The sequence below is a fragment of the Bos indicus x Bos taurus genome, chromosome 6 (assembly GCF_003369695.1).
Source record: "Bos indicus x Bos taurus breed Angus x Brahman F1 hybrid chromosome 6, Bos_hybrid_MaternalHap_v2.0, whole genome shotgun sequence".
In the NCBI taxonomy this organism is placed as follows: domain Eukaryota; kingdom Metazoa; phylum Chordata; class Mammalia; order Artiodactyla; family Bovidae; genus Bos; species Bos indicus x Bos taurus.
Window position 1 is genome coordinate 79,156,165 of NC_040081.1, and position 72,089 is coordinate 79,228,253.

Consider the following 72,089-nt stretch of genomic DNA (forward strand, 5'->3'; position numbering starts at 1 on the left):
TCCTTTAGTTGTTTGAATCTATTAGCTTAATGTAGAAAAGCAGCCTATGTTGTTGTGCATATTGGAGCAATTGCTTCTCTTGAATTTAAAAGCTCTTAAACAATTCTAATCTTACTTCTTAAATCACTCTTCAATAATGTGTGTTGTTTAGTTTTCACAGCTTCTGAGCACATAATATAATTAATTCAAATAAGCCTGCAAGTCAACAGGATTTTTTTTATTAATATGAGATTAAAGTCTGGAAATGATGGTTGCTGTGTGAATTATTGAGTCCCATTTATTTTATTGGACCAGTATGTAGACTTCAAAGCACGTAAGAAAATCTCTTCCTTTCTCTTTTTTTTATTGCTAGCCATATTTTTCTCCATAATTCATCTCTTCTCTAAATATAACTTGATATTCACTCTATACTTTAAAATATGCATAAGATTTTACTACTGATTTTGTCACAGTATCTTTTTTTTTTTTGAACAAGTGTTTTATTTTATTTATTTATTTTTACTTTACAGTATTGTATTGGTTTTGCCATACATCAACATGAATCCGTCATGGGTGTACACGTGTTTCCAATCCTGAACCCCCCTCCCACCTTCCTTCCCATACCATCCCTCTGGGTCATCCTAGTGCACAAGCCCCAAGCTTCCTGTATCCTACGTCAAACCTGGACTGGCGATTCCTTTCTTATATGATATTATACATGTTTCAATGCCATTCTCCCAAATCATCCCCCCTCATATCAAAATGCAAGTTAGTTCTTTCCCAGTTTACTGAAGACAAAGATATGATTAACTATGACTATGATTCATAGCTAAATATTATAAAATTCTCTATACAAGTAAAATATACTGAATTAATTATATGTATTAATTATTGTATTAATCACTAAAAGAAATAGAATATTTTAGGTTAAAATGAAAATTTGTCCCATTTGTCATTTCTACTCATTCTGATGCCCCCAATGTAAAGATAGAAATGAGTAAAAGAACTGAATTCAAATCCCCAAATTTATGAAATCTATCAAACCTACAATAAGTATAAAGAATAAAATAAATATATACACAGTTTAGTAAATAGCAAAGGGCTAATAAGCATCTACCCTCACTGTGTACTTCACTTATCATACAGGATCACATTCCTATATCTCTCCATACTCCTTCACATGCAGATATTATCACTACATTAAATTAGATGATTATCATTTCCATGTATGATTTCATACTTTTTTATTTTATATGTGTTAGTTGCTCAGTCATATCTGACTCTTTGCAACCCCATGGCCCACCAGACACTTCTGTCCATGGAATTTTCCAGGCAAAGAATACTGGAGTGGGTGACCATTCCTTTCTCAAGAGGATCTTCCCAACCCAGGGATCAAACCTGGGTCTCCCACATTACAGGCAGATTCTTTACCATCTGAGCCACCAATGAAGCCCTACACATTTACTGTATGTTGGTATGTGGACTTCTTGTTCAGTGTTGCAGTGAATGTTCTTTACATAGCTCCTCATGCATTTTTGTGAGTTTCTCATATAGAAATTAAATGAAATTTCTGAGCATATGCATTTCAAGCTTTTCTGGGTATAATCAAATTACCCTTTATCATAGTTATATAAATGTTCATGTAGCTCACCCAGATCACATGATTAGCATTGTATCAAATTGAAATTTTATTTTTATTTTTTTCATTGTTCAGATAGAGTAACCTTTCATATATTTCTGTACACTAGGATTTTCTGTTCTATTAATTGTCTGTAGGGGCTTTAAGTTTTAATTATTAGGTTTCAGTAGTTGATAGAATAAGAAATTTCAAGACCAAAATGGGGATAATGGTAAAGTCAGCCAAATTTGTATTTACTGTTTCAAAAAGTTAATAGTCTCTTTAATTAATATTGGATCTGGAAATATTACTATGTTATTTAAAGAAATTAAATTAACCATCAGGAATAGAAACTTAGTTAACAGAAATTGCCTATTGACAGTAGCACTAGCAGTTGGTAAGGGGAGTTTCTTTAAGTACACATATACACAAAAATATATATGTATACACACATATAATATTTTTGTAAGAACACACAAGAGGATGGACAATTGCAACCACCACGGAATCTGAAAAAGGGAAAGCCGAGGTGGGTGGGTAAAAAGAATGCTTATTTTTCATTGTATACTATTTTTTTTTTCCTTGTGACTCTGTTACCCATTAAAAAATAGATAAAATATAATTTGAAAAAATCAAGTTAACCAAGGTGTAATCTGCTTTAAGTATCCCTAGAGGATAGTAGCTGTTAAGATATTTTTTAAAAACCTTCAGAGCAAAGAGAGAAAAAAGGAAGTTATACATATTATCTCCATTTAACGGGCTATAAATTTCTGTATATTGAGAATGCAGGGAGGTGATAATTTGATCTGTCATAAAAATATTCATATTGGTAATAGGTTTACAAAAGACCTCTAGTATTTTCTGAACTATGTACTTTATATTTGTTGCACTGGTGATAATATCTTAAGGGAAACAGCACATTTATTAACTTTAAAATTCTATTTAACAGGTTATAAAGTTTAAGGTCATTCATCTTTCTTAACACAAACTCTCCACTTATCATTTTGTAGAACATGGTGACATTGGCAATTGAAAAGTTACTACTGGGTTCTTTTATATGCATTTTACATTTCATATTCATATCAGGGAAATCTAATTGTAGGATTTCATCTCCTTTCTTTCTTCCCTTCTGTTACCCTATGATTTCCAACCCTTCCTCAAATTTGCATACATTGACATTTTCAACATTTTAAAATTAGACAGCTTTATTTTGCTAAGCTTGAATATGAAAGCATCCAGCAATTATGCCTCATTGATATTCAATACTAGTAAGTGCACTTCTCACTAGTATGTGTACTTCTTACACTCTCAGGGCTAGCATTTACTATTTTCAGACCTGTCTCCTCATGTGCTTTGTTTTGATACCTCCTGAATTTCCAAATCTATATCTAATATCTAAATCTATTACAAAGTTGTAAAGTATTATGATACTGTAGGGACTATTTTATGGCTTTACCACAACAGATACAGAAATGAAATTATCAGATTTTTCTGACTTTCATATTTAATTCATTTAAGAAGGAAGGCAATGATGAGAATTTCAAAACATTGTTTAATAATAAGCTAAATACATTTATAATATACCTTAGCAATTACTGATGGCTTACTTAAAAATTATCCAAAAGTGTTTGCACCTTCAAACAACACTCTGTATCTCAAAGTTTCTGCAGATCAGAAGTCTGGAAACAGTTTGGCATTTGATAGAACTGAATTCAGGTTGTCTGCCAGGGTACTGGCTCATCTGGAGGCTTCGCTATAGAAGATTCTGTTTCAAGTCTTGTTCAAGGCCATGGAGAGATTCATTTCCTTAAGCTTGTATAAAGTGAATCCTTATATACTTGCCACCTATCAACTGAAGATCCCTCTCAGCTTCTAGAAACCATCCTGAGTTCCTTACCACATGGTTGCCCCTTCTCACAGCAACTTGCTTTTGAACACTTTCAAGAGGAATATCTTTTGTTGTTTCCAGTATCTTTTAAAACCACAACTGATTAGGTCAAGCCCACCTGACCTAAAAAGAAACATGATTAATTCAAAACAACTGATTGCAAAACCCCTTTGGTTTTCTATTAAATGTCACTTAAATCATAGGAATTTTGTCTAATCATATTGATTACTCCCATCCAAACTTGAGATGAAATTATATAAGGAGCATCTATGAAGGTGCAAGAATCCTTGTGATCATTTTAGAATTTTGTTTACCATAATGCCTTATTTTGTTTTTACTAACTGAACTGTGAATTACTGTTTTTTGTTTGTTTGTTTACTCAAGGATTAAATAAAGAAAGCACATATTTCAATGTCAGCTACTATCCAGAATCTAGAATAACTATGATCTTGGCCCTCAAAGAGTTATGGTGATTTTATTCCACTGAATCTTCATAAATCACACTTATATGAGAACTGTATGCCAGGAAAAATTCTTTCACAACTCTTATAACAATGCATTGCTCAACAGAGTCTATTGGAACTTGGTTACCTATGCTGGGAATTACTGCTACCTCCACTAGAACAATGAATCTTTCCTAGATGATGCTCTTCACTTTGGATAAAGTGTTTGTTTTCAAGTCTTCTCTTTGTAGTTAATTCCTGATTCCTGATTGTTGTGGATCCCCCACGTGCTTAATATTTTTACTGTTATGCTATATTTTAATGTTTACTCCTGCCTAAACATTTTACTTCTCTGTGACTTTCACTTGCAGTATGAGTAAACCTGGTGATAGTTTGCTGATCTAGTTTAGACTTTTGATTCCTATTTAATCCCAAAATATTATCTAGATTTTTGGACCCAGAGTCTTATCTAACATGGGTATATTAACTTTTGTTCTATCTTCTCCCCCAGAAAAGGTTTTTGATAAACTTTTTGATGTAGGGTATTTTGATAAAATAGGAAATATAAAAGCTAATGTGTTCTCATCAGTCACAATCATTTTTTTCTTCCTCCTTCAGAATTTGAACCAGGGTCTTGTTCTTTTCACTTAATTTCAGTACTTTTAAAACAGAAATATCCTGCTTATCAGCTGAGTATAATCTAAGACCCAATCATTCACTTTTTCATCTCTCTATATATTTTAGACTTATCAGAGGAGCCAAGAAGTCAGATCTCATACACTAATATAAGGACAATTGAAGAAAATGAAAAACTAGAAGTCTTTAGTTCCATTGATACAAATCCATGCAATCTTGCTCTCAACTAGACTTTAGTATACTCAGCATATTCTGAATCAGTTGACAATGTTTTTCCTTGGATGTCCTTTTCATCAAACATGACATCTATTTTTCCTTCAAATAGTTACCTATATATAGTGATTCTACATATTGAATTCTCTGAAGCTACTTTTGCTTTATTTGTATTTGTTCCTTAAAATCTTAGTATTCTTTTCCTTTTCTCCTGCCATTTGCATTTTATTTTCTCTCTTTCCTACTTCATTCTTTATGTTTTTTTCTACTTTTAGGAAGAAATGTATTGAATACTCTTACAATTGACTTTCTTTCCAAGATATCTCAGGCTTTTTCAGTTATCTGAGGACTATGACTAAGGGTAAAAGAAATAAAACACCATATAAGATACTTAGGAATACAAAAATATTCAAATTTTCAATAATGTTTACTATTATTGTATGAGCAAATGTGTAATATTTATGTATTTTGACATTCTGTATATTAAATGTATTTTGAAACTGTTTTCCCATTTATACAGTTTCTAACTTGACTTTAATAATTAAAATTATTTAATAAATAATAAAAATTATAACAAAAACAATACTTACATGCCATATATCTGGAAGAAATAATGATAGTATATATTGGGAAGGCGAGCCATATTTTCTTAAATTGAAATTTTTGACTATTTGATTTTAAGACTGTCTAAGCAACAATGTACTAAAAAGCATATGCTACTGGAGATCAGTGGATAAATAACTCCAGAAAGAATGAAGAGATGGAGCCAAAGCAAAAACAACACCCAGTTGTGGATGTGACTGGTGATGGAAGTAAATTCCAAAGCTGTAAAGAGCAATACTGCATAGGAAACTGAAATGTTAGGTCCATGAATCAAGGCAAATTGGAAGTGGTCAAACAGGAGATGGCAAGAGTAAACATTGACATTTTAGGAATTAGCAAATTAAAATGGACTGGAATGGATGAATTTAACTTAGATGACCATTATATCTTCTACTGTGGACAAGAATTCCTTAGAAGAAATGGAGTAGCCCTCATAGCCAGTAAAAGACTCCAAAATGCAGTTGAGATGTAAGAAGTGCAATCTCAAAAATGATAGAATGATCTCTATTCATTTCCAAGGCATACCATTCAATATCAGAATAATTCAAGTCTATGCCCTGACCAGTAATACTGAAGAAACTGAAGTAGAATGGTTCTATGAAGACCTACAAGACCTTCTAGAACTAACACCCAAAAAAAGATGTCTTTCTCGTTATAGGGGACTGGAATGAAAAAGTAGGAAGTCAAGAAATAACTGGAGTAACAGGCAAATTTGGCCTTGCAGTTCAGAATGAAGCAGGGCAAAGGCTAAGTTTTGCCAAGAAAACACAATGGTCATAGCAAACACACTCTTCCAGCAACACAAGAGAAGACTGTACACATGAACATCATCAGATGGTCAATATCAAAATCAGATTGATTATATTCTTTGCAGCCAAAGATGGAGAAGTTCTACACAGTCAGCAAAAACAAGATCAGGAGCTGACTGTGGCTTAGATTATGAACTCCTTATTGACAAATTCAGACTTAAATTGAAGAAAGCAGGAAAAACCAGGAGACCATTCATGTATGACCTAAATCAAATCCCTTATGATTATACAGTGGATGTGACAAATAGCTTCAAGAGATTAGATCTGATAGACAGAGTGACTGAAGAACCATGGACAGAGGTTCGTGACATTGTACAGGAGGCAGTGATCAAAACCATCCCCAAGAAAATGAAATGCAAAAAGGCCAAATGGTTGTCTGAGGAGGCCTTACAAATAGCTGTGAAAAGAAGAAAAGTTAAAGGCAAAAGAGAAAAGGAAAGATATGCCCAATTGAACGCAGAGTTCCAAACAATAGCAAGGAGAGATAAGAAAGCCTTCCTCAGTGATCAATGCAAAGAAATAGAGGAAAATAATGAATGGGAAATACTAGAGATCTTTTCAAGAAAATTAGAGATATCAAGGGAACATTTCATGCAAAGACGAGCTCAATAAAGGACAGAAATAGTATGGATATAACAGAAGCAGAAGATATTAAGAAGAGGTAGCAGGATTCAAAGAAGAACTATATACAAAAGATCTTCATGACCCAGATAATTACAATGGTGTAATCATTAACCTAGAGCCAGACATTCTGGAATGCGAAGTCAAGCGAGCCTTAGGCTAAGAACAAAGCTAGTGAAGGTGATGGAATTCCAGCTGAGCTATTTCAAATCCTAAAACATGATGATGTGAAAGTGCTGGACTCAATATGCCAGCAAATTTGGGAAACTCAGCAGTGGCCACAGGACTGAAAAAGTCAGTTTTCATTCCAATCCCAAAGAAAAGCAATGCTAAAGAATCTTCAAACTATAGCACAATTGCACTCATCTCACTCTCTAGCACAGCAATGCTCAAAATTATCCAAGCCAGGCTTCAACAGTACATGAACCATTAATTTCCAGATGCTCAAGCTGAATTTAGAAAAGGCAGAGGAACGAGAGATCAAATTGCCAACATCCTTTGGATCATTGCAAAAGCAAGAGAGTTCCAGAAAAGCATTTACTTCTCCTTTATTGACTATGCCAAAGCCTTTGACTGTGTGAATCACAACGAACTGTAGAAAATTCTTCAAGAAATGGGAATACCAGACTACCTGACCTGCCCTCTGAGAAATCTGCAGGCAGGTCAAGAAGCAACAGTTAGAACTGGACATGGAACAGCAGACTGATTCCAAATATGAAAAGGAGTATGTCAAGGCTGTATATTGTCACCCTGCTTATTTAACTTCTATGCAGAGTACATCATGAGAAACACTGGGCTGGAGGAAGTACAAGCTGGAATCAAGATTGCTGGGAGAAATATCAACAACCTCAGATATGCAGATGATTCCATCCTTATGGCAGAAAGAGAAGAAGGACTAAAGAGCCTATAGTTGAAAGGGTAAGAGGAGAGTGAAAAAGTTGGCTAAAGTTCAACATTCAGAAAACTTAGATCATGGTATCTGGTCCCATCACTTCATGGCAAATAGATGGGGAACGATGGAAATAGTTACAGAGTTTTTTTTTTTTTTTTTGGGGGGGGGGTGTGGGGCAGGGGGGCTCCAAAATCAATGCAGATGGTGACTGCAGGATGAAATTCAAAAATTCTAGCTCCTTGGAAGGAAAGTTATGACCAACCTAGACATCAGATTAAAAAGCAGAGACATTACTTTGCCAACGAAGGTCCGTCTGGTCAAGACTATAGTTTTTCCAGTGGTCATGTATGGATGTGAGATTTGGATTGTGAAGAAAGCTGAGCGCCAACTGATACTTTTGAACTGTGGTGTTGGAGAAGACTCTTGAGAGTCCTTTAGACTGCAAGGAGATCCAACCAGTCCACCCTAAAGAAATCAATCCTGAATATTCATTGTACTGATGTACTGAAGTACTGATGCTGAAGCTGAAACTCCAATATTTTGGCCACTTGATGGGAAGAACTGACTCATTTGAAAAGTCCCTGATGCTGGGAATGATTGAAGGCAGGAGAAGGGGCCAACAGAAGATGAGATGGTTGGATTCAAAACCACTCAATGGACATGAGTTTGAGTAAGCTCTGGGAGTTGGTGGTGGATAGGGAAGCCTGGTGTACTGCAGTCCATGGGGTCACAGAGTCAGACACTACTGAGCAGCTGAATTGACCTGAAGTGAATTAATAATGCACTTTAAAGCACATGGAATATGTTTGCAGGCAAAAATCTGTGCTTATAATATGATCGATAAGAAAATAATTAATACTTGAATGGATAGTGTTAAAACAGATTAAGTGCATAGATGATCTAAAGACAACAAGAGCTGATAACATTATATAAAGACCTTGAATCAATTATATCATCTGAGAATCCAAATTGATAAATGAAGTTGTCACAGCATATCATAATTTTAATACATAATCCATTTTTTAAAAATTGAAAACCATAGATAAGTCCTCTGTAAATAAATAAACTTTTCTCAATTGTAAAACTGATCATACTTGCCTCAAATGTTTAAGAGTGGGCTGGGACTTTACATGGCTATACCAATTAAGGGTAAAATATGCATTTTTGCAGGTTTCTAGTCAATAAATGAAGGCAGAACATACTGAATTAACTATATATAATTTTATGTTTCATTAGTATATTAATATCTTCATATGGATTTACATATTTTATGATTATCCCTTTTATTCCCAATTAAGGATTGAGCACTTTTGCCTAAAGGATGTAAACCAGAATGAAACTACATACCTCTGGATTACATATTTTGATATAATTAGAACTAGTAGTGAAGTGATTAAGAATGGATTTGTAACAAAATATTAGACAACAGCATGGGCTACTCAGTGTGAAATAATTTCAACACAGTAAAACAGCATGCATATTGTGTATATGACAATATTTATATTTTTAAGAATCCCTCTAAGGGAAGAAATCCAAAGATTTTTTCAAAATTAAATCAAATTTAGATCTGAAATAAGGTATTTTTTGAGTACTTCCGGGGGAGGTGGTTGGATATCAAGTGTCTATAATTGCCTATTTGTCACTCTGTGCTTTTGTCTTGACCAAACTTTAATCATACTTCTCTCCTTCCCACTGGTCTGTGAACTCTCTTTTCCTCTGAGGTGAGCAAGCATTAAAAAGTGATATGGACTCCCTTACTAGCTTATCCTGAGAATACCTTGACCATGGCAAAACACTTTTCTTGCCAGATCCTGCTGATCATTTTTGCTCATTTACTCAGCTTCCCCTTACTACCTATCTCTCCCTATAAATAATTGCCTCTGTCCATTTGAATTTAAGTCACTTTCTGTTCTTAACTTTGGGTTATTCTCCTTATTATAATAGTCTTTCTCATTAACAGGTATATGTGTATGTGCTCAATCGTTTAGTTATATCTGACTTTTTGTGACCCCATGGACCACAACCCACCAGGCTCCTTGGTCCATGGAATTTTCCAGGCAAGAATACTGGAGTGGGTTGCCATTTCAAACTCCAGGAAAGTAGAGTCGCTCAGTTGTGTCTGACTTTTTGCGACCCCATGGACTGTAGCCTACAACACTCCTCTGTCCATGGGACTTTCCAGGCAAGAATACTTCAGTGGGTTGCCATTTCCTTCTCCAGGAGATCTTCCCAACCCAGGGATCGAACCTGGGTCTCCCACATTGTAGGCATATGCTTTACCATCTAAGCCACCAGGGAAGATGGCTCAAACTCCAGAGAATCTACCCAAACCAGGATACAAACACTCATCTCCTGCATTGGCAAGTAGATTATTTACCTGTAGCACCACCTGCACCCATGCATGCTAAGTCACTTCAGTTATGTCCGACTCTTTGAAACCATATGTAGCCCTCCAGGTTCCTCTGTCCACAGGATTCTCCAGGCAAGAATACTGAAGTGGGTTGCCATTTCCTTCTCCAGGGGATATTCATGATCTAGGAATCAAACTCATGTCTCATGTCTCCTGCATTGCTTAGTGAGTTCTTTACCACTAGCACCACCTGTGAAGCCTCAGTTAACATTTCCACATCTAAATCAATTCAGTTTTTGTTTGGCAGTGGATAACTTATTAAACATAATCAGGTTTACTTGTTCTGGAAAAATAATGATGATGACCCTATTAAACAATTTTAGAACAAAAGTAAACTAGAAAGCATATACTCAACATGTTTATTTTAGAGTCTAAGAATCTTACTTTACAGAAACCAAGTTTCTGTTGATCTCCTAAACTGATCAAATTTAATGGTACACAATTCAATACAATTCTCCTAAAACTCATCTTATGCTGTTGTTTAGTCACTAAATTGTATCCAATTCTTTGCAACTTCATGGACTGCAACATTTCAGGCTTCCCTGTACTTCACTATCTCCTGGATTTTATTCAAATTTGTGTCCACTGAGTCGGTGATGCCATCCAACCATCTAATCCTCTGTTGTCTCCTTCTCCTCCTGCTCTCAATCTTTCCTGGCATCAGGGTCTTTCACAGTGAGTCACCTCTTCTCATAGTATTGGACCAAAGTATTGGAGCTTCAGCTTCAGTGTCAGTCCTTCCAATAAATATTCAGGGTTGATTTCCTTTAGGATTGACAGGTTGGATCTCCTTGCAGTCCAAGGGACTCTCAAGGATCTTCTTCAGCACCACAATTTGAAATCATCAATTCTTCAGAGCTAAGCCTTCTTTGTGGTTCAACTCTCACATCTATACATGACTACTAGAAAAACCATAGCTTTGACTATAGGGACCTTTGTTGGCAAAGTAATGTCTCTGCTTTCTAATGCGTTGTCTAGTTTGGTCAAAGCTTTTCTTCCAAGGAGCAAATGTCTTTTAATTTTGTGGCTGCAGTCACTGTCCACAGTAATTTTGGAGGACAAGAAAATAACTGTCACTGCTTCCACTTTTCCTCATCTATTTGCCATGAAGTGATGGCACCAGAGGCAAAATATTAGTTGTTTAATGTTGAATTTTAAGCCAGCTTTTTCACTCTCCTCTTTTCACCCTCATCAGGAGGCTCTTTAGTTCCTCTTCACTTTCTGTGATTAGAGTGGTATCATCTGCATATGGGAAGTTGTTAATATTCCTCCTGGCAATCTTGATTCTGGTTTGTGATTCATCCTGCCAAATTTTTGCATGATGCACTCTGCATAGAGGTTAAATAAACAGGGTAACATTGTATAGTCTTATCATACTTCTTTCCCAGTTTTGAACCAGTAAGTTGTTCCATGTCCTGTTCTTAATTTTGCTTCTTAACCCACATACAGGTTTCTCAGGAGACAGGTAAGATGGCCTTTTATTCCCATCTTTTTAAGAAATTTCCACAGTATTTAGTGATCCACAAGTCAAAGGCTTTAAAATAGTCACTGAATCAGAAGTAGATGCTTTTTGTAGTCCCCTTGCTTTCTCTATGATCCAGTGAATCCTGACAATTTGATCTCTGGTTTCTCTGCCTTTTTTAAAACCAGCTTGTACATCTGGAGGTTCTCAGTTCAGGTACTGCTGAAGCCTAGCTTGAAGGATTTTGAGCATAACCTTATCAGTAAGGTTATGTTCAATGTATCTATTATGAACATAAGTTAAAACTCAAATTTGAATAAGATTGTTCATTGTCTTAAAGTTATCCTGAATTATATATACTTATCATTTTATTTTACACATACATATTTTAAAATCAAGAATAAATTGTGTTGATTGTAAAAGAAGCAAATGTACATATGTATATTATGTGCATATATGTATTATATGTGTATATATATTTGTGTATATACATATATACACATATAATACATATATGCATACTATGCATAGACAGTACAGTGCAATTGCTCAGTCATGTCTGACTCTTTGCTACCCAACGGACTGTAGCCTACCAGGTTTCTCTGTCCATGGGATTATCCAGGCAAGAATACCGGAGTGGGTTGCCATTTCCTTCTCCAGGAGATCTTCCCAACCCAGGGATCGAACCCAGGTCTCCCACATTGTAAATGGACAATTTACCATCTGAGCCACCAGGGAATATATCATACTATGCATGTCTATATGTAAATGTATACATATATCTATCTGTTTATCTTATGTCTATTATCAATTTATACCAAGAGAGACAAAGAGGAACAGACTACATCTTATATTTGGACCCCAAATTTCTCAACTAAATAATGGGAAACAAAATATGTCCAATGGTAACATTTGTTACAAAGTCTGCTTTGACTGGAACTTAATATATTTTTATTCCACATACTGTGAATAGTCATACACTTCCTTGCAGCAACATGTTTGATGGAAGGATGCCATCCTAGACTCTGAAAGTAGTCTCATACAATGTAAGATACAGGTACTTATTGTTTTCATTTCTAAAGCCCCAAAACATTCTAAACTACACAATAAGTCTACATCCGTTTTTAGGAACAGGCTTTGGACACCCACATATATCATTCAGTTCAGTTCAGTCACTCAGTCATGTCCGATTCTTTGCGACCCTATGGACTACAGCATGCCAGGCTTCCCTGTCTTTCACCAACTCCCAGAGCTTACTCAAACTCATGTCCATCGAGTCAGTGATGCCATCAAATCATCTCATCCTCTGTCGTCCACTTCTCCTACTGCCTTCAATCTTTCCTAGGATCAGGGTCTTTTCCAATGTGTCAATGCTTCCCATCAGGTGACCAAGGTAATGGAATTTCAGCTTCAGCATCAGTTCTTCCAATGAGTATTCAGCATTGATTTCCTTTAAGATAGACTGGTTTGATTTTCTTGAAGTCCACGGGACTCTCAAGAGTCTTCTCCAACACCACAGTTCAAAAGCATCAATTCTTTTGCACTCAGATTTCTTTATAGTCCAACTCACATCCATACATAACTACTGGAACAACCATAGCTTTGACTAGAAGGACCTTTGTTTGCAAAGTGATGTCTCTACTTTTTAATATGCTGTCTAGATTGGTCATAGCTTTTCTTCCAAGGAGCAAATGTCTTTTAATTTCATGGCTGTTGCTATTGGTTCCTCAATAGCATCCTTTTTTATTTACTAATATAATAGCACTGATGAAATTATTTGGAAAATGTTCTTATATATCTGTTCTCTTATAAAATATATGGTCACATAAAATTCCTAACATTTTCTTGAGCTACATGTAGCTACTTATTCAGTCACAGATGCAGGTGATCAAATAAACTGAGGTCGGTCTCATCAGGAATCTTACATCTTCTCTGAACATGCCAGAGAACAGAACTGAACAGAAAAGTTTCCCCAGGATGATGATCCCAAAGTCAAAATTTGCCCATTTCTATTTCCCAATCCACATGTTGTTTTACAATGTAAATTTAAGTCTGTAAGTTTATTTCATCTAGAGGTAGCCATCTCTGTCACCTCTCCCTGAATATGGGTACCTGTGACTACAGTATGGTCAAAATAAGACTTTATGGATTTTGAGACTAGAAGGTAAAAGGACACACAGCTCTGCTACATGGTTATTTTGGACATTTTCTCTGGGAAAAGTCCACATACCCTGAGACTGCCAAATTGGAAAGGCCTTGTGTTAGTGCTCCAGGCAACAGCTTTAGCTGAATTTCCAGCCAACAAAAAGTATTGTCAGCCAGTCATATAAGCAAGTCGTTACAAATGCTCAGTGCTCAGATTATTGTAGTCCCAGCTGACACCTAACTGAAATGATATGAGACTTCCAAGAGCTGCCTAGTCATGCTCCAGCCAAAGCCTGAGCTACAGAGTCTAAGAGCATAAGAGAATGGTTACTGCTTAGTACCACTAAGTTGGGATGGTACAGTACTTAGTCACAGACATTTGGGACAACATTTTAATGCTAATAATATTTATAATGATACTACTTATTAGTGAGATGCATTAAGTTCTTTAATTCAAGGAAATAAGAAATGTGCATATGATGAAAATATAAATGGATAGTGTGGCAAGAAATTTTTATGTATCAAAGTTTTCAGTGTAATTTATTCTATAAGACTTATTTATTTAATTGCTAACATTTATGAAAGTATTATTACCCCAGTACTTACTTAGTCACTTTTCATTAATTTCCTTACTTGATATTTGCCAGAAACATGAATTACTTTTTACTGATGCAGAAGTGGATATTGAACAGATAATATCTTTTCAAATATAGAACACATGGCAAGTAACAGCTCTAGCAAATCTTAACTCTTTTTAAAGTCTAGTGTATTCAGCAAAGAAAGTCATCATAATGGCTTAATGTTACACTGAATATACTTTTGATGTTTTACAAAATTACATAGTCTCCCCCCATAGATTCTTTCATTTTCTGATACCACATTTCATTAGATTTTTTAAAAATTTTCTGCAGGTTGTTTATTCTATGTGCTTGTTTATCTTACACAAATGAATAGATTTTGTGCTGAACAAATGGCATTAGCCAACCAGTTACTGTTTGGGATATTAAAAAGCCCAGCTGTTAGACAGTAGGAGAACTATGAAAATGTTGCCTTTGGTAAGATTAATTATTTAGTTTTGCTGCATATTTAGAACCTGATGGCTATTTAAATAATTTGTGTTCTGTGAACCTTGACAAATGAGGCAATATAGTATCACTCATATCCTGAAGGGTGTATTTAAAGTCATTTGCAAATTAAAATGTATATGTTATTCTGAATACTATATATATATATATATATATATATATATATATATATATTTGAAAAGAGTAACAGCTAGGTATCTTGGTGGCATGAACATAACAACCATTTCAAACTTAGACTGTGTGAAATGTGAAAAGGATTCTAGTTTTTATAAACATCCTAAAAGAACACTTTGGCATGAATAATATTTCTATTGTAGATCTATTGTATAGTTGCAAACATTGTTAATGTTATCTTTATTGACTAGTTAAAAAAATAAACTCCTTATAAAGTGTTTTGAAATATGCCACAGGATCAATTTTCTTTGAGGTACATTGCTATTTTTAATAATTTCTTTGTATTTGGTTTCTAGACAGTGAAGCAAAAATCAAAATGTTTCATATTAGAGAATTTTGTGAGAACAGGTTCTTTTCTAAACACAATTGTAAAATGCAATAGGAAATATATTTGATACATATTGTGAAGTTATGAAAATTTGCAATCAACTGTTGTCTTCCATTTTTTCTGGAGGTGCATAAAGTTCCTAGAAGACGATGCACTGACAGATTCTAGGTCATTTTTTAACAATATATTATCTACGTATTATTTCTTTTGGAAACAGCTCATTGATTACTCATTACTGCAAGGCCACTTTTATGAAAAGCTTTTTCTTCCTGATTTCCATGGTGCTCTCATTCCCATGAGAATTCATTCTGCTGTTCCAGCACTGTGTAATAGTGAGTGAAAATCTGTATCCATCTTATACTTTCTATAGAGATGCCACATACTTATTTCTTTTGGGGGAACCTGATACTACTTGAGGATGCTATGAGAGGAATAAAGCACATAGTCTCTCCCACTTTTAAATATCACAAAATGTAAATTCTATAACCCATCAGTAGGTCACCCATGTCTAAGCTCCCAAAGAGTTCTCCTCCAATTCCAATCAACAGCAATTCTGGATTTTTCTTTATATTATTGGTTAGCTTCATTTCTACATAACAGAAATTAGCAATTGGAACTTTAAATTAAAGGCATAGTACTATTTACAACAGCAGGTTTCTCTGGTAGCTTAGCTGGTAAAGAATCTGCCTGCATTGCCAGAGACTTGGTTTGACTCCTATATCAGGAAGATTCCCTGGAGAAGGGATACGCTATTCCTCTAGTTTTCTTGGGCTTCCTTGGTGGCACAGATAGTAAAGAATCTGTCTGCAATGCAGGAGACCTGGGTTTGATCCCTGGATTGGGAAGATTCCCTGGAGGAGGACATGGCAACCCACTTCAGCATTCTTGCCTGGAAAATACCATGGACAGAGAAGCCTGGTGGGCTACAGGACACAGAGTCACAAAGAGTCAGACATGACTGAATGACTAAGTATAGCACAGCACATTTACAACAGCATCATAAAATGAAATTTTTAGGTTTAAATCTAACAAAGTATACATAAGATCTATATGCAAAAATTATAAAACTTTGATATAAAAATCAAAGAAAATTTAAAATATAGGTAGTTATTCATGATTATGATATGGAAGACTCAATATTAATGAGAACATAAATGCTTCCCACTTAACTGTAGATTAAACACAACCCCAAGGAAAATCCCAGAAAAAAATAGTTTGTGCATATTTAAAAACAGATTTCAAGTTTATATTCAACGTATCCAAGACAACACTAAAATAGAACAAAGTTGGAGAACTAAAACTACAGAAATTCAATGCATAACAATTTAAAAATCAACAAAATACCTGAAAAGATAAATAGGCAGATGGTGAATAAACATGGATGATGCTCATCATCATTTGTCATCATGAACTGCAAAGTTAAGAAACAATGAGACATCTTTGTACACTAATTAGAATGGCTAAAATGCCAAATGCTGGTAAGGATATAGAGCAACAGGAACTCTTATCCATTTCTTGTGGGAATGCAAAATGATATTTGTACTCTGGAAGACAGTTGACAGTTGACAGTCAACTGTCAAATTGACCCATCAGTTTTGTTCCTAGATATTTACCCACCTGATTGAAAACCTGTACTCACACAGGAAATCACATGGTACTATTTAAAACAGTTTTATTTAAAAATCTCTAAAACTAGAAACCACAAAGACATCACTCAAAAGGTAAATGGATAAACACATAATAGTATATTATACAATGAAATACTTTTCAGCAACAAAAATAAAGCAATATAAAGACATGAAGTGTTAAGTGAAAATAGCCATTTTTAAAGTCTACATACTTCATGATTCCAACTTTATAATATTTTGGAAAAGGCAAATTTTTGCATGATAAAATTATTAGTGGTTAATTGGTTTGGGGTAAGGAATGCATAAGTGAAACACAGGGGTTTCTTAGGGTAGCCCACTTATTCTGCAGGATACTCTAATAGTAGATAAAAGACATTATGCACTTCTCAAAACCTATGGAAATTCTCACCAAGAATAATTAATTTTAATGTGTAAAAATACACAAAAAAGTTGTGCAGGGTCAAGGATCCCAGAATTCCTTCAGGCTAAGACAAGAAAGCCCAGCTGTATTACAAATATATGAAAAAAATCTCACTAAATAGAAAGGGGTGATGACCAAAAAATTTGGGGGATGAGTGAAGTGGGTAGTCTATCCCTTCTCCAGGGGATCTTCCCAACCCAGGAATCAAACAGGGATCTCCTGCATTGCATGCAGATTCTTTACCAACTGAGCTATGAGGGAAGCCTTATAGACACTTTGACGATTAGAGCAATAAATACATAAAATGAGAGCCTGGAGCACTATGCAGTGCAAAAAAAAAAAAAAAAAAGTGATGGTGCTACTTTAAAAGAGCACAGGAACTAACTGAGAAAGTTCCCAGTGGCCCAATCTGGAGACACTGGAATAAGAAAAAAAAAAAAAAAGTAGTAGTGAGTTCTAATGTGAATTACAAAATAAACATTCATGAGTCTATATGGATATAAATAAATGGTTGAACAAAGTAATAAACAAGAGTGAAGATACCAATTCCATGCAGAATTTCAGATAGCTTTCATACAATAGGTATTCTACCCTCAAGAAGGGGGAACATAATTTGTGAACTGTGCACAGTGTGAGTATAAAAGTGTGAGCTGTACATACTGACTCCCTTTCAATGTTCGCTGTTTGGAGAGGGGAAAAATTGAGGAAGTTTACTGTGAGTTAACCTGACAAAATTGGAGAAGGAAATGGCAACCCACTCCAGTGTTCTTGCCTGGAGAATCCCAGGGATGGGGGAGCCTGGTGGGCTGCCGTCTGTGGGGTCGCACAGAGTCGGACACGACTGAAGCGACTTAGTAGTAGTAGTAGTAACCTGACAAACATTACCTCAGACAGGAGATCAAAGACAGAATCATCACTTATAAATCATGTTGATAAAAGTATCTTTTATATGGCATGATGAAAATAGCTCACTAATTCTGTGCTCTTTCTCCCACAAAATCCATAAGCCCATTCTTATCGTAGAAAAAAAATACTAGATAAATTTTAATACATAACTAGTACACCTCAAACTGTTTATCAGAAACAAAGAAAATTTGAGAAACTGCCACAGATGAGAAGATTAAAGAGACATGACTAAATGTAATTTATTTTATGCACAAACCTGGAATAGGAGAAGGACAAGAAATCAAAACTTAGGAAATCTAATAAACTACAGACTTTACTTAATAAAAGTGTATTAATATTTGTTTACTAATTGAAATGAATATATCATTCTAATAGAAGATACTGAGAACAGGGAAACTGAGCTGAGCTATATGAGAACACTTTCTACTGTCCTCTTTATTTTTTAATAAATCTAAAGCAGTTCTAAAAAATAAAAAGTATATAAAAAGCAATTATTCAAAGGAAAACATACTACTATAAGAAAAAAAATTTGTATTATAACATTATTGCAGAAAGTCAATGAAATTTCTACATGGTCAAATTCTATATGCTTAATTTATGTATATTAAGATTCAATAATGTCCAGTAAATTAACTTTTGAGAAAAAGTCTCTGTGGATGTATTCTTTCAAGTTATGTACTTATTAGTGAATAAGTTCCTTTATACATTCCAGACCTGCCCACAACAGACTTCTGTAGATATGAATGGAAAAGTTTTGGCACTATATTTAGAGCACAGTTAAGAAGAAATTATCTCCACATTGTTACATATAATTGTGAGATTAGTAATGTTGTCTTTTGTTGTTGCTGTTCAGTCACTAAGCTGTATCCAGCGCTTTGCAACCCCATAGACTGTAGCATGCCAGGCTTCCCTATCCTTTACTATCTCTCTGAGTTTGTTCAAATTCATGTCCATTGAGTCAGAGATGGCATCTGACCATCTTATCCTCTGGTGCCCTCTTCCCCTCCTGATCTCAATCTTTCCAAGCATCAGGGTCTTTTCCAATGAGTTCACTCTTCATGTCAAGTGGACAAAGTATTGGACCTTCAGCTTCAGCATTAGTCCTTCCAATGAATATTCAAGGTTGATGTCCTTTAGGATTGACATGGATTGGTTTGATTTCCTTGCATTCCAAGAGACTCTCAGGAGTCTACTCCAGGATCACAGTTTGAAAGCATCAGTTCTTTGGTGCTCAGACTTCTTTATGGTCTAACTCTCACATCCATACGTGACTACTGGAAAACCCATAACTTTGACTATTTGGATCTTTGTCAGTGGAGTAATGTCTCTGTGTTCTAACATGTTGTCTAGGTTTTCCATAGCTTTTCTTTCAAGAAGCAAGTGTCTTTTAATTTCATGGCTGCAGTCACTATCCATGGTGATTTTGGAGCCCAAGAAAATAAAATCTGTCAATGTTTCCACTTTTCTCCCATCTATTTGCTTCTCCGGTAGCTCAGCTGTTAAAGAATCCACCTGTACTGTGGGAGACCTTCTCAATGTGTTGAGAAGATCCCCTGGAAGAGGGCGTGGCAACCCACTCCAGTATTCTTGTCTGGAGAATCTCCATGGACAGAGGAACCTGGCAAGCTTCAGACCACAGGGTCGCAAAGAATCAGACTCGACTAAGTGACTATGCACAGCACACAGTACATTTGCCATGAAGAGATGGGGCCATATGCTAAATCTTAGTTTTCTGAATGTTGAATTTTAAGCCAGCTTTTTCATTCTCCTCTTTCACCCTCAACAAGAGGGTCTTTAGTTCCACTTCACTTTTTCCCATTAGAGTGGTGTCATCTGCATATCAGTTGTTGATATTTCTCCTAGCAATCTTGATTCCAGCTTGTGATTCTTCTAGACTGGCATTTCCCACGATGTACTCTGAATAAAAGTTAAATAAGCAGAGCAGCAATCTACAGCCTTGACGTGCTCCTTTCCCAATTTTGTATCAGTCAATTGTTCCATATCTGGTTCTAACTGTTGCTTCTTGACCTTCAGGTTTCTCAGGAGACAGGTAAGGTGGTATGGTATTCCCATCTCTTGTAGAATTTTCCACAGTTTGTTGACCCACACAATCAAATGCTTTCATGTAGTCAATGAAGCAGAAGTAGATTGTTTGTTTGTTGGGGGAATTGTTTAATTCCCTTGCTTTTTCTATAATCCAAAGGATAATGGCAATTTGATCTCTGGTTCCTCTACCTTTTCTAAATCCAGCTTGCTGACTTTTAGCTTGAAACAATTATCTCACTGAGTAGAAGAATAAGTAATTTTTTTGTTACATAAACTTCTTTAGGTTGCTGAAATTAAGTGTCACAAGAAGTGAGCTTATAATTTGGTTATCTACACGTCTACCTAAACTTACTCTGTGAATTAGAAGACAATAATAACTAGTATACATTTCCATTAATCATAAGAAAATTAACACATACCCACCCATCAATATCTTTGACATTCAAATGTTTGGTATGATTTTTTTTTTTTTTTGCTTTGGCAGGAAAGAAGTAACAAAATGAACAAAATAAAGAAAGGAAAGAGGAAGGAGGATGGGGAGAAGGAGAAGGGGAGGAGAGGTAAGAGAAAAAAATGGGAATGAAAGAAAAAGAAAGACCAGTCTTATGTTGTGTCCAAGCCAACATATTCACCCTTCCTTAGTTCAAGACCAGAAATATCATCTGGCCTGGTACACATTCTCCATGTATGTTTTAAGATACATAAAATTTTAATATGTATCAAACATGACCACTTACAATCAATCAAAGGAAGATACAAACATTCTCAGATGGCCAAAACAATTTGATATGGTTCAACCAACACTGAGGAGATGGATATTTTATAGCAACATTAACCCAAACCAAATGACTATACTAAGGAGAAATATCTTTGATTTATAAAACTTTAAGTCAATTCTTGGATCATGGTAATCAGCATATTTCCAGGAAAACTATTTCAATTAAAGTTGGCAGAGGGTAAAACAAAAACAAAACAAGCACACTGAATTTCAGTGTACCACATGAAAAGTCTTAAAACTACTCCTTAGTATTTAATCACATTATACAGGCTTCCCTGGTGGCTCAGATGGGAAAGAATCCACCTGCAATTCGGGAGACCTGGCTTTGACTGGTGAGTTGGGAAGATCCCCTGGAGGATGTTGGCAACCCATTCCAGTATTCTTGTCTGGAAAATCCCATGGACAAAGGAGGATGGCAGGTTACAGTCCATGGGTTCACAAAGAATTGGACATGACTGAGTGACAAAGCACAACACAGCACATATTATATAGAGTAAAATGACTGATAAAATGATATCTACAATGACTTTTATTTATTAGTTAACTTTAAAAAAAAAACATTTTGAAGATGGTTCTGCTGGATAAAGTAATTTTACTTAAAATTCCTATTTATTGAAAGGGAAAATTTTTGGACAGGTTTCAAAAATTTAGCTCAGTGAATAATAATATATACAATATACATAAGATATACTTTATATATTTATATATTATAATATATAAATATTATATATATATATGTATAAATAACTATTGAATATCCTAAATCCTATGTTAACAAATGTAGAAAAAACAGATTACTATCAGTTCAGTTCAATCACTCAGTCATGTCTGACTCTTTGCAACCCCATGAACTGCAGCACACCAGACTTTCCTATCACCAACTCCCAGGGCTTACTCAAACTCATGTCCATCAAGTCGGTGATAGCATCCAAACATCTCATGCTTTATCATCCCCTTCTCCTCCTGCCTTCTATCTTTCCCAGCATCAGGGTTTTTCCAGTGAATCAGCTCTTCTCATCAGGTGGCCAAAGTATTGGAATTTCAGATTCAGCATCAGTCTTTCCAATGAATATTAAGGACTGATTTCTTAGGATTTTCTGGTTTTATCTCCTTGAAGTCCAAGGGACTCTTGAGAGTCTTTTCCAACACCACAGTGAAAAAAGCATCAATTCTTCTGTGCTCAGCATTCTGTATAGTCAAACTTTCACATCCTTACATGACCACTGGAAAAACCATAGCTTTCAGTAGATGGGGCTTTGTCAGCAATGTAATGTCTCTGCTTTATAATATATTGTCTAGGTTGGTCATAGTGTTTCTTCCAAGGAGCAAGTGTCTTTGAATTTCATGGCTGCAGTCACCATCTGTAGTAATTTTTGAGTGTTATGTCCATGAATCAGGTAAATTGGAAGTGGTCAAACAGGAAATGGAAAGAATGAACACTGACATTTTAGGAATCAGTGACCTAAAATGGACTGGAATGGGTGAATTTAATTCAGATGGCCATTATATCTACTACTGTGGGCAAGAATCCTTTAGAAGAAGTGGAATGGCCATCATAGTCAACTAAAGAGTCCAAAATGCAGTACTTGGACGCAATCTCAAAAATGACACAATGACCTCTCTTTGTTTCCAAGGCAAACCATTCAATATCACAGTAATCCAAGTCTATGTCCCAAACATTAATGCCAAAGAAGCTGAAATGGAACAGTTCTATGATGACCTACAAGAACTTCTAGAACAAATACCAAAAAACGATGTCCTTTTCATCATAGGGGACTGGAATGCAAAAGTAGGAAGTCAAGAGAAACCTGGAGTAACAGGCCAGTTTGGCTTTGAAGTATAAAATGAAGCAGAGCAAAGGCTAACAGAGTTTTTCCAAAAGCACACATTGGTCATAGCAAAAACCCTCTTCCAACATGTGCTACATACAGACATCACAAAATGGTCAATACCAAAATCAGATTGATTATATCATTAGCAGCCAAAGATGAAGAAGCTCTATACAGTCAGCAAAAACAAGACCAGGAGCTGACTCTAGCTCAGATCATGAAGACCTTATTGCAAAATTCAGACTTAAATTGAAGAAAGAAGGGAAAACCACTAGACCATTCAGATATGACCCAAATCAAATTCCTTACAATTTTACAGTGGAAATGACAAACAGATTCAAGAGGTCAGATCTGATTGATAGAGTGCTTGAAGAACTATAGACGGAGGTTCATGACATTGTACTGGAAACAGGGATCAAGATCATCCCTAAGAAAAAGAAATACAAGAAGGCAAAACGGTTGTCTGATGACCCTTACAAATAGCTGAGAAAAGAAGAGAATTAAAGGCAAAGGAAAAAAGGAAAGCTATATCCAACTGAATGCAGAGTTTCATAGAATAGCAATGAGAGAAAAGAAAGCCTTCCTACATGATCAATGCAAAGAAATAGAGGAAAACAATAGAATGGGAAGACTAGGAATCTCTTCAAGAAAATTAGATACACCAAGGGAAGATTTCATGCAAAGATGGGCACAATAAAGAACAGAAGTGACATGGATCTAAAGCAGAAGATATTAATACAAGGCAGCAAGAATCCACAGAAGAACTACACAAAAAAAGATCTTTATGACAAAGATAACCATGATGGTGTGATCACTCACCCAGAGCCAGACATCCTAGAGTGAGAAGTCAAATGGACCTTAGGAAGCATCACTAAGAACAAAGCTAGTGGAGGTGATGGAATTCCAGCTGAGCTATTTCAAGTCCTAAAAGATGATGCTGTGAAAGTGATGAACTCAATATGTCAGCAAATTTGGAAAACTTGGCAGTGGCCACAGGACTGGAAAAGTTCAGTCTTCATTCCAATTCCAAAAAAAGGCAATGCCAAACTACCACAAATGTTCAAATATTCAAACTACCACACAGTTGCACTTATCTCACATGCTAGTAAAGTAATGCTCAAAATTCTCCAAGCCAGGCTTCAAGAATACGTGAACCAAGAACTTCCAGATGTTCAAGCTGGATTTAGAAAAGGCAGAGAGACTAGAGATCAAATTGCCAACATCTTTTGGATCGTCAAAGAAGCCAGAGAATTCCATAAAAACATCTACTTCTGCTTCATTGACTATGCCAAAACCTTTAACTGTGCATAAAACAAACTGTGGAAAATTCTTCAAGAGATGGGAATACCAGACAACCTTACCTGCCTCCTGAGAAATATGTATGCTGGTCAAGAAGCAACAGTTAGAACCGGACATGGAACAGTGGACCAGTTCCAAATTGGGAAAGGAATATGTCAAGGATGTATAATTTCACCTTGATTATTTAACTTGTATGCAGAGTACATCAAGCAAAATGGAGGGCTGGATGAAGCACAAGCTGTAATCAAGATTGCTGGGAGAAATATCAACAACCTTAGATGTGCAAATGACACCATCCGTATGGCATAAAGTGCAGAGGAACTAAAGAGCCCCTTGATGAAAGTGAAAGAGAAGAGTGAAAAAACTGGCTTAAATCTCAATATTCAAAAAACTAAGATCATGGCATCTGGTCCTATCACTTCATGGCAAGTAGATGGGAAAACAATAGAAACAGTGACAGAAATTATTATGACAGGTAAATAACTTTGTATATGGTATGTTGTACATGAGAAAAGTGCCATTCTGAGTTGCAGTTTTAGCATTTTATGGTGTACAACCTTGCTCACACCCAGATTCTGGACATGTAGATAAAGACTTGAGTTTAGGATTCCCACCACAAATTCCTGCTTTGCTTTTCCCAGGACACTTTTTCAAGTAGCCTCTTGGAACTGAGCCCACACAAGATTAGTGACTTCTGCCCAACCGCCTTATAAACTAGGTGCTTGCTGCCATCTACTCTTCTGCTGTCTTGTGACCTGGGACAGAGGACTCTCCTGGTTCACTCTGTGCCCTCATTTCTAGGATCTGTGCATAATAGATGTTGTGACTTTACTTTCTTCATGTGGGTGTATTGAAGCTTGTGGCTTCAATGAAAACCCCAGAGTTCTGGGTTTTCTCTTTACCAAAGTGGGAACTCAAATGCTAAGAGAGCTATCTGCCACCCCTATGTAGGTGGGTTGTGTGCCTCCTCATTCAGCAGCTCACAATCTGCATATACTTGGTTTAACTTATCTGCTATGGCCCCTGCAACACATATGCAATATCTATGGAATATGATAGAATAAATACCTTATTGTCCTATTCAATTCTACTTACAATCAACGAGCTGTTAAATATTATAGGAACATGAACTGTTTAGTTTTGAATACACTGTGATAAGCAACTTAAATTTTCAAAATCATATAGATAAAATGACTCATCTTCTGGATACCAGCCCAGCTTCTGTCCTCAAACACTCCTGTCTTTACTCAATAGGCTCATGAACAAAGGGGCCTTTGTGGCAGGAATGAAGTTTATGCATGAGCTTGACAACATGGACTTCTACTCACCAAGGATGATCTGGCTATGGCCATGGCTGAGTGCTCAATCTGCCAGGAGCAGAGAATGCTGAGTCCCTGATGTGGCACTGTTCCCCAGGATGATCAGCCAGCTAACAGTCTGATTACACTGGACAGCTTCCATTACAGAAGGAAGAGCATTTTGTTCTTATTGGAATAGACACATAGTCAGGATATGGATTTGTCTTCCCTTCACCTAGTGCTTCTGCCAAAACTACTATCAGTGGATTTGCAGAATGCCTTATCCTCTGTCATGGTTTTATACACAGTGTTGTTTCTGAACAAAGAACTAACTTTACAGCAAAAAAGCAATGTGGCAATGATGATATGAATGTATCTGGAATACAGGCGATCCCTCAGGGTGTCTCTTAGTGCTGCCATATCCTACAATTAGGTCAATGAAAAATTAAAATAACCTAATACAGGCAAAACTACTAATGTCCCAAACTCTTCAAGAATGAAAGCTTGAGTCACTCTGCTAGGTAAAGAACCTCAATCAGTTGAGGTGCTTGTGGAAGGAAAAAGTTATCCAGAATAGATAGCAGATGAAGGTATTATCAATACCAGATACAACCATATGGTCACTTGCAGAACTGAGTACTATAATCGTCATAAGTATTTCCTCCTTAGTTAGATAGGTAGATAGATAGGAAGATAGATAAAAAAGGTGTCTTTGTCTTCCTTGCTTGTAACATATGATATATAGACTTTATCTCACAGTATTTAAGTTACAGAATATCAAGGAGAAAGAATAACATTACTCAAGGACTTTACTTCCTCTTCTGGGAAAAATTTAGTTCAGTTCAGTCGCTCAGTCATGTGCGACTCTTTGCGGCCCCATGAATCGAAGCACGCCAGGCCTCCCTGTCAATCACCAAATCCCAGAGTCCACCCAAATCCATGTCCATCGAGTCCGTGATGCCATCCAGGCATCTCATCTTCTGTCGTCCCCTTCTCCAACTGCCCCCAATTCCTCCCAGCATCAGAGTCTTTTCCAATGAGTTAACTCTTCGCATGAGGTGGACAAAGTATTGGAGTTTCAGCCTCAGCATCAATCCTTCCAATGAACACCCAGCACCCAGAACTGATCTCTTTTAGGATGGACTGGTTAGATCTCCTTGCAGTCCAAGGGACTCTCAAGAGTCTTCTCCAACATCACAGTTCAAAAGGATCAATTCTTCAGTGTTCAGCTTTCTTCACAGTTCAACTCTCACATCCATGCATGACTACTGGAAAAACCATAGCCTTGACTAGATGGACCTTTGTTGTCAAAGTAATATCTCTGCTTTTTAATATGCTATCTAGTTTGGTCATAACTTTCCTTCCAAGGAGTAAGCGTCTTTTAATTTCATGGCTGCGGTCACCAACTGCACTGATTTTGGAGCCCCCCCACAAAAAATAAATAAATAAAGTCTGACACTGTTTCCACTGTTTCCCCATCTATTTCCCATGAAGTGATGGGACTGGATACCATGATCTTAGTTTTCTGAATGTTGAGCTTTAAGCCAGCTTTTTCACTCTTCTCTTTCACTTTCATCAAGAGGCTTTTTAGTTCCTCTTCACTTTCTGCCATAAGGGTGGTATCATCTGCATATCTGAGGTTATTGATATTTCTCCCGGCAATCTTGATTCCAGCTTGTGCTTCTTCCATCCCAGCGTTTCTCATGATGTACTCTGCATAGAAGTTAAATAAGCAGGGTGACAATATACAGCCTTGACATACTCCTTTTCCTATTTGGAACCAATCTGTAATCTGTTGTTTCATGTCCAGTTCTAACTGTTGCTTCCTGACCTGCATATAGGTTTCTCAAGAGGCAGGTCAAGTGGTCTGGTATGCCCATCTCTTTCAGAATTTTCCACAGTTTATTGTGATCCACACAGTCAAAGGCTTTGGCATAGTCAATAAAGCAGAGATAGATGTTTTTCTGAAACTCTCTTGCTTTTTTCGATGATCCAGCAGATGTTGGTAATTTGATCTCTGGTTCCTCTGCCTTTTCTAAAACCAGCTTGAACATCTGGGAAAAAGGTTAGTACATTTTCGGTTATACACAGGATAGCTGTATCATTATAGGCTGAATTATGACCTAGACATTGTCTTTAATTGGAAAGTAAGTATAATTTAAGGAGGTGAATATGGGTGCAAAACTGATAAGGGATGAAATTGTCCTGGTTAATTTTATGTGACAATTTGATAGGGTCATGAGATGCTAGGTATTTTGTTAAACAATATTTTGGGTGTGTCTGTGAAGGTGTTTCTAGATGAGATTAACATTTGAATTGGTAAACTGATTAAGCAGGTGACTCTCAAAACTGTGGATAGGCATCACCCAGTGTGCCATGGCCTGATTAGAAGAAAAAAGGCATAGAAATAGAGAATTTACTCTCACTGTCTTGCTGAGTTATATACTGGTTTTCTCTTGTCTGTGAACTTTACTTATATCATCAGTTCTCTTAATTTTCAGACCCCTGAATTTAAGATTAGAACTATGCCATCAGCTTTCTCAATTCCTTAAAATGAATCTGTTATTTCTGTTTCTCAGGAGAATTCTAATACAATTGCTGTCAAAATAAAATATAACTTTTTCAAAATCTTAAACACTTATATGTTCATATCAAAGGCAAAAACAGAGTTAATATACTATCTGATAAATCACATCTTTTCATTCATTTTCCTTTTTGTCATGAGATATCCTAAGTGCTTCAAAAGGAGTTAGTAACATATTTTAAATTCCTTTTAGTGCAGTCCATCTATTTCTTTTATTATTTTAATTTAATTATTATATAGCCAACAAACTAAGGAATATTTTGTGATGTAAAGGGATTCAGTCAAGATATATCAGTTTCTTCATATTTGTTCTTCAAAAATATGGAAATCAATCTCCGTGTTTACAGAAACTAATATCATAAGGAATGTAATTTAGAGTGAGAATCTGGTATTTTATGAAAACATGTGATCTCTTTTTGTCAGTAAAACAATTTACATATTTAATTTTTTTATATCATCTTCTTATAAAAATCTAAGTGAAATGCACTATAAAAAAATGAGCTATAGTATTGTCCCATTTGGTAGTGTGGAGCTTATATACTATTTAATTTAGAACTGGAGATTTACTACTAGCCTTAGAGGCTTTGAAGTTGGCTTATTCATCAGCTTTATTTTCTGTCAAATTGCAATCTTTTTTTTTTTTTTCCCTAATGGTAGTTCCAAAATAATATTGGCTGCCTTAGCTATTAAGTATATAAAAATTTTTCTACTCTCTTACTGACTGGAAGATTTTTAAAGAATATGGACTCATTGTGAAACATTGCATTACACATAGAACTTTATAAAATTTCTTTATACACTCTGTCTTTGAGATTTTTTCAGTTTGTCATTTTATAGGCAGGTGAGGACTTTTTCACTTTTTCTCACTTACATAGTGCTATATATTCCATTTTCAAGTATGATAGTCTTAACCTGAAAGCAGAGGGGATTGATATTTACATTTCTAAAAAAGGCTCTAGTACTAGCATGTGCATGCTAAATCACTTCAGTCATATCCGACTCTTTGTGACCCTGTGGTCAGTAGCCCTCCGCTGCTGCTGCTGCTAAGTCGCTTCAGTTATGTCCGACTCTGTGCGACCCCATAGACGGCAGCCCACCAGGTTCCCGCATCTCTGAGATTCTCCAGGCAAGAACACTGGAGTGGGTTGCCATTTCCTTCTCCAATGCATGAAAGTGAAAAGTGAAACTGAAGTCACTCAGTCATGTCAGACTCTTTGCGACCCCATGGACTGCAGCCCACCAGGCTCCTCCATCCATGGGATTTTCCAGGCAAGAGTACTGGAGTGGGGTGCCATCACCTTCTCCAGGGGAGTCCCACTAGACAAGCATAGGAAAAAGTCTGCTTACATATTTTTGATTAAGATAGTCTGGTTATAATATGGCAGTTGTTGATGTGAACTGCTGAACATGACCCTTTCACTGGCACTGGGTTTTAGATACTCACTTTCACACCCTGTCACTTCAGAATGCTCACACATGTTATACTGTGACCAAGCCATTTTGTCAATACTTAATGCTACAATTATTTAAAAAAAAAAAAATCACTAAACAAAGAAGGCCATGAAGATAATCCTTTACCTGGATTTGAAAATCCAGAATTTTCCTGGCTAGCAGGATTTAAAATCACTCAGAAAATGTATAAAAGCAAAATATCTCTTTGCTGCACATAGTACTTCTAGAATCCAAAGAGGTTTGTTAAAGGAAAGTTAAAGTCTTGATATATAAAAATGTGGAGGACTTCCTTTCACTTTTAATTGGGAATCTAGTATTTAATTCAATACTAACGATATTATATAATTAAATAAAATATTGAACCAGGGCATATGGAAAAGTGCATTCTGTGCTCAGTTATTAAGTCATGTCTGACTCTGCAACTTCAAGGTCTGTAGCCTGCCAGGCTCCTCTGTCAATGGGATTTCCCACACGAGAATACTAGAGTGGGTTACCATTTCCACCTTCAGGGGATCTTCCCAACTAGGGATTACATGTATGTCTCTGGCATTGGCAGGAGGGTTCTTTACTGCTGAGCCACCAATAGAAGGATATATGGAAAAGAGATTATATTAAATTAACTATTTTATTTCCTTTTATTTAGGACACTTTATAGAGAAACCAGAGAACAAATTGCCAACATCCACGGGATCACAGAAAAAGCAAGACAATTACAGAAAAACATCAACCTCTGCTTTATTGACTATACCATAGCCTTTGACTGTGTGGATCACAAGAAACTGTGGAAAATTCTTAAAGAGTTGGGGATACCAGACCACCTTACCTGCCTACTGAGAAATATGCATGCAGGTCAAGAAGCAACAGTTAGAAATGGGACATGGAACAACTGACTGGTTCCAAATTGGGAAAGGAGTACCTCAAAGATGTATGCTGTCACCCTGCTTATTTAACTTATAAGTAGAGTACATCATGTGTAATGCCAGGCTGGATGAAGCACAAGTTGGAATCAATATTGCTGGGAGAAATATCAATAACCTCAGATACGCAGATGACACCACCCTTATGGCAGAAAGCAAAGAGGAACTAAAGAGCCTCTTGATGAAAGTGAAAGGGAGAGTGAAAAAGCTAGTTTAAAATTCAACATTCAAAAAACTAAAACCATGGCATCCAGTTCCATCACTCAATAGCAAATAGAAGGAGAAACAGTGAGAGACTTTATTTCCTTGGGCTCCAAAATCACTGTAGATGGTGATTGCAGCCATGAAATTAAAAGACGCTTGCTCCTTGGAATAAAAGCTATGATCAACCTAGACAGAAGCAGAGATATTACTTTGCAACAAAGGTCCTTCTAGTCAAGGCTATAGTTTTTCCAGTGGTCACATATGGATGTGAGAGTTGGATCATAAAGAAAGCTGAATGATGAAGAATTGATGGTTTTCAACTGTGGTGTTGGAGAAGACTCTTGAGAATCCCTTGGACTTCAAGGAGATCCAACCAGTCAATCCTAAAGGAAATCAGTCCTGAATATTCATTGGAAGGAATGATGCTGAAACTGAAGTTCCAGTATTTTGGCCACCTGATGTGAAGAACTGACTCATTGAAAAAGACCCTGATGCAGGGAAAGATTGAAGGCAGGAGAAGAAGGAGACGATAGAGGATGAGATGGTTGGATGGCATCACTGACTCAATGGACATAAGTTTGAGCAGTCTTCAGGAGTTGGTGATAGAGAGGGAAGCCAGGGAAGCCTGGTGTGCTGCAGTTTATGGAGTTGCAAAGAGTCGGACATGACTGAGCAACTGAACTGAATGGAACTGTTTACCCTGTAAGAATTTATTTAAGCAAATTTCTACTGTATAGCACAGGGAGTCAGCAGTAAAAAGTCTGCTGTAATGCAAGGGATGCAGGTTCGATCCCTGGGCAGGGAAAATATCCTGGAGGAGGGAATGGAAAACCCATTCCAGTATTCTTGCCAGGAAAATTCTGTGGATAGAGGATTATGGTAGGCCCCAGTGCATAAGGTCACAAGGAATAGAGTTGTACACATCTGAAGCGGCTGAGCTGATATATATCTATATTATTAATTTATAATTATTAATTACTTTATCACTATTATTATATATTTATTTAACTAACTTTTTTAAAAATTTTATTTTATTTTTAAACTTTACATAATTGTAGTAGTTTTGCCAAATATCAAAATGAATCCGCCACAGGTATACATGTGTTCCCCATCCTGAACCCTCCTCCCTCCTCCCTCCCCATACCATCCCTCTGGGTCGTCCCAGTGCACTAGCCCCAAGCATCCAGTATTGTGCATCGAACCTGGACTGGCATCTCGTTTCATACATGATATTTTACATGTTTCAATGTCATTCTCCCAAATCATCCCACCCTCTCCCTTTCCCACAGAGTCCATATTATTTATTTAACTAACTTTTAATGTACATCAGAAAGTAACACAATACTTTGAATCAACTATACTTCATTTAAAAAAAGGAATTTGTCTATACACAACATTATAAAATCATTGATTATAGAACACAGTTAACTTATACATACTGTCCTTCTGTATTGTAACAGAGTTTTTTAAGATCTTTTCCAAAATGTTACAATTAGATTTATATGTCAGCTTGGCTAGGCTGTAGTACATTTATTCAGTCAAATACTAATCTAGATATTGCTGGGAACATATTTTGTAGGTGTGTGTCTACAATTAGTAGAATTGAGTAAGAATTACCTTTGGTAATGTGAATGGAACTTGTCCAATTAATTGAAAGACTATAAGAGCAAAATCTGAGTTTTCTTTGGAGAATTCTAACTGAATCCTGTTATGGAAAGGTAATTATATCTCTTTCTTTATGTTTTCTTCTGTTATTTTATTTTATATATCTTTAAAAATGTGTTTATAATGCAAAAATGAAGAGTGCAAAATTCTTTCAGATACATCATCCATTTTTCCCAATAAATTTTCAATATCTTAAGTGTCTTTTACCATAGATTACAGTGTGTACTTCTGTAAAAGCTATTCTAGTATTTTTGACTTAAGTGTTATATTAAACCTAACTAATATTTGAGTTGTAGATTACAACTACAAAAATCTTTTGGATTGTATTTAGTAAATAATGACATGTTCTTTGTAGATCTCCTCTGCTTATCTTTATCTTCATGTACTTGTAATTTATTTTTTATCCAGTGTACAATAATTATTTCCCCAATAAATAAAAATATTTTAGAGAACTTATAAAATAATTTTAGTGATCTTGATGTTCTAGAAAGAAATGTTATACAAATAAAATATATTTATTTTCTTGAAAGTTTCATCTTCTAATAAGGTTGCCATATATACGTAATTCAATTCTACAAATGGCCATTTCTGGCCAATAATTAGTTAAGACTCTCTCTTCTCTTTATTTGATACAAATATATTGACTATTTTATTATTGTTCTAGTGGAAGCCCCATTTTCCTCAGTCATGATCATTAATCCAAAAACTTCTTTATGTGAGTCTCTACTTAAAATATCCATTTTTCTTTAGTCTTATATCTAGTAAACCACTTAAGAATGCACCAGTTCCTGAAGAAATGGGCATTAGTCTATTACCCTTTAATATTAATTATTTTACATAAATAAGGACAGTACAGTAATTTCAGAGTTCAGGGTTGTTGCACATTTTAAGTTTTTGAAATTTTTAATTAAGCTCTAAAAAGACTTGGTTGTCTCAAGTGTAGCAGTGATAATAAGAGTGTTTACTACCAAGCTAAATAGGTACCCTAAAAACTAGCTAGTATGAGCTTCCTGCTAAGTTTTTGTGGTTTTTGTTTAGTCACTAAGTTGTGTCTGACTCTTTTAAGATCCCATGGACTGTAGCCCACCAGGCTCTTCTGTCCATGGGATTTTGAAGGCAAGAATACTGGAGCAGCTTGCCATTCCTTTCTTTAGGGGATCTTCCCCATGTAGGGATCGAACCTGAGAGTCTTGAAGCGTCTTCTGCATTGCAGGCAGATTTTTTAACTGCTGAGCCACCTGGGAAGCCCTTCCAGGTCAATGTCACCAAATTTTCAGATCTGTTCAGACAATACATTATCTAGACACATCTCAAAATAAACCCAATAAATACTTCCATAAAATCTTTCCCTGTCATTTTATGATTCATTTATCTCCAAAATGTGAGAACTGCTGAAGATAAAAATGTGGGGGTGCTGAGGTACTTTTCCAGAAAAACAAGACTATTTGCTGGCCCTTTCTGAAAAGCCTATCTGGTTTTACTTTATTTGGATAGTTTGTACAGAAAGTGTAACTTCATGGTAAGGAATATAAGTGATAAGTCTACAAGTGAACCAATTCATATTTAGTATTTATATGTTAAGCCTTGGGTATCTCATGTGTGTGTTAGTCTTGTTAGTATGTTTTCACTGTAGTTCCCATTCTTCATATGTAGACCATGCAATCTCAGTTTACAAAATCAATATGATTCCTGTATTTCTGGGTCAAAATTGTAGAACACAATTTTCCCATTTTTGTTACTACAGAATATTGAGTGCAGTTCTTTGTGCTATGCAGAAGGTCCTTGCTGGTAATCTATTAATATTTTCAAATATAGCAGTGTGTGTATGTTAATCCCAAACTAATTTTCAATGGCAAGATAGAATAAAGAAAAAAATGAAACTGTCCCAATTATAATGTGCATAAACTAAAGTGATTGTGGTCACTTTTGCTTTCTCTGTTCTCTACAGTTAAAAAATTAAAATTATGAAAACAGGGATAAAAGTATTTTTCTAAGTATTTTCAGTTAGACATTCAGGTGGTGCTAGTGGTAAAGAATCTGCCTGCTAATGCAGAGACATAAGACATGGGTTCAATTCCTGGGTTGGGAAGATCCCCTGGAGAAGGAAATGGAAACCCACTCTAATATTCTTGCCAGCAGAGTCCCATGGAGAGAGTAGCCTGTCAGGCAACAGTCCATGGGGTTACAAAGAGTAATACATGACTGATGACTGATGTGAGTTCAGTTCAGTTCAGTTCAGTCGCTCAGTCGTGTCTGACTCTTTGCGACCCTATGAACTACCAACTCCCGGAGTTCACCCAAACTCACGTCCATCGAGTTGGTGATGCCATCCAGCTATCTCATCCTCTGTTGTCCCCTTTTCCTCCTGCCCCCAAACCCTCCCAGCATCAGAGTCTTTTCCAATGAGTCAACTCTTCGCATGAGGTGCCCAAAGTATTGGAGTTTCAGCTTTAGCATCATTCCTTCCAAAGAACACCCGGGACCAATTTCCTTTAGAATGGATTGGTTGGGTCTCCTTGCAGTCCAAGAGACTCTCAAGAGTCTTCTCCAACATCACAGTTTAAAAGCATCAATTCTTCGGCACTCAGCCTTCTTCACAGTCCAACTCTCACATCCATACATGACCACTGGAAAAACCATAGCCCTGACTAGATGAGACTTTGTTGGCAAAGTAATGTCTCTGATTTTTAATATGCTATCTAGGTTGGCCATAACTTTCCTTCCAAGGAGTAAGTGTCTGTTAATTTCATGGCTGCAGTCACCATCTGCAGTGATTTTGGAGCCCAACAAAATAAAGTCTGACACTGTTTCCACTGTTTCGCCATCTATTTCCCATGAAGTGATGAAACCATATGCCATGATCTTAGTTTTCTGAATGTTTAGCTTTAAGCCAACTTAGTGCATGCTAATTTTTACATTAAAAAATAATCAAATTTATTTTTTAATTATACTTAATAACAATAAAACTAACACACATGAATTTGAATCTAAGAAAGAGTCAATTCTGCTTATCTAGGCTGGTTGCTTAGGGAATAGTTGACATTGTTCTGTGTCAGAGTTTTTTTTTTTTTTTTTTAATTTCAGCATCTATATATGAATGTGCTGCCTCAATAATATCTTATGACAAAATCTGGTGACCTCACATAACTTGCCTACTTGTCTGCTTTCCATCACAAACTTAACTTCTCAGTCTTCTAGTTGATTAGAAAACACAGGGGAACAGTCCTGAGGCAATGGTCTAAGCAATGAGGATTTTCTAACAGGAAAAGGATCCTGAGGATGCCTCTTGGGGCTGGTTGGGTGGGACCCATAGCCATTGCCCCACTCCAGCCCCTCCCTGCTCCCTATGGTATCAAAGATTTCCTTTGAAAGGGAAGAGCAGAGACTGCAGGGGGAGATCAGGGATGGAAACCCCCACAGCTGTGGGAGGGGAACAGCAGCCACCAAGCACACCTCGCCCCAGTTTCGCTTGTCCCATCTTCCCCAGAACCGAGAGCCTTTGGAGCATACAATCCACGGACTAGGAGTACAGAGAACAGGTCTGGCAGGCAAGAGAGGTGGGGGAAATGGTCACTGAATCTATTCTGAGCAGATGTGAAAGTCTTGCCAGGAGAGAAAACGTGGAAGCAAAGAAGAGGTTCTTGAATGGGGTCCTTAATGATTCCTCTCTGTAATGGTCAAGAGGGAAATGAGGAAGCAGCAAATGGAACCTCTGACCAAGAGAGGAAGAAGAAAAAGCAAGATGTGGAGGGAGGAGCCAAATCCAGGTTGGGAGCCAGGAGATGGAATTAGAAGACAAAGATGACCCTGGCCTTACTGCCAGGATGGGATGCTTTAATGAGAAAATCCATCAATGCAGACAACTAAAGGCAGCCAGGAGCTCGTGTACCTGAGGTGGAACCATAGAGCTGGGGGCACAGAACACAGATGCAAGGGCCACAGTCCAGCTCTCAGGGTTAGAGGATTATCACCACCTGGATCACAAGACGATCACACCCGGAATGCAGGGGTTGCTCAGTATAGCTTCATCTGCTTCCAGCCTTCATACTTTATACCCTCATAAAAAAAAAAAAAAAAAAAAAAAAAAACAGATTTGAAGAAAATCTTCCTAAGAATCACAGGTGTTTATGAAAGCTTTAGTGTCTAGTAATTGTAAAGAAAGGAGAGATATGGCATTCAGATTCCAACCACCTTTGGCTTTGATTTGGGGTAATTCAGAATGAGTCACTGTTCTTTAAACAGTTAAGACTGAGTTTCCCCAAAATTAGTCTTTCCTTTTAAGAGAGTGGTAAACCAGGGCAAATACACTCAATGAGGCCCTTAGGAAAGAAAATACAGAAGATTCACAGTGACAACTCTCAAATAAAACCAATCCCTAGCCACAGAGATGAGTTGAAGAATGTTATCATCAAATTCTGAAGAAGCAAAACATAATGAACTGCCAAATGAAAATGCTTCCTTTTTTTTTTTTTTTTTTTAAGCCCAAATCTTCAACTCTGGACAAAGAACTGAAATGATTGGAACTTCCCATAGGCAGATTTTGTCTTCAGCTTAATAAACAAAAGACATTTCAGGCAAGAAGAAACGCATTTGTCTGTAGGGAGCAAAATAAATTATAATAGCTCACCACATTCCAGACCAGCTTCTAATCCTGTGGTGCCAAAACCTGGAGGCCTCCAGTGACAGGAAGGGTGGGAAGGACACCTTCAGGGTAGTGATGCCATCCTGGCCTGCTGAATCTCTTCCTCTCCTGCCCACATGGCTCTCCTCTGCTTAAGACCTACAGGCCTCACATTTGAACCCTTACAACTGTCACCTACCACATCAAGTGACTATTAGGCTACCCCTCCAATCCACCCACACACCTTCTCTGAACAGTCTCCATCACACCAACCTTTTATCAAAAAACATCCAGTACCTCTCCAGTATCTTCTAATAAAGTCTGAGTTACTTCCCTCAAGTTTTAGGGCTAAGGCAGCCTGCCTGAACATACCATTCCAACATAGATCTCCTCTTTCTCCTGAGTCCCCAACTCCAATGCCTCCATCCCTGTCCACTGCATTTAGCTCACCCCACAGTCAGGCCCTGTTGTAGGACCCTGTATCCAGAAACCAGTATCTGGCCATCCCCACTTAGAGAGCTTTCCCTTCCCTGAATGCCTGAATTCAGGTCAGGACCACTTAGTCTGGCTTTATAACATGTTATTAGTTTATATATAAATGAATATTTCACATATATATGAAATATATATGTATATATAGAGAGTAGCACATATGCTCAGTCGTGTCTGACTTTTTATGATCCAGTGAACTGTAGCCCACTAGGCTCCTCTGTCCATGGGATTTCCCAGACAAGAATACTGGAGTGGGTTACCATTTCCTCCTGCAGGGTATCTTCCTGACCCAGGGATCAAATCAGTGTCTTCTGTGTCTCTGGCACTGACAGGTAGATTCTTTACCACTGAGCCACCTAGGAAGACTATATATATCTGAGACCTCTATTTTTATGGGGATCAAGAATACCCAGAATCTTTTTGAAAATAGATATTTTTAAAACAAAATCACGTTATTTCCAGACCTATTATAAAGCTACTGTAACTAACTATGGCACTGGTCAATGGAACATCACACAGAGATTAATGGAACAGTTACAGAACTCTAGCATAGACTCATACTTTCACTCATTTGATTTTTTATTTTGAAGGCACTATTTAATGTAAGATCTATTCTCAATAAAATTTGAAGTGTATGGTAAAGTATTGCTAACTGTAGGAATTATGTTGAACAGTAGATCTCTAGAACTATTCATGTTGTATAACTAAAACTGTATACCACAAATAGAAATCCCCCATTTCTTCTATACCCACTGGATTTTTTACAAATGTGCCAAGAGGAAGGATTTTAAACAAACTATCTTGGGGCCAATGGATATTCATAAATAAAATTTTCCTTGAATTTTCCTCACATTCCCAAATGCTGCTCAGTCCTATACAACTCTTTGTGACCCCATGGACTGCGGCCCGCCAAGCTCCTCTGTCCACGGGCTTCTCCAGGCAAAAATACTAGAGTGGGTTGCCATGCCCTCCTCCAGGGGATCTTCCCAACCCAGGGATTGAACCCATAGTACTTGTTTTGAAGGTGGATTCTTTACCATATGAGTCATCAGGGAAGCCCCTTCCTCATATTACACATAGAAATTAATTTGAGATGGATCTGAAACACGAAGATAAAGCTAAAACTATTAACCATTTAGGAGACTATCTAAGAACATTCTTGACTTGGCAATAGACAAAGTTTTCTAGAAATGCTACAGAAATCATGTCACCATATCAGTGACCTTTTGCCCTGTGATCACAGAAAGGTCAGAGATTTTCTGCCCTATAACAGTGAAGGTAGAGGTGGCTTACTTGCCCTCTCTGAACCAGAAATTTTTTCTTTTTCTTTTATTCCCTCAGCTTCCTCTTGCCTTTTCTTGGGACAGGAGTCATTCCCTGTAACATTTTTCCCTGTGGATGACAGCTTATCATGCAAAGATGGGCTCAAAAAAGGAAAAAAGTGGTTTGGACCTAACAGAAGCAGAAAATATTAAGAAGAGGTGGCAAGAATATACAGAAGAACTGAACAAAAAATATCTATGTGACATAGATAATCATGGTGGTGTGATCACTCATCTAGAGCCAGACATCCTGGAATGTGAAGTCAAGTGGACCTTAAAAAGCATCACTACTAACAAAGCTAGTGGAGGTGATGGGATTCCAGTTGAGCTATTTCAAATCCTGAAAGATGATGCTATGAAAGTGCTGCACTCAATATGTCAGCCAATTTGGAAAACTCAGCAGTGGCCATGGAACTTGAAAAGGTCAGTTTTCATTCCAATACCAAAGAAAGGCATTGCCAAAGAATGCTCAAACTACCGCACAATTGCACTCATCTCACACGCTAGTAAAGCAATGCCCAAAATTCTCCAAGCCAGGCTTCAGCAATACGTGAACTGTGAACTTCCAGATGTTCAATCTGGTTTTAGAAAAGGTAGAGGAACCAGAGATCAAATTGCCAACATCCTCTGGATCATCAAAAAAGCAAGAGAGTTCCAGAAAAACATCTATTTCTGCTTTATTGACTATGCCAAAACCTTTGACTGTGTGGATCACAAAAACTGTGGAAAATTCTGAAAGACATGGGAATATCAGACCACCTGATCTGCCTCTTGAGAAACCTATATGCAGGTCAGGAAGTGACAGTTAGAACTGGACATGGAACAACAGACTGGTTCCAAATAGGAAAAGGAGTATGTCAAGGCTGTATATTGTCACCCTGCTTATTTAACTTATATGCAGTGTACATCATGAGAAATGCTGGTCTGGATGAAGCACAAGCTGAAATCAAGATTGCCAGGAGAAATATCAATAACCTCAGATATGCAGATGACACCACCCTTATGGCAGAAAGTGAAGAGGAACTACAAAGCCTCTTGATGAAAGTGAAAGAGGAGAGTGAAAAAGTTGGCTTAAAGCTCGACACTCAGAAAATGAAGATCATGACATCTGGTCCCATCACTTCATGGGAAATAGAAGGTGAAATCATGGAAATATTGTCACACTTTATTTTTTTGGCTCCAAAGTCATTGCAGATGGTGATTGCAGCCATGAAATTAAAAGACCCTTACTCCTTGGAAGGAAAGTTATGACTAACCTAGATAGCATATTAAAAAACAGAGACATTACTTTGCCAACAAATGTCCATCTACTCAAGGCTATGGTTTTTCTAGTGGTCATGTATGGATGTGAGAGTTGGACTGTGAAGAAAGCTGAGTGCCAAAGAATTGATGCTTTTGAACTGTGGTGTTGGAGAAGACTCTTGAGAGTCCCTGGGACTGCAAGGAGATCCAACCAGTCCGTCCTAAAGGATATCATCCTGGGTGTTCATTGGAAGGACTGATGCTAAAGCTGAAACTCCAATACTTTGGCCACCTCATGCAAAGTGTTAACTCATTGGAAAAGACTGATGCCAGGAGGAAGTGGGGCCGGAGGAGAAGGGTACAACAGAGGATGAGATGGTTGGATGGCCTCACCAACTTGATGGATGTGAGTTTGGGTGAACTCCGGGAGTTGGTGATGGACAGGGAGGCCTGGCATGCTGTGATTCATGGGGTCACAAAGAGTTGGACACAACTGAACGACTGGACTGAACTGAACATGTAGGACCCATCACCAGACCTGCCCAAAATCTTTAGGCTAATTCATGTTGATATTTGGCAGAAACCAACACAATTCTGTAAAGTAATTCTCCTTCAATTAAAAAATAAATAATTTTAAAGAAAAGAGCACCCATGGTGACCCATGTAAGAGAGCTGGCCAGTGACTTCATTGTTTTCTTCTTTTTGAGACTTTTTTGTATACAAAATAAATTTGGTAGTGCACATTCAGCATCTAAAATTAAAATTTTAGCTCTTCCTACTTGCTTTTATGGTGACTATGTTTTCAATCAAAGATTTGCCAAAGGTGAAAGAAACAGTTTGTGTTCTTTCTCACTCAGAGGGAATTATCACCCTTTGAAATTCAGTTGATTGTTTTAATTTGCAAACTCACTACTACTTTACTCTAGGTCACTTATGATTTCGTAGTGTGTGACCTTTTTTTCATTGCTAGGGTCAAGACAACATTCCCTAGTACCTTTGTACATTACATTTGAGGTTGAGATTCTGATATTATGAATATTTTAAAACTATTTTTTTGTAATGTGTTGCTTAGTTTTACTAAATGAAAATAAAAAAATTTTTGCAGTATAATATATATCAACCAATTCAAAGTTTTGGAAGTTCTGTAAGTTTTAAAAATACATAAATTTTCACAATCACTAACATGAATGTAGAAAAACTTAGTGCCTAAAATAAATTGTTTTACTTTCAAAATTGCCTCATATACATTTGTAACAAATGTTTTTAGTCACTCTGAATTCCTGGTGACCATTTATCTAATTGAGATTTTTGCTTTTACAAAATGCCCTATCAGTGGCATCATATAGAATGTGGTCTTTTGAATCTATTTTTAATTATTCTCAGTGCTTTGAAAATTTGTGAATCATCTTTTTAGGTGCTTATTAGTCATGTATGGTTGTGAGAGTTGGACTATAAAGAAAGCTGAGCAATGAAGAATTGATACTGTTGAACTGTGGTGTTAGAGAAGACTCTTGAGAGTCCCTTGGACTGCAAAGAGATCCAACCAGTCCGTCCTAAAGGAGATCAGTCCTGGATGCTGGGTGTTCTTTGGAAGGATTGATGCTGAGGCTGAAACTCAATACTTTGGCCACCTCATGTGAAGAGTTAACTCATTTGCAAAGACCTTAGTGGGAAAGATTGAGGACAGGAGGATAAGGGGATGACAAAAGATGAGATGGTTGAATGGCATCACCGACTCAATGGACATGATTTTGGGTGAACTCCAGAAGTTGGTGATGGACAGGTAGGCCTGGTGTGCTGCAATTCATGGGTTCACAAATAGTGTGGGACACAACTGAGTGACTGAACTGAACTGAACTGATTAATCATTCAGATTAACCCATTATAAGTTGTATCATTTCTGTCCCTATTAATGAATAATAAGTATTCTTTATATGGTCTGAGATCAGCCCTTAAACAGAAGTATTATTTTAAAATACTTTTTTCTCAGCCTGTAGCTTGACATTTTATTATTTTAATGACATACTATAAATTTTTATTTTGTACTGTTATCACAAATGCAATTATTTCTTTAATTTCAAGTTCTAGTAGTTGTTAGTATATAAAAATATAATTCTTATTTTGTATATCCAGTTTGTTCACTGTGACCTTGATAATTTTTTATAGTAGTTTTTGTATATTCTTTCTGATTTCCTGATTTCTGTGAGAAATCTAGTATCACATACTCATATTGTGAGTAAATATAATTTTACTCCTTTCCTTCCAAACTGGATATTCACTTAAACTATTTACTTGTTAACCTTCTCATTGTTGCCTTATTGTAGTAGTTATGATATACAGTACAATGTTGAAGAAAAATGGCAAAATAAATCATCTTTGCCTTGTTCCTCATATCTGGGGGAAAGTTTTAGCTTTTCACTTATGGAGTATGATGTCAGCAACAGCAGTATAAAGTATGGGTTTTGCATAGTTGCACTTTATCAAAATGGAGAAAAGTCCATCTTATTCTTAGTCTATTGAGTATTTTTATGGTAAATAAATGTCATTGTTCAAATGATTGTTCTATAGTTCTACATCTCTTTACATCATCATATGAGTTTTGTCCTTTATTTTGTCAACATGGTACATTATATAAATTATTTTCAGATGTTACATCAACTGACCATCTGGGGATCAATCCTAGCTGCTTGTAGTGTAAAATATAATTGCCATACATGATATTTGCCATAAATCACATTGCTAAATAAATTATCTAATGTAGCTCAAGGTCTCAGGTGTACAAGGACATTCTTCTCAGCAAGGGCATCCCATGGGTTCAGAGATCATTGCTCAAAAGCTTATCAGAGACTATTACTGATAAATTTTGGAATGTGCAGGGTTTGGACAATTCACAACTGTTGAGTTAGCCCTTTACTGCAGAAAGTCCATGTAGTTCAGTGGTTAAGTATTTTTAAATAAAAATAAATTACATCTTATGAGATTTAATTTTTGAGGGGGTATTAAGTCAACTTTTATAGTCAATTTACTGCAAATGTCAACCATTACTGCATTATGATACAATAAAAGGCCTAGTCATAAATAACATATTCAGTAACAGGAGAGACTATTTTATAAATAATTTGATGACTTCTTTAATATTTGACACATACACACTTTTTTTGGAATTTATATATAGGAGCTGCTTCTACATTCTTCTAAACAATATTGAAAATGTAAAGTGTATACTTAATGCATTATGAGAAAGATTTTATCATCACATTGTTTTCATTATAAAAAGCAATAGCAAAAAACAAAATTATGTTCCCTGAAATTTAATTACAGTGTACTGAATTTACTGTCATATTATAATTAAGAACAGAATAAGATATATGTGTAATAAAATGATAAAAGAATAATTCTTATGCACATATAGTGATATATTTATAATTTTTATTAAATCTAGTTCATAATAGTAATATTAAAGATGTATAACATTTTAATCATATATTCTTATCATTTACATGTCTGTATCCCTTATAAAGGGCTTCCCTGGTGGCTCAGCAGTAAAGAATCCCCTGCAATGCAAGAGCTGCAGATGATGAGGGTTCGATCCCTGGGTTGGGAAGATCCCCTAGAGGAAGGCATGGCAACCCACTCCAGTATTCTTGCCTGGAGAATCCCATGAACAGAGGAGCCTGGTGGGCTATAGTCCATAGGGTTGTAAAGAGTTGGACAAGACTGAGGCAACTTAACATGCATGTATACATCGTTTATAAAAATAACAGAAACACTGGTATTTTGCATACATTAGATAATGACTCAAAATGAATTTCATATTTATGTATATAATGATTATTTTCTTAAATTTCCCATTTTTAGCTTGATGAAATTCATTCCTTTGGAAAAAAGTCTTCAATTTAACATGTTCAAGTATTAATAATGATGAAATGCTATGAGTTAGTAGTAAAAAAAATCAATTCTTTTCAGTATATTTTCATATTTTTTAGGCTTTGCCCACAATAAAATTATATATGCTTTCCTTGTAGCTAATACATGCTACTTTCAATGGCTCAAAAGCATGATAATTTATTTGTAATGTAAATGCCATCTACTTCATGCTGCTGCTGCTGTTAAGTTGCTTCAGTCTTGTCCAACTCTGTGCAACTACATAGACAGCAGCCCACTGGCTGTCCTGTCCCTGGGATTCTCCAGGCAAGAACAATGGAGTGGGTTGCCAGTTCCTTCTCCAATGCATGAAAGTTAAAAGTGAAAGTGAAGTTGCTCAGTCGTGTCCGACTCTTAGCGACCCCATGGACTGCAGCCCAACAGGCTACTCCATCCATGGGATTTTCTAGGCAAGAGTACTGGAGTGGGTGCCATTGCCTTCCCTTCATCTACTTCATAGTAGGGATTAAATTAATATATAATTATTTAAAGAACTGTACCGAAGTACTCATAATACGTTTGATGAGTTTTAGGTGTACAGACAGAATTTTCCTGTTTTAATATGCCAATTTCACTAGGCTTCTTCAAGGTTCATTAATCCTAGGATGATGAAAAAGAAAAAAAAGAAAAATAAATAATCCAAGTTTTTAGGTTACTCTTACACATGAGACACTATACAGACACTCTCAAATGGATTTGATGGTGAGCATTTAATTAATTTTAGTATCTTTGACTGTATGAGAGGCATTCAAAGGCGTCCAGTATGATTGGAGTATGGAATGTGACATACTGATGGAGTGGTGGTGTTGTGACCCCATGGACTCCTCTGTCCATGGGATTTTCCAGGCAAGAATACTGGAGTGGGTTGCCATTTCCTTCTCCAAGGGATCTTCCGGACCCAGGAATCAAAGTCAGGTCTCCTGCATTGCAGGCAGATTCTTTACAGAGTGAGCTACCGAGGGAAGCTGATGGAGTAGGTGGGAAAAAAATGAAGCAGCAGAGATAAGAAGTAATGTTACGAAATTCTTTGATAATTTTGTGACAGTATACTCTTTTCCTCTGAGGGCATTAGGAATTCATGGAATATTATGATTGGTGGGTAATATTACTTAAGTGTTGATAGAAAGTGCAAAGGCACTTCGGATTTTAATGAACATATTTGAGTTTATTTGATGAAAATGGTAAAAATATAGGATTTATTAAATACAGATTTAGTACTTCTAACTATAGAACCCTGGGAATAAAACCCACTTAATTGGTCGGGTACAATATAAGTTCTATGAAACTGATTTTTCATTTTCTATTGTTAAAGTAATTAAATGAGTATTCCATAAGACTGAGGTGGCTCTAATACTCTGGCAGCGTTTGTAAGCAAACTGAAAGCTAACCAGAGCAAATTCCTGTAAATGCATGAAGGATAAGAAATTGAAACCTAAACACAGTCACAAATGGCCGAATAGGCTATTATAGATTAGGCAAACCACATAAGCTACAGCCAGTCAAAACAATTCCCTTGCTTTGCTTTTTGCATCTGCTCTCTAAAAGATTCTTCCCTAGCTTCTGTCAGCTGAACACTGCTAACCTTTCTCAGTTTGGCACTGCCCAATTCAAATTGATGTTTGCTCAAATAAATTAATCAAAAACTTAGTGTATAATTGCTCTTTACCATTATTTCTTTATTTCTGATGTGCAAAATCTAGAATCATAGCACGTGACACATAGGTGCTAGGTAAAATTTTGAACTAGGTAATGAAAATATTTATGTTCAAAGTTGCATAATACTACAACATCCAAGGTTTAGTTCCAATTTATAAATTAAAAAATGAGAATGAAATGAAGTTGGATGAGAGTATGCAAACTCTGAATGCATTTTACAGGTCACAAGGTAGAATTATGCTATATAAAGGAGAATGTTGATATGATTACAAAAAAATCTTTACATTTGTAAATACAATAATTATCATTTGTATAAGTAGATTGAGTGCCTAAAAATAAAGCCTGGAAAGCCATAATCAGCTTAAGTAAATTAACCTGAATTATGTTTAGAATACTCAACAGAGAATGTTGATTTTGGTTATGAATATTCCTCTATAACTCACAATTTCCTGTATACTGCAGTTAATAGAAAACATCCTAAGGAAACATTTTATGCATTTGTATCTTACTTATTTCTGCAAAGTGTTTTTGTCCATTTTCGTTTTAAGTCCTTCCATAACATGAACAGTGTATTAGGTTTTCAAAAGGTGGTTTCTATTTGTTTATTCATTGCTTACATATTATTGCTGATTCAGTAAATGTAACATTTGTAGAAACTTAAAGTAGTTAGAGACAACTGAATGTTTTGCTTTTATCAAGAATGAGATTTACATTCATACTCCTTAACTTCTGTTTTAGAGTGTGAAATAATTATGTTACCGTCTACAATTTTTTTCTACAACAATATCTAAAATATAACTACTTAATAATAATACAGTGATAGAAATTACATTTAAGAATATTAAAGACCTAAAGATTAAGACAGACTATGCTCTTGTTACAATTTGGCCATTTGAATGGATATTATTATTATCATAATCGATTAAATCTTTGACTAAATTTCTCTCATTGGCTCTCATTGGCAGTTTTATGTTTCTTTTCCGGAGTCACATCTTATGGTCATATCCATGTAAAACTCTTTGCTGATAGTTAAGTCTCAAAGACCTGGGTGTCTTTAACTGAAGTTAACTGTGTGCCAGTTTCCCTAGGGAGTCCTAGCCAATGCCTGTTGTCTGAGATTAGCTTTTAGTAGTGCTCTGCTTTTCATTTCCTAGTCTTTCAGCTTCAACTTGTTTTTAAAATATACTATCACCTTCTCTTGAATATAACACATTTTTTCCTGAGATGCTATAGTTCTAAGAGAAAGAGAGAGACAAAGAATATATATATGAGGACATTAACATAAAATGGAATAAATCAGTAATAAAACTAAATGCTTTATAAGAATTGCTGTTAAAAATTATATTGCATCACTAAATTGTAAGCTAAAATACTGAGAAGATCTTCATTATTATGGAATAATCAGAGTGATGCTAGACAGTAACTGAATTAGATTAAAAAACATACATGATTTTGAGACTCTGTCCATTGCCTCAATAAGGCACCTAAATTCTACTGCAAATTTCTTAAAAGAAATTTGAAGATTCAGTATAATTTTATTCTGTTTGTTCACTTGTAAATTAATTCCTGAACCATGTAACTCCCAGTTTCTTTGAAGTACTTATTAATAAGAAAGTAACTGGGAATCATGTGGTTCAGGAGTTCATTTAAAAATGAAGCTTTCTTCATTTATAGGATTTATAGGATAAAAGTATACAGAATCTACAAATTTCTTTGAAGAAATTTGCAGTTGAATTTAGGTGCCTTATTGAGCCAGTGAACAGATTGTCCCCATCATATATTTTTAGTCACTTTAAAGTACCTCTTAATAAGAAAAGAGTTCACTGGTGATTCAGATGGTAAAGAATCTGCCTGCAATGCAAGAGACTCAGATTCAATCCCTTGGTCAGGAAGATTCCCTGGAGAAGGGAATGGCTACTCACTGCAGTATTCTTGCCTGGAAAACCCATGGACAAAGGAGCCTGGCAGGCGATAGTCCATGGGGTCACAAAGAGCTGGACATAACTGAGCATCTAACACTTTCTAAATAGAAAAAGTGGTGCATGCATACAGGTAGTTACAGAATATGTAGTTCATTTTCTTTAGTTACTGTATAATCTGTTACTTGAATCATTTTTCTATGCCTTATTTATTGCAACTTTAAACAAAGACTAAACAATTTCTATTAATTGTTATTATATGTTCCACTGGATATTTCTTTAAGAAATATATGATAGTATGCTTTGTGAACAATGCATATTTTTGTATTCTTAGGTTATAAGTTTCTGGAATTTAAGGCAATCTGTTTCATTCATTTTTTTTTAATCCCCTGGTACTTATAAGAACAAATACTATTTAACAAGAATGCAACAATTTCCTATTATCCTAGTAGACATAGTCACAGTTAAACAAGAATTTGACAAAGTAAACAATATGGAGATCAGTCCTGGGTGTTCCTTGGTAGGATTGATGTTGAAGCTGAAACTCCAATACTTTGGCCAACTGATGCGAAGAGCTGACTTGTTTGAAAAGACCCTGATGCTGGGAAAGATTGAGGGCAGGAGGAGAAGGGGACAGCAGAGGATGAGATGGTTGGATGGCATCACAGACTCAATGGACATGGGTTTGGGTGGACTCTGGGATCTGGTGATGGACAGGGAGGCCTGGTGTGCTGCGGTTCATGGTGTCACAAATAGTGGGGCATGACTGAGCGACTGAACTAAACTGAAACAATATGGACTTTTTTGTTTAAAGATTCTCCTTGTTCTTTGTAAATCAATTATTTAGGATTTTTCAAGTATTCCTGTTTACTTTATTTGTAGGTGTTTCTAATACCTTTCATGCTTTTTCCCTTTCTCTGTAAAAGCAAGATCAATTTGTATGAAGAACCTTATTATTTTGTGTTCAAGGATAACTGCTTCTTATTTTGGATGTATTAAAATTCAATCACTCACAAATATTTTTTAGCACATCATGTTTTCATTTGTGGTGTGAATATCTTAAAACCTTCCAGAAAAGTAACATCTAACATTTGTAAATCAAGCTGTTAGAGATTTAAGCTCTTTCAGCTGTCAGATTTTTTCTTTTCCCTAATTCTTACAGAGCTAAAGTAAAATTAACAGATTTACAATTCAGCAAAATACATAGAATCTACTGAACCAGATTTTACAGTCAATAGGTTCATAAAAGTAATTCAACAAAGTTCACATCTAATAGAAAATAAGTGATTTAGGGTTAGTCAATTGAGTTCAAAATGAATTATTTTTGCATGTATATTCTGCTTAGCTATTTAGACTGAGTATTGCTTCTTGGTTATTTCTCATCCTAATGAACAGTGTTATTCTTTATTTTCAAGGTCATTCACATTTTCCCACTGAATTAGGAAACAGATAGAATAAAAGGGAAAAGAAATGGGCTACCAGACCTCCTTATTGTCTCCAGAGAAAACTGTATGGAGGTCAAGAAGCAAGAGCTGGAACTGGACATGGAACAATGGACTGGTTCCGAATTGGGAAAGGAGTACATCAAGGCTGTTCACTGTCAACCTGCTTATTTAACTTATATGCAGAATATATCATACAAAATGCTGGGCTGGATGAAGCACAAGCTGGAATCAAGATTTCCAGGAAAACTATCAATAAAGTGAGATATGCAGATGGCATCACCCTTACGGCAGAAAGCAAAGAGGAACTAAAGAGCCTCATCACTCTTGATGAAAGTGAAAGAGCAGAGTGAAAAAGCTGGCTTAAAACTCAACATTCAAAAATGAAGATCATGTCATCGGGTTCCATCACTTCATGGCAAAAATTGGAACCAATGGAAACAGTGACAGAGTTTATTTTCTTGGGCTCCTGTATCACTGCAGATGGTCACTGCAGCCATGAAATTAAAAAATACTTGCTCTTTGGAAGACAAGCTATGACCAACCTAGCTTTTTAACCATATTAAAAAGCAAAGACATTACTTTGCCGACCAGTTCCATTGAGTCAAATGATGGTTTTTTCAGTAGTCATGTATGGCTGTGAGATTCGGACCACAAAGAAAGCTGAGTGCCAAAGAATTGATGTTTTTGTGCTGTGGTGTTGGGAAGACTCTTGAGAGTCCCTTGGACTGCAAAGAGATCAAACCAGTCAATCCTAAGGGCAGTCAGTCCTGAATATTTATTGGAATGACTAATGCTAAAGCTGAAGCTCAAATACTTTGGTCACCTTATGAGAAGAACCAAGTCATTAGAAAAGACTCTGATGTTGGGAAAGATTGAAGGCAGGAGGAGAAGGGGATGACAGAGGACGAGATGGGTGGATGGCATCACCAATCAATGGACATGAGTTTGAACAAGCTCCAGGAGTTGGTGAAGGACAGGGAAGCCTGGAGTGTTGCAATATATGGGGTTGCAAAGAGTGAGAAATGACTGAGGAACTGAACTTAACTGGAAGAAATGTGGGAGAAAAAAAACTAACTAGGAGACTAAAAAAAAAAAAAAAGAAGAAGAAATTTTAATTTGGTTAGAGGACTATTTGGCAGTGACCTGAAAAAGAGAAAACAAATATAAGGAGGCAAATATAACTAATCTTTTTTTAGCCCATAGCATAACTAAGTAACAGCAAAAGTAACTCAGTACAACTGGTGTGTTCTGTAGGCCAAGGCTGAGGTATAGCATTAAATCCACACTGTGTCTCTCAAAGTCATAGCATTTGTTTACTAACAGTATTATATTATGTGTAGCTTCAATGTATAAGGTAGTTCCAGATAGTCAGAAAATATTTGTTACTGAGTGATTATCTCATTTAATTCCAAAAATAATTTTGTGAAATTATAGTTGCTACCTCTATATTAAAAATGAAGAAACTGGGATTTAAAGAAAAAACTACCTTGTGTACTGTCCAAAACTGAAAAGCTAAAGAATGAAACTATTTGATTTTAGAACACTGCATCTTTGTTTTACTTTTCACTATGCTGTACTCTCCTTCCTTGAGGTACAAGGTCCAGTGTGGTATAGATTTAAAACTTGCCATAGCTCTTCCAACATTTCCTGTGTAAGACACTGGATCCATTGAAAGGAGCAAAAGATTACATATGAGTTTGTTCCTCAAGGAACACTTACCAAGTTATGTAGATGTTTCAGGAGAGTTCATTTAAAACTACTTAAAGAGGAGTTAAGGTTTCACTGGTTACTCAACAGTAAAAAATCTGCCTGCAATGCAGGAGACCTAGGTTCAATCCCAGGGTCAGAAAGATCCACTGGAGAAGGGAATGAAAACCCACTTCAGTATTCTTGCCTGGAGAATTCCATGGACAGAGGAGCCTGGTGGGCTACAATCCATGGGGTCCCAAGCAGTTGGACAGGAATGAGTGATTAACACTTTCACTTTCAAAGAGGAGTTAATTATGGAAAAACTGTTCCCTGTTAAGTATCATATGTCCGACCTATGACTCATATATTTTTCCCACACATTGGAATTATCTGAGGTTACCAACGGAACATTTCATGCAAAGATGGGCTCGATAAAGGAAATGGTATGGACCTAACAGAAGCAGAAGATATTAAGAAGAGGTGGCAAGAATACACAGAGAAACTGTACAAAAAAGATCTTCACGCCCAGATAATCACTATGGTGTGATCACTCATCTAGGGCCAGACATCCTGGGATGTGAAGTCAAGTGGGCCTTAGAAAGCATCACTACAAACTAAGCTAGTGGAGGTAATGGAATTCCAGTTCAGCTATTTCAAATCCTGAAAAATGATGCTGTGAAAGTGATGCACTCAATATTCCAGCAAATTTGGAAAACTCAGCAGTGGCCACAGGACTGGAAAACGTCAGTTTTAATTCCAAACCCAAAGAAAGGCAAAGCCAAAGAACGCTCAAACTACCACACAATTGCACTCATCTCACATGCTAATAAAGTAATGCTAAAATTCTCCAAGCCAGGCTTCAGCAATACTTGAACTGTGAAATTCCTGATGTTCAAGCTGGTTTTAGAAAAGGCAGAGGAACCAGAGATCAAATTGCCAACATCCTCTGGATCATCAAAAAAGCAAGATAGTTCCAGAAAATCATCGATTTCTGCTTTATTGATTATGCCAAAGCCTTTGACTGTGTGGATTACAATAAACTGTGGAAAATTTGGAAAGAGATGGGAATACCAGACCACCTGACCTGCCTCTTGAGAAATCTGTATGCAGGTCAGGAAGCAACAGTTAGAACTGGACATGGAACAACAGACTGGTTTCAAATAGGAAAAGGAGTATGTCAAGGCTGTATATCATCACCCTGCTTATTTAACTTCTATGCACAGTACATCATGAGAAACGCTGGACTGGAAAAAACACAAGCTGGAATCAAGATTGGCAGGAGAAATATCAATAACCTCAGATATGCAAATGACACCACCCTTATGGCAGAAAGTGAAGAGGAACTCAAAAGCCTCTTGATGAAAGTGAAGTGGAGAGTGAAAAAGTTGGCTTAAAGCTCAACATTCAGAAAACGAAGATCATGTCATCTGGTCCCATCACTTCATGGGAAATAGATGGGGAAACAGTGGAAACAGTGTCAGACTTTATTTTTGGGGGGCCCCAAAATCAGTGCAGATGGTGATTGCAGCCATGAAATTAAAAGATGCTTACTCCTTGGAAGGAAAGTTATGACCAACCTAGATAGCATATTCAAAAGCAGAGACATTACTTTGCCAACAAAGTTTCATCTAGTCAAGGCTATGGTTTTTCCAGTGGTTATGTATGGATGTGAGAGTTGGACTGTGAAGAAGGCTGAGTGCTGAAGAATTGATGCTTTTGAACTGCAGTGTTGGAGAAGACTCTAGAGAGTCCCTTGGACTGCAAGGAGATCCAAGCAGTCCATTTTGAAGGAGCTCCGTCCTGGGATTTCTTTCGAAGGATGATGCTAAAACTGAAACTCCAGTACTTTGGCCACCTCATGTGAAGAGCTGACTCATTGGAAAAGACTCTGATGCTGGGAGGGATGGGCTGCAAGAGGACAAGGGGACGACGGAGGGTGAGATGGCTGGATGGCATCACTAACTTGATGGACGTGAGTCTGAGTGAACTCCGGGAGTTGGTGATGGACAGGGAGGCCTGGCGTGCTGTGATTCATGGGGGTCACAAAAAATTGGACACGACTGAGCAACTGAACTGAACTGACCTTAAAATTTTAGATTACTCTAGAACTATGAAGGAAAACAACATTTTCTAGGGATGTTACACCAACTCCATGGAGCAAAATCTCATACTCAATAGTTTCCTGGAGTAAATCTCTGTCTTGTCTCCCATGTAAAAGGTCTCTGAAGTCACCAGAGTGGGTTCACTTGTTTTAAAAGTCATTATGTATTTATGATATGCTTGAATTTTTTCCATTGAACGAACTATATATCAATAATTTGGAATTTATTTATTGACTCCATTGCTCTGATGGCATTTTATACTATTTTATTAATCAGATCAGATCAGATCCGTTGCTCAGTCATGTCCGACTCTTTGCGACCCCATGAATCGCAGCACGCCAGGCCTCCCTGTCCATCACCAACTCCCGGAGTTCACTCAGACTCACGTCCATCAAGTCAGTGATGCCATCCAGCCATCTCATCCTCTGTCGTCCCCTTCTCCTCTTGCCCCCAAACCCTCCCAGCGTCAGAGTCTTTTCCAATGAGTCAACTCTTCACATGAGGTGGCCAAAGTACTGGAGTTTCAGCTTTAGCATCATTCCTTCCAAAGAAATCCCAGGGTTGATCTCCTTCAGAATGGACTGGTTGGATCTCCTTGCAGTCCAAGGACCTCTCTAGAGTCTTCTCCAACACCACAGTTCAAAAGCATCATTCTTCGGCGCTCAGCCTTCTTCACAGTCAAATTCTCACATATACATGACCACAGGAAAAACCATAGCCTTGACTAGACGGACCTTTGTTGTCAAAGTAATGTCTCTGCTTTTGAATATGCTATCTAGGTTGGTCAAAATTTTCCTTCCAAGGAGTAAGCGTCTTTTAATTTCATGGCTGCAGTCACCATCTGCAGTGATTTTTGAGCCCAGCAAAATAACGTCTGCCAGTTTCCACTGTTTCCCCATGTATTTCCCATGATAGGACCAGATGCCATGATCTTCGTTTTCTGAATGTTGAGCTTTAAGCCAACTTTTTCACTCTCCACTTTCACTTTCATCAAGAGTCTTTTTACTTCCTCTTCACTTTCTGCCATAAGGGTGGTGTCATCTTCATATCTGAGGTTATTGATATTTCTCCTGGCAATCTTAATTCCAGCTTGTGCTTCTTCCAGCCCAGCGTTTCTCATGATGTACTCTGCATTGAAGTTACAGGGTTACAATATACAGCTTGACGTACTCCTTTTCCTATTTGGAACCAGTCTGTTGTTCCATGTCCACTTCTAACTGTTGCTTCCTGACCTGCATATAGGTTTCTCAAGAGGCAGGTCAGTGGTCTGGTATGTCCATCTCTTTCAAAATTTTCCACAGTTTTTTATAATCCACAGTCAAAGGCTTTGGCATAATCAATAAAGCAGAAATCGATGATTTTCTGGAACTATCTTGCTTTTTCAGTGGTCCAGCAGAAATTGGCAATTTGATCTCTAATTCCTCTGCCTTTTCTAAAACCAGCATGAACACATAGATGTTCACGATTCATGTATTGCTGAAGAATACTCAGAGAATTTTGAGCATTACTTTACTAGCATGTGAGATGAGCGCAATTGTGTGGTAGTTTGAGCACTCTTTGGCATTGCCTTTCTTTGGGATTGTAATGAAAACTGACCTTTTCCAGCCCCGTGGCCACTGCTGAGTTTTCCAAATTTGCTGGCATATTGAGTGCAGCACTTTCATGGCATCATCTTCCAGGATTTGAAGTAGCTGAACTGGAATTCCCTCGCCTCCACTAGCTTTGTTCATAGTGATGCTTTCTAAGGCCCACTTGACTTCACATTCCAGGATGTCTGGCTCTAGGTCAGTGATCACACCATCGTGATTATCTGGGTCATGAAGATCTTTTTTGTACAGTTTCTCTGTGTATTCTTGCTACGTCTTCATAATATCTTATGCTTCTGTTAGGTCCATACCATTTCTGTCCTTTTTCGAGCCAATCTTTGCATGAAATGTTGCCTTGGTATCTGTAATATTCTTGAAGAGATCTCTAGTCTTTCCATTCTGTTGTTTTCCTCTATTTCTTTGCATTGATAACTGAGGAAGACTTTCTTTTCTCTCCTTGCTATTCTTTGGAACTCTGCATTCAGATGCTTATATCTTTCCTTTTTTCCTTTGCTTTTTGCTTCTCTTCTTTTCACAGTTATTTGTAAGGCCTTCTCAGACAGCCATTTTGCTTTTTTGCATTTCTTTTCCATAGGGATTGTCTTGATCCCTGTCTCCTGTATAGTGTCATGAACCTCCATCCATAGTTCATCAGGTACTCTGTCTATCAGATCTAGTCCCTTAAATCTTTTTCTCACTTCCACTGTATAAACATAAGGGATTTGATTTAGGCCATACCTGAATGGTCTAGTGGTTTTACCTACTTTCTTCAAGTTCTTTCTGAATTTCGCAATAGGGAGTTCATGATCTGAGCCAGTCAGCTCCCAGTCTTGTTTTTGTTGACTCTCTAGAGCTTCTCCATCTTCACCTGCAAAGAATATAATCAATCTGATTTCGATGTTGACCATCTGGTGATGTCCATGTGTAGAGTCTTCTCTTGTGTTGTTGGAAGAGGGTGTCTGCTATGACCAGTGTGTTCTCTTGGCAAAACTCTATTAGCCTTTGGCTGACTTCATTCCTGCCTTCATTTCCAAGGCCAAATTTGCCTGTTACTTCAGATGTTTCTTGTCTTCCTTCTTTTGCATTCCAGTCCCCGATAATGAAAAGGATATCTTTCCTGGGTGTTAGTTCTAAAAGGTCTTCTAGGTCTTCATAGAACCTTTCAACTTCAGCTTCTTCAGCTTTATTGGTTGGGGCATAGACTTGGATTACTGTGATATTGAATGGTTTGCCTTGGAAACGAACAGAGATCATTCTGTCATTTTTGAGATTGCACCCAAGTATTGCCTGTTGGACTCTTTTGTTAACCATGATGGCTACTCCATTTCTCCCAAGGGATTCCTGCCCACAGTAGTAGATATAATGGTCATTTGAGTTAAATTCACCCATTCCAGTCCATTTTAGTTCGCTGATTCCTAGAATGTCAACGTTCACTCTTGCCATCACTTGTTTGAACAATTCCAATTTGCCTTGATTCATGGACCTGACATTCCAGGTTCCTATGCAATATTGCTATTTACAGCATCAGACCTTGCTTCTATCACCAGTCACATCCACAACTGGGTATTGTTTTTGCTTTGGCTCCATCCCTTCATTCTTTCTGGAGTTATTTCTCCACTGATCTCCAGTAGCATATTGGACACCTACTGACCTGGGGAGTTCCTCTTTCAGTATCCTATCATTTTGCCTTTTTATATTGTTCATGGGATTCTCAAGGCAAGAATACTGAAGTGGTTTGCCATTCCCTTCTCAAGTGGACCACATTCTGAACACGTATAGCCTACATTATTGGAGAAGGCAATCGCATGCCACTCCAGTACCCTTGCTTGGAAAATCCCACGGATGGAGGAGTCTGGTAGGCTGCAGTCCATGGGATCGTGAAGAGTGAACACTACTGAGTGACTTCATTTTCACTTTTCACTTTCATGCATTGGAGAAGGAAATGGCAACCCACTCCAGTGTTCTTGCCTGGAGAATCCCAGGGACGGGGGAGCCTGGTGGGCTGCCATCTGTGGGGTCGCACAGAGTCGGACACGACTGAAGCGACAGCAGCAGCAGCCTACATTATTTGTTCTTCAAAAAATCTACATTAAAAAAAAATGAGAACATATTATACTTTTTGTTATCATTTTGTAGTTGTTATGTTTTTCCTTTAAGAAGAATATTTATTCTTGAAGTTAAGAATTTGTGTTTCATTGTCTTGACACAACTTATTAAATTTAAAATGGTAAAAATGACATGAAAAATATCTAACAAACAACATTATTATATCTATTTTGGTAAAAGTAGAACAGAAAAAATAATTTCTAAGTAAGTATTCTAATTGTATCAGATCTCTATTTTGCTATAAGACTGTGTAGATAAAAATGTACTTTGTGAAATTCTACACTCCAAAAATGTTCTAAAAAAAAGTGAGTGAGGGAGAGGGACTGGAAGAGGGAGAGGAAGGGAGATAGGGAATGAGATAGTGAAGAGGGAGAGAAGTTTTATTTTAAATAATTTGAAAATTATATATAATCTGTCTTTATTTTCAAACTCCTAATAGATCTTTCCATTTTAACAGCTCCAAATAATATAAAACAACTGGAGTATTGTATAATATCCTTCTTTGTTTATTATTACAATTATTTTATATTGTTTAGCCATATTATTCCAAATTTATTTAGCTACTGAGCTTAGTCAGACTAAATAAGGATAATCCAAATTTAATTACTGACCAAGAATGATGACTTAGATTAGATTTACAGTTGTTTTCATTTATATTCATCCAAAGCCAAGAATAGTCATTCAAAACCCAATTAATGAGAGAAGTTAAAAGGGGAAGGCTGCTATTATGTAACACTGATTTTGAGATTGGATGGTAGATGGTGAAGAAACTGGTAAAGAAAGCCAGAGGATGGTGACACAAATATTAGCTCAATTATCTTCTCTTATAACATGAGGAGTAGAAAATGTGCTTAAGTGATTGATGACTTTGGGTGAAATGATTTCAAAGGCACATATTGATTGTTGAAATTTGTTGTCTCCAGATTTAAAAAAAAGGTGGGGGGGAGAAGGAGCTCACAAAATAATTGATTAGATTACAAGGGAATTAAGAAACTGAGAATTAAGATAACTCAGAAATTCCTGGATTTGGAAAATGAAATGCTTTGTCAAGAATCCGTAGATGTAATTATTAAGACCTAGATTCAGGTCAAAGAAGAGTTTTTTAAGATGTAAGAAATAACTCGGTAACTGTGATTGATTTCTTTCAGCTGAAGGAAATGCACCCAGAAAAGAGGTATGGTCATCTGGCTACCTGACAAGATCAAGGTGTATGTAATGAAATCTCTTGAGAAAGGTAAAAGCAGTAATCTTTCATAATAAGTCGAACATTTTAAAAACACTGTATCTTGTACATAGCATTATTGAATAGAAGATGGATAACAATCTAATCCTTCTTTATTTTATTTTATTTTTTAACTTTACAATATTGTATTGGTTTTGTCATATATCAGCATGACTGCGCCACAGGTATACACGTGTTCCCCATCCTGAACCCTCCTCCCTCCTCCCTCCCCGTACCATCCCTCTGGGTCTTCCCAGTGCAACAGCCCCAATCATCCAGTATCGTGCACCAAACCTGGATTGTCAACTCATTTCATATATGATATTATACATGTTTTAATGCCATTCTCCCAAATGATCCCACCCTCTCCCTAATCCTTCTTTAGTAGGTGATTTTTTTTCCATATTCTGATGCATTTCAGTCATTTCTCTCCTAAAATGAACTGATGGTTCACTAACAGATTCAAATGTAAAACAATTTATTGCTATAGTCCCCGCCCCCCCCCCCCCACACACACACTCTTTTAAAATTCATGATCTGCACTTTTTTACTTTTTTAACTGAGGAAAACCTATTTCTTCTGTTGTTGAAAATATTCAGCATTTTTTTTTTAATCAAATGTTTTTCTTAATTTTCTCCATGTTTCCCTTGGTACTCCAATTAGAAAAAAAGTGAGAAATTCTGGATCCATAATCCACATATCTTATTTCTCTTTCTTTCCATTTCTTTTCTTATTCTATGTTATCTAGAATTCTTTAACTGGGCCTTCTCTCTCACTAATGTTGCTTCAGTTCTCTGCAGACTAATATTAGAGACTCTGTTGTATAGATTTTATTTTAATAATTACATTTCATCTCATTTTTCAAGTCTTTATTTTATAATATAATTGAATGTAAAAACCACATCATAATAAATCATTTGTGAGCTATAAAAATAAAGATTTAAAACCAGGGGAAAACATTTAACGTATTAATACTTTACTTTGCACATAGAGACTTAGAAATCACTTGCACCTTTTAATTCTAAACTAACAACTTAATGGTTGCTTCTGGTAATTTTAACAACAACATAGTTAAATAGATAATTCATTCTAATTCTTTATTCAAAAAATGGCAATTGTTTGCCATTTATGGCAGATTTCAACAATTTAAAAGTTAAGTGTTAAACCTGACTAGATATTTAGATTATTTTTTCTATGACGTTGTCTATTTTCTATAGTAAAGCAAAACAAGAAAAACCACACACACACAGACACACACACACACATACTTTGCTGTTCAGTTGCTGTCATCTCTGATTCTTTGTGACCATATGAACTACAGTGTGCCATGCTTCCCTATCTTTCCATATCTCCCAGAGTTTGCTCAAACTCATGACATTGAGTTGGGGATGCCATCCAACCATCCCATCTTCTGTTGTCTCCTTCTCCTCCTGCTCTCAATCTTTTCTAGCATCAGGGTCTTTCCCAGTGAATCACCTCTTCTCATCAGGTGACCAAAGTATCAGAGCTTCAGCTTCAGTGTCAGTCCTTCCAATGAATATTCAGGGTTGATTTCTTTTAAGATTTACTGGCTTGATCACGTTGAAGTTCAAGGGATTCACACCTTGCAATCCAAGGCACTCACAAAATCAGGAATCACATTGATCTTGGTGTTTGAATGCTGAGCTTTAATCCAACTTTTTCACTCTCCTCGTTTACCCTCATCTAAAGGCTCTTTAGTCCCTCTTCTCTTTCAGCCATTAGAGTGTCATCATCTTCTTATTTTAGGTTGTTGGTATTTCTTCCAACAATCTTGATTTCATCTTGTGACTCATCCAGTCCAGCATTTTGCATAATATACTATGCATATAAATTAAATAAGCAGGGTGACAAATTATAGCCTTGACGTACTCCTTTCCCAATTTGGAACCAATCCAATTGTTCCAAGTCTGGTTCTAATTTGCTTCTTGTTCTGCATACAGGTTTCTCAGGAGAAAGGTTAGGTGGTCTGGTATTCTCATCTCTTTAAGAATCTTCCACAGTTTGTTGTGATCCACACAGTCAAAGGCTTTAGTGTAGTCAGTGAAGCAGATTTTTGGGGGGAGATTCCCCTGTATTTTCTATGGACTTCTTTTGTGGCTCAGATGGTAAAGAATCTGCCTGCAATGCAGGAGACCCAGGTTCAATCCCTGGGTTTGGAAGATCCCCTGGAGAAGGGAACACCCCCTGGAGAAGAGAATGGCCACCCACTCCACTATTCTTACCTGGATAATTCCATGGACAGAGGAACCTGGCTACAGTCCATGGGGCTCACACAGAGTTGGGCATGACTGAGTGACACATTTTCTATGATGCAATGGGTGTTGACAATTTGATCTCTGATTCCTTTGCCTTTTCTAAATCCAGCTTGTACATTTGGAAGTTCTCAGTTCATGTACTGTTGAAGCCTAGCAAGTAGTTTTGGTTCAACCTCCTTTGGTGTCACTGATCCTTTCCTCTGAGATTTCATGAATGCAAGGTTATGTTTGTGTCCTCCAAGACTGGAGGCTCTGTTTACCCCAGTCCTGTGGAAGCCTTGTAATCAAATCCCACTGGCCTTCAAGGTCAGTTTCCCTGGGAAACTCCAGTCCCTTTGTTGGGTTCCAGGCTGAGAAGCCTGCGGTGGGGTTCAGAATCTTCACAACAGTTGAGGTACTTATTTGGTATTATTGTTCTCCAATTTTTCAGTCACCCACCAAGTGGGTTTGGGATGTGATTTTATCATGATTGTGCCCCTCCTACTGTTTCACTGCAGCTTCTTCTTTGTCTTTGGGCATGGAGTATCTTTTTTGGTAGGTTCCAGTGTCCTCGTGTTGATGGTTGTTCAACAGCTAGTTTTGATTTTGGTGCTCTCCCCGGAGGAGATGAAACAAGTCTTTCTACTCTGCCATCTTGAACCAGAAGCTATTACACTAGTGGTGGTCTTATTTATATAGCCAAGATGACTAAGCCTTTTTCCATACAGTTTCTCATCTACTAGCATACTATCCAGGCTTCTTCTCATGATGATAATTACAGGGCTCCCAAATGCAACAGGAGAGGGCAGTTCTCAACGTGCAAAATATATTCAAGTCTCCATTTTTTATCATGCAAGCTATTACTCTATAGGCTTTGGCTGAATTCAGTTTTGGGGGGAAACAGTGAGGTATGGATTCAGGGAGGCATGAAATAATTGGGCACTAATTATATATAATCTAACAGGAAAATACCATAAGAGATAAAAACAAAATTAAATCTATTATTCAGTTAAATAGTTAAATGGGTAGAAAAAAATATTTTTGTATCCAACCCCTCTTTGTAAACTCTAAAAAAAGGCTTTGTTGCTTAGAAAGTTAAGGGAAAGCTAAGTTGCCTCATTATATTCACAACACCTAAAGTCACTGTTTATCTCATATTTATGCTGTGGAATCCATGGATATGGTCCTAAGGGTAGAATCTGGTACAAGTTTAAGTGTTCATGTTGTCTTTCTCATTACCTTCACATCTATTTACAGATACTCAGCAACAACTGTTGTACTGCTCTCTGAATGGAGATTCAGTTGCTTACACAGTCCTATCAAAGGCCAGTTGTGCTTCCTTAGGGCTACTTGTTATCAGTTTTAATGTGTGAAAAAATATTATGAAAATAAAATGAACATTACAACTTTCCATTTCATACGTTAACCACATAGCTGGTGGTCAACAAACACAAATGCAGCCTCTGCCTGAATAAGAAGAAATCTCATCAAATACAGCAAATACAAAATCTGTAGGCACAAAATGGTCCATTTTTACAACTATTTCTGCTTTACTGAATATGCCAGAGCCTTTGACTGTTGGATTATAATAAACTGTGGAAAATTCTGAAAGAGATGGGAATACTAGACCACTTGACCTGCGTCTTGAGAAACCTATATGCAGGTCAGGAAGCAACAGTTAGAGCTGGACATGGAACAACAGACTGGTTCCAAACAGGAAAAGGAGTATGTCAAGGCTGTATATTGTTACCCTGCTTAGTTAACTTCTATGCAGAGTACATCATGAGAAACGCTGGGCTGGAAGAAGCACAAGCTGGAATCAAGATTGCCGGGAGAAATATCAATAACCTCAGATATGCAGATGACACCACCCTTATGGTAGAAAGTGAAGAGGAAGTACAAAGCCTTTTGATGAAAGTGAAAGAGGAGAGTGAAAAAAATTGGCTTAAAGCTCAACATTCAGAAAACGAAGATCATGTCATCCGGTCCCATCACTTCATGGCCAGTAGATGGGGAAACAGTGGAAACAGTGTCAGACTTTATTTTTCTGGGCTCCAAAATCACTGCAGATGGTGACTGCAGCCATGAAATTAAAAGACACTTACTCCTTGGAAGGAAAGTTATGACCAACCTAGATAGCATATTGAAAAACAGAGACATTACTTTGCCAACAAAAGTCCATCTAGTCAAGGCTATGGTTTTTCCAGCGGTTATGTATGGACGTGAGGTTTGGACTGTAAAGAAAGCTGAGCACTGAAGAATTGATGCTTTTGAACTATGGTGTTGGAGAAGACTCTTGAGTGTCCCTTGCACTCCAAGGAGATCCAACCAGTCCATTCTAAAGGAGATCAGTCCTGGGTGTACTTTGGAAGGAATGATGATAAAGCTGAAACTCCAGTACTTTGGCCACCTCATGCGAAGAGTTGACTCACTGGAAAAGACTCTGATGCTGGGAGGGATTGGGGGCAGGAAGAAAAGGGGACAACAGAGGATGAGATAGCTGGATGGCATCACCGACTTGATGGACGTGGGTTTGGGTGAACTCTGGGAGTTGGTGATGGAGAGGGAGGCCTGGCATGCTGCAATTCATGGGGTTGCAAAGAGTCGGACATGACTGAGTAACTGAACTGAACTGAACTTACCTATCAAACTATTTCTTTGACTCTGGTTGCTATTTAATTCATTGATCCCTTGAAAGCTTAAAATGCATACAACCACACGCACACACTTACACACAACTCCATTATGCTCTTATAACCATATTAGCAGCCACATCAATGGGAAGAAAGAGAATAATAGGGAAAACCATAAACCCATTTAGTTTCAGCTGTAAGGTGCACAGTCTGTTCCCCTAGGCCCACCAGGTTGTAATTATGAGTTGGCACAATGCCTGCTTATGCCATCTGCTGTTTTCCAAGACTGATGCCTTATCTATTGCAGCATATTCCATAGGCAAACTAGACTCAGTATTGTCTTCTCTGCATATAGAAAACATCTCAGCCTAGGAGCAAGTCAAGGAAATTCCCTTAAAAATTTGACCAAAAGTCACGAGCAACTGAGAGAGCTGAGGTACATAATCAGCAGCAACAACAAAAATAAAGAGAATGAAAGATTATAATGACTAGTTTCACATTATTAGTGGTTTTCTCAAGGCTTTTCATGACATGTAATGGCATAGTAGTCATTTTGTCATGCTGCTAGTCCTTCTCTCTCTTTAAATAAAGTTATTAAGATTTGGATCAGTACTTGTTAACCTCATTATCTTTCTCTATTAAAAAAGAATAAAACTACATGTGACAAGATTTTATGAAGTTATTTAATTAACAAAACTAAAAATATATCTAAACAAGACTGTAAAAGAAACATTTAATTTTATATAATTCTCCATGCTTTCTTCATAGTCTTTATATACTGCATTAATCAATCTCTAAAATATAAATTTTTTCCTTCATTCAAATTTTTATCTTTGAGTATGTTAGTGTGTACATGTATGTTTTTACTTCCTCTTATCTGACTGAATCTTGGAAAGTGTTCTTCTGGAAATAGGATTAAGTAAACTAGAACTGACCTATTTAACTTTGGTATGTCCAAACAGCTTCTCTGCAAGTAGATAAATAGGAAGATGCAAAGTAAATGAGTCAGAACATTATAAAACAACACTATACAAACTCAAATTTTATAAGCAGGCACTTCCTACACTTTAAACTTTTGAATTCTTAGTTCAGTAGGTCTCAGACATGACAGGAGCTAGTCATTCACTAATGTCATTAACTATTCCAGCTGTTGGGCATACTTCAGAGAACAAGACAAAATTATTTTTGTCATGAGAGTTTACGCTAATGAACCACACAACCAGATTTTCTTATTCACTGGTTTGAGAAAGGCATCCTGAGAAATTTGCTTTATATATTTTTCTTTCAGTAACTTTAAATAAAATAGTTTTGCTGCAATTTAGATGACTCATTATCACTCGAATATTGAAAAAATAGTTATTGATGGGAAATGTAAATAGAGATAAACAAACCATTCAAATCCAAGGATTTCTAGACAGAAGAGACAAGCTGGTGGAGTAGAAGAACATAAGCTCACCTCTTCTTACAGAAAAACAAGAATCGTATCTAACGGCAGAACAGTTCAGTTCAGTTCAGTTGCTCAGTCGTGCCTGGCTCTGTGCAACCCCATGGACTACAGCATGCCAGGAATCCCTGTCCTTCACCAACTCCTGGAGCTTACTCAAACTCATGTCCATCGAGTCGGTGATGCCATCAAACCATCTCATCCTCTGTAGTCCCCTTCTCCTACCTCCTTCAATCTTTCCCAGCATTAGGGTCTTTTCCAATGAATCAGCTCTTTGCATCACGTGGACAGAATATTGGAGTTTCAGCTGCAACATCATTCCTTCCAATGAATATTCAGGACTGATTTCCTTTAGGGTGGACTGGTTGGATGTCCTTGCAGTTCAAGGGACACATAAGAGTCTTCTTCAACACCACAGTTCAAAAGCATCAATTATTTGTTGCTCAGCTTTCTTTATAGTCCAACTCTCACATTCATGCATGACTATTGGAAAAACCATAGCCTTGACTAGATGGACCTTTGTCGGCAAAGTAATATCTCTGCTTTTTAGTATGCTATCTAGGCTGGTCACAAATTTTCTTCCAAGGAGTAAGTGTCCTTTAATGTCATGGCTGCAATCACCATCTTCAGTGATTTTGGAGGCCCCCAAAATAAACTCTGTCACTGTTTCCCATCTATTTGCCATGAAGTGATGGGACCAGAGGCCATGATCTTAATTTTCTGAATGTTGAGCTTTAAGCCAACTTTTACACTCTCCTCTTTCACTTTCATCAAGAAGCTCTTTAGTTATTCTTCTCTTTCTGCCATAAGGGTGGTGTCATCTGCACACCTGAGGTTATTGATATTTCTCCCGGCAATCTTGATCCCAGCTTGTGCTTCATCCAGCCCAACATTTTTCATGATGTACTCTGCATATAAGTTAAATAAGCAGGGTTACAATATACAGCCTTGACATACTCCTTTTTCTATTTGGAACCAGTCTGTTTTTCCATGCCCAGTTCTAAGTGTTGCTTCCTGACCTGCATACAGGTTTCTTAAGAGGCAGGTCAGCTGGTCTGGTATTCCCATCTCTTTCAGAATTTCCCAGTTTGTTATGATGCACACAGTCAAAGGCTCTGGCATAGTCAATAAACCATAAGTAGATTTTTTTTTTTTGAACTCTCTTGCTTTTTTGATAATCCAACAGATGTTGGCAATTTGATCTCTGGTTCCTCTGTCTTTTCTAAAACCAGCTTGAACATCTGGAAGTTCGTGGTTCACGTACTCTTGAAGCCTGATTTGGAGAATTTTGATCATTACTGTAATATCCTGTGAGATGAATGCAATTGTTTTGTAGTTTGAGCATTCTTTTGCATTGCCTTTCTTTGGAATTGGAATGAAAACTGAGCATTTCCAGTCTGGTGGCCACTGCTGAGTTTCCAAATATGCTGACATATTGAATGCAGCACTTACAGAGCATCATCTTTTAGGATTTGAAATAGCTCAACTGGAATTCCATCACCTTCACTAGCTTTGTTCATAATGATGCTTCCTAAAGCTCACTTGAATTTGCATTCCAGGATGTCTGGCTCTAGGTGAGTGATCATACCATCCTGATTATCTGGGTCATGAAGATCTTTTTTGTATAGTGTTGTGTATTCTTGCCATCTCTTCTTAATATATTCTGCTTCTATTAGATCCATACCATTTCTGTCCTTTATTGAGCCCATATTTGCATGCAATGTACCCTTGGTACCTCTAATTTTCTTGAAGAGATCTATAGTATTTCCCATTCTATTGTTTTCCTCCATTACTTTGCACTGATCACTGAGGAAGGCTTTCTTATCTCTCCTTGCTATTCTTTGGAACTCTGCATTCAAATAGATATATATTTCCTTTTCTCATTTGCCTTTCACTTCTCTTCTTTTCACAGCCATTTGTAAGGCCTCCTTAGACTGCCATTTTGCTTTATTGCATTTCTTTTCCTTGGGGATGGTCTTGACCCCTGTCTCCTGTACAATGTCAAGAACCTCCGTCCATAGTTCATCAGGCATTCTATCAGATCTATTTCGTTGAACCACTTCACTATTTTTGCCTTGAGACCCCATGAACAGTATGAAAAGGCAAAAAGATAGGACACTGAAAGATGAACTCCCCAGGTTGATAGGTGCCCGATATACTCCTGAAGATCAGTGGAGAAATAACTCCAGAAAGAATGGAGAGATGGAGCCAAAGAAAAAACAGCACCCAGTTGTGGATGTGGCTGGTAATAGAAGCAAAGTCCAATGCTGTAAAGAGCAATATTGCATAGGAACCCAGAATGTTAGGTCCATGAATCAAGGCAGATTGGAAGTGGTCAAATAGGAGATGACAAGAGTAAACGTCAACATTTTGGGAATCAGCGAACTAAAATGGACTGGAATTTAACTCAGATGACTATTATGTCTACTACTGTGGGCAAGAATCCCTTAGAAAAATGGAGTAGCCATCATAGTCAACAAAAGAGTCCAAAATGCAGTGTTTGGATGCAAAGTCAAAAACACCAGAATGATCTCTATTCGTTTCCAAGGCCAAAACAAACAAACAAACAAAACAACAACAACAACAAAAACAACAAAAAACTGCAGAACAAACATCAACAAAAAAGAAACGGTGGAACCTACCAAAAAAGATACCCAACCTACAAGCCAAAAGAGGCACTAAAATAAGATGGCAGGTTGGATGCAATCACAATAAAATCTAATACTGTACATAACAGGTAGATGACCCAAACTGGAAAATAACTATACCACAGAAATTCTCCCATATGAGTGCAAGTTCTGAGCTTTACTTCAAGCTTCCCCATCTCGATGTCTGGCAAAGGGAGGATAAGCCCCTGGAAAATCTGGCTTTGAAGAGCTTTAGGGTTTGATCACCAGAATTCCCCAGAACTGGGAGAAACAGAAACTCTACTCTTGGATGGTCCAGAGTAGGTCTTCTGTGTACTAGGACCCAAGGAAAAAAGCAGTGACATCATAAGAGACGGCCAGACTTACCTGCTAGTATTGGAGGATCTCCTGAAGAAGCAGGGAGACAACTGTGGTTCACTGCAGAGACAAGGACACTGGCAGCAATGGAACTGGGGTGTACTCATTGACATAAGACCTCGTGGAGGCTGCCATTTTCTCCTGAAGACCTGGCCCACCCAACAACGTGTAGGCTCTAGTGCTGGGATGCCTCAAGTCAAACAACTAACAGGGTGGGAAAACAGCCTCATATATAAGAAGACAGGTTGCTTAAAATCTTGCTGAGTACACAGCTGCCCAGTAAGCACATCCTCTGACCTAGTCTTGCCCACCAGAGGGACAAGACTCAGTTGTACCCACCAGTGGGCAGGTATGAATCCTTCTCATAAGGAAGCTTTCACAAGCCTTTTAGACAGTCTCATCTACCAGTGGTAAGAGAACAGAAGCAAGAACTACAATACTTTGCAGCCTGTGGAACAGAAAATGCAATCACAGAAAGTGAGACAAAATGAGACAATAGAGGAATATGTCTCAGATGAAGGAACAACATAAAACCTCAGAAGAACAACTAACTGAAGTAGAGATAGGCAAACTACCTAATATTGTAAAGTAATTAACCTTCAATTAAAATAAATAAATTTATATTAAAAAAATTCAGAGAAATAGTGGTAAAGATGATCCAAGTGCTCAGAAAAATAATGGAGGCATAGATCAAGAAGATACAGGAAATATTTAACAAATACCTAGAAGAACTGTTAAAAAAAATTAAAAAGTACAATAACTGAAATGAAAAATACACTAGAAGGAATCAATATCAGAATAACTGAAGCAGAAGAATGCATAAGTGACCTGAAAGACTGAATGGTAAAAATCACAGCCATAGAATAGAATTTAAAAAAAAAAAAAAAAAAAGAACAAATGAGACAGTCTAATGACCTCTGGGACAACTTTAGATGCACCAGTATTCACATTACATTCCAGAAGGAGAAGACAGGAGAAAGACCTAAGGAAATATTCAAAGGGATAACAGCTGAAAACTTCAGTAACATAGGAAAAGAAACAGTCACCCACGTTCCCACATTCAGAAAGCACAGAGGAGTCCCAGGCAGGTTAAACTGGAGGAACAGGTTGAGACATATAGTAATAAAATTGACAAAAGTAAAATACAAAGAAAATTATTAAAAGCAATAAGGAAAAATCAACAAATAACATACAAGGAAACTCCTGTAAGGTTACTTGCTGATTTCTCAGCACAACCCCTGTGGTCCAGAAGGGAATGGCATGGTACATTTAAAGTGTTGAAAGGGAAGAACCTATAACCAAGAATACTGTATCCAGCAAGGCTCTCATTCAGATTCACTGGAGAATCAAAAGCTTTACAAACAAGCAAAAGCTAATAGAGTTCAATACCACCAGACTAGCTTTACAACAAATGCTAAAGGGAATTCTCTAGAAGAAGAGTAGAAAAGAAGAGTCTACAACTAGAAACAAGAAAATTACAAATGGATTTTTTTTCTAATACTATTTAGAAAAAGGATGACTTTTGATTGCTGTAATCACATATCATCTAGAGTCATGTCTTTGTTAGAAGACATAGCTCTTGGGCTATCTCCTGGGATTTTTTTCTTCACTCATTCCTTATAGGCATATGACTTTTGAGAAAGAACACAACACTAGTATTTAATTTAGTTCCCAGGAATTTTAAGTTACTAAATAAAGACTGTAATAGAAAAATACAGCACACAAGAGAAAATGCACACTAACATGGTTCAGACATTTTATATTGCATAAAATTATTGTCATTAAATTTTGATTAGATATGATTACATATATCTAATTAAAATTAAATCCTACATCTGTAATTACTCCTATAAGAAAATCTCCTATTAAAGTGATTTACTTATTAGGATGTTACTTTTTAAGACATTGTTTATATATGTAACATAATCTTTATATGCATCAAGGGAAAAATTCTAATGTGAGATGAGTACAAAAGACAGTGTTACTTTTCTTGTAAAAAATGATCCTGTCTATGCATTGTGGACATTAAGAAGGCTTTTATAGGTCAATTTTTCACTTTTAATTTTATGATCTTGTTTTAAGTGTTCCTTAATGAGAAGTATACTACTATGTCAGATGAAGAAGGCAAATTTTAATAAAAATTTGAAATCATAATTTTAAAGCAGACTCTTAGAAGTTTTAGAATCTAATTCCAGTCACAAAGCTAGCAAGAGTACATTTTTAATTATTACCCCTGAATTTAGTTTTTTCTGAGATTTTTAAAATTTTTTTTCTTCTAAATTTTAAATATATATTGTTCATTTTAGTAAATTATTTAATTATTTTGTAATCAGTTATCACGTTATTAGATTAGATTCATAGGTGAGCATGAAAACAACAGAAAAGCCCCAAGTATCAGTAGCTTAAAAATACAGTGGTTTTATGTTTATTTTATGTAAATATACAAATAGGCTCTCAGAATTGGTATGGGGCTGCACAGTTGTAGGAATATAACCTCCTATTTTGTTACCCTGCCAAATTTGCAAAGATCCTGAGGAATTTAATTTTTGTTCTAGAAAGAAGTTAACCCAGTTAACACTGGAGTGTCCTAATATGGAGGTAAGAAAAAAGAGATCTGATCATGTTTCAGATAGTACCATCTATCCATTTGCCACTTGGTCACTCAAATATAAACATGCCAACTCTTCCCACACTTTCCTCTTTCTCAGAGTCCCATCTATAAATTAAAACTCGGTCACATACCAGAATACCAAAATTCTGCCTATACTTCTCCATCCTATGCCTAGGTTTGAATCCTTATACTTCAGTGTCCCATAAAATGTACAGGAAGATTTATCTGTTCCCAACACATTCACTATAGAAGGTTCCAAGAGAGAACACAATCACCACAATTACAAACTCAAAGGTAAAATGGGAAGAGAAAGTCCTCTGAGAACAACTGTGATTATTTATTTTTCTAAAAAAAAAAAAATTCTTTAGCTAAACTTATTGTATAGTTTTAATCAAGTATATAATATATATTATATAACTGAGATTACAATTTAAAGGTGTTTCTGGCTATAAAGAAGAAAATAATTTTGAATGTTAAGTGGAGAAGCAGGGAGAACTATTAAGAACCTTGCAGTAGGTAATGTAAGTATGATATAATATGGCTTGGACTCCAGTGTTAAAAGTGAATATAGAAAGCAATATTTCATGTATATTTCAGACTAATTCAACTCACTAGTTTAATCACAATTCCATAATATCACTGGCTTAACAAAAGTTAAATAAATGGCTTAATATTTATTTTTCACATTATACTGCAATAGACATCAATCTTAGCACATAGTGACTAAAAGACTGAACTTTTCCCTTTGGTTGTACTGTTTGGTTTGTGCGACCTTAGTTCAGCAGTGAAAATGCAGTCCTAACCACTGGACCATCAGGGAATTTCTTTAACTTCTGTCTTAAATGGAACACCATGATTTTTCATATCTTGTCCTTGGTGAAATAGATCCTGAAGAAAGAAAATATGAGCAGAATCTCACTGAAACTATCTTTTTATTATTGTTATTAATGGATCTTGCTGGGAAGTAGTTTATTTTCATCTATGCTCACTTTGCACTTGAAAAAGGCAATGGCACCCCATTCCAGTACTCTTGCCTGGAAAATCCCATGGATGGAGGCACCTGATAGGCTACAGCCCATGGGGTCTCAAAGAGTCGGACATGACTGAGCACCTTCAGTTTCACTTTTCACTTTCATGCATTGGAGAAGGAAATGGCAACTGAATCCAGTGTTCTTGCCTGGAGAATCCCAGGGACCGGGGAGCCTGGTGGGCTGCTATCTATGGGGTCGCACGGAGTTGGACACAACTGAAGTGACTTAGCAGCAGCACTTTGCACTGACTAGACCTTAGTCAGTTGGCCCCATCTACTTTCAAAGAAGGCTGGAAAATACAATTAATTTTAGTTCCCGGGAAGAAATGGAAATGTTTCATGAACAATTATATAATCTCTGCCATAAGAAGGAAAAAAATACATTCTGCTTTAAACATATTGAATTATTTATGTCAAGAAATTCAGTAGTCAGTGGATACATGGCTTGTGAGTAATTTTTAATCCACAGAGAAACTTGGATTAGATTTAGGGTTTGAGAAAGTTTAGAGAAGAGTTCATGAAGGAGATAGAAACCAAAGCAGGTTTATTTAATGTTAGGAAGACATTGTGTGTGTGTGTGTGTGTGTGTGTGTGTGTGTGTATGCTCATTTGCTCAGTTGTGTCCAATTTTTTGTGACCCCTGGACTGTAGTTCACCAGACACCTCTGTCCATGGAATTTTCCAGGCAAGAATAAGGACATACATTTTTGGATATTTTTTAAAATTTTTAATTGAAGGATAATTGCTTTACAATAATTGCTGTGCTGGTTTCTTCTGTACAAAAATGTGAATTAGCTATAAGTATACATATATCTCATCCCTCTTGAGCTTCCCACCCCCTCATCTTACCCCTATAGGTTATCATAAAGAACCAGGCTACGCTCTCTGTTTTATACAGCAACTTCCCACTAGCTATCTATTTTATACATGATAATGTATATACTTCAATATTACTTCCTCAACTTGTCCCACCCTCCCCTTCCTCCCCTGTGTCCACAAATCTGTTCTCTACATCTGTGTCTCTATTCCTGCCCTACAAATATGTTCATCAGTACCATTTTTCTCGTTTCTATATATATGTATTAATAAATGATACTTGTTTTTCTCTTTCTGACTGACTTCACTCTGTAGAACAGGCTCTAGGTTCATCCATGTCACCAGAACTGACTCAAATTCATTCATTTTCATGGCTGAGTCATATTCTATTCTATATATGTACTACAACTTCTTTATCCATTCATGTGTTGATGGACATCTAGATTGCTTCCATGTCCTAGCTATTGTAAATCGTGCTGCAGTGAACTCTGGAGTACATGTGTCTTTTAGAATTGTGGTTTTCTTAGGGTATATGCCCAGGAGTTTGATTGCTTGGAGAAGGCAATGGAACCCCACTCCAGTACTCTTGCCTGGAAAATCCCATGGACAGAGCAGCCTGGTAGGCTGCAGTCCATG